The sequence below is a fragment of the Leptinotarsa decemlineata genome, unplaced genomic scaffold (genome assembly GCF_025532065.1).
Source record: "Leptinotarsa decemlineata unplaced genomic scaffold, Ldec_3_MD MMD2_tig00000035_RagTag_RagTag, whole genome shotgun sequence".
Lineage (NCBI taxonomy): Eukaryota > Metazoa > Arthropoda > Insecta > Coleoptera > Chrysomelidae > Leptinotarsa > Leptinotarsa decemlineata.
The window spans coordinates 1,328,869-1,400,957 of record NW_027412540.1 but is presented as its reverse complement, the minus strand read 5'-3'; the positions used below and the strand labels follow the sequence as shown (position 1 = coordinate 1,400,957).

Genomic DNA, 72,089 nt, shown 5'->3' with positions numbered 1-72,089 from the left:
TTTCTTTTATTGAGTCGAAATTTATCACAGGAGATGCTTAAGATCAAAAAATATCAGATGTGTGTAAACATAACAGAAAAAATTTACAGAATGATCAACCGTTTCAATGTGCGATTTCAATCAGAAACGTATACACGATGACTCAAAATACATCGTTCAAGAAAAACATTAGGAACGTCTTTGGACTGAAGAAACTAACTTTGTTATTTTTTAGAGGTACAGAGACGTGTGTGGGTATTGTCATCTCACAATTTTACTGGATAACATGAAAATAAAATCATTTATATTCAACGAATTTAGGGAAGTCAACATTATTTCAGTAATGAATGATTCAAAATGAAGTGTAGGGAAATTGTGATGTCATTCGACGTCAGTGAGTGATAGAGAGAAACAAACATAGCGGCTTCGTTAATAATTGTTGAATTGTGAGAGATGCTCAATTTATTGAGAAAGAAAAAACCCAAGATTATGATGTGCCGAGATAGCGCCTTCAATAATAATGTATTGGAATTGTCATACATCGCGTACGGAGACGGAATAATTTTGAAATTATTCCAGCAATATGATGCCACACAAAGTTCGGCAAATTTCTCGCGTTAACGTTATGTGAAGATTTGTTCTCGTTCTGATTTTCATTGATTTTTAGTTTTTTTCTTTATTCTAATGAATTTTTCGACACTATATAATAAAATTTACGTCTTGTTCATGTGAATAATTTGTAATGAAACATCGGTCCCTTTTTTCAAGAAGTTTCTGATTGCATAATGACATAATTTTTTGTGTTGTAACATAAGAATTCATTCATTACGTTATGTACAATATTATTGCGAAATAGTAATTTATTCATAAATGTATGTAATTTTTATCAGGAGTTCTTTGAGCTAGTGCAAAAGTCCTTCTACAGGACTGGAACACCGAATGAATTCCAATTGAATTGTCCAGCTTCAACTATTTTTCGAATGAACTCATTGTATTTATAGTAGGAGTATTTTCAAAAAAATATATATATGAACTGAAGGCTTTTTCAGCATAAAGCAACATTTTGGCAGATCCTTTCGGAAAAGACCATTTTATATTTTTTTGTTCCATTTATCCCGAATCGTCAAAGCATTTTCAGCGATTGCACATCTTGATCTTTGAATCAAACTCAGAGTACCTATCTGAATTCAGTGTACCATCCACGAAAAGATTATATTTCTCTTGAAAACTAGACATAGTCGATTCAAAATCTACGAGAGAATTATTGTTATCAATATTTCATATCGATATACATACTACATTATTTCTTTTTTGGTCACATTTTCACAAGTAGTGAGGTACGAAAAAATATGAGTACCCACCACAACATTTTGAAAAAATTCTGAATTCCCAAGTCATTGTTCATTTTCATATATATGATCCTTGTGAGTATGTCGGTAGGTAGCCGGGAGGTTCGATGTGGGTGACTCGATGGTTCAAGCCGCAGGCTGAACGCTTGATTTTCACTTGCTACCGTCCAACCTGTGTTAGGAATCACACGTTAAAAGGTAAGACCTCGTTAGTCCTTAACTCGCACAAGTTTCGACTTCTGAGGGTTGTCGTTCGTAGGGGTACGATAGCTGGTTAACGGAAAAACCATATTTTAAACATGTGTGGGCGAGATGGTAATGACGCCAGCATGGGGTTACAGAAACACTTAACACTTAACCGCAACTTCGTTAATAATGATTTGCAAACGGGATAATTTCGAATGAATAATGACGTGGGGGTTGAAAATCATTTACACCAAACGTTGATTGGTCGAAACGCCGACTCTCATCAAACTGTACTGTATCATAAGACCAAATCTACATGGTTTCGAGAATACGATATCCCAACTCAACGGCTTTTACAATCTCCTCAATCACCCAGGTCCCAGTTAATGCCCGTTCGTCATCAGAATGTTGACATTTATGAGAACTGAAGTTTTCACCCTGTTCTACCACAGAAAATGAACCGTTCATTGTTCTTCGTCGTCATTGACAAATGTTGAACTCATTAATTTTCATTGTGTTCTATTGCATCCATGATCGAAATTATTGATCTTCACACATATTGCCATAAATTTCACGCCTCCTTTGGTACGTTTACAAACAAAATGTTATTCATTATTGCATTTGAAAGCACAAAATTTATTTTCAGCATTGCCGGCGACATTCGTCTACGTAGCGGATATCTCGTTTGAGGCACTTTTTGATCGAGCAATCTGTCTTGAATATCTAAATTATTCAACTGCTTCGAAAATTTCCAATTTCAAATTCGAATATGTTCGTTTCACGTCTATCAGGATACCTGATATAACTGATTTGATTGCTCTGGGGCAATTTCATCTTATGCTTAGGTACCTACCTTTGAATGATTAATGTAGAGAAATTCATTAAGACAAAGACGAATCGTGGGATCTTGATGAAAACGTAGGTACGAATTTTCTTAACACCCTAAGACACGAAATTTTACTTGGATTGGGACATAGCGGCGAAGAAACTTGCATTATGTTTCGTTGGAATCAACAAAAACCAATTCAATTAAGAAGCGATGACGAAATTGCAATTGATTTTTATATGACTGAGATACCATCGTATTCGTTATTCCATTGTTCTCAATTACATTCTATACTATTTGCAAGGCCGTAGCCAGAAAACAATTTCGTGGGGGGGGGATTCGATTTGGTGGAACAGTAGAAAAACATGAAGTACAAAAATAATGAAAGAAAGAAAATGGTGTCACATTATTATATACAGGGAAACAGATAGGATACCAACTGTATCATTGAAAATGAATAGCTGAAAATAACAATTATATTAACCAAAATAAACCTGAAATTAAATAATAGTGAAATAAAATACAAGTAAAAATAGAACAATTGAATAAATAAAAATAAAGAAATGAAAAAAGAAAATAAAAATAAAAAGGGGAGAGATTCCAAGTCACGTTAGTTCACGACGTTTCGATTGTTAGTATCTACAATCGTCTTCGGGTGATGACTGGGCTGATTCCTGCGAGAGATGACTATTTGTCATCCCCGCTTTCCATTTTCCGCTTCACTGGTTCCGTGGGAGATGACCGTTTTGGCGGGAGTTGGCCACTTTTCGCTTGATGATGGGTTTCCATATGTTGCGTATTTCTACGCTGGCTTGGCTGAATACGTTGTTGGACAACATGTATACGGCTTCCTTGAATTTTCTCCTCTCTGTGCAATTTCTCAGCTTGGGACCACTCGATGTTGTGTTGATGGGTCCAAACATGGTCTGCTATTCCTGATTTGCTGGTTTCACCTCGCTGTGTGTGTTTCTTGTGTTCGGCAATGCGAACATTCAATTGCCTCTTAGTTTCACCAATATAGGATTTTCCGCACTCACAGGGTATCCGGTAAATGCAATTCTTGGAATCGCAGTCCGCGTTTGGTGGCCTGGTTTTCGTGAGGCTGCTACGGATAGTGTTACCGGATCTGAAGCACGTTCTGATGTTGTACTTGGAACCAATTCTTCTTATCCTCTCCGATAATCCTCTGATGTAGGCAAGTGCAAGCACTGATTGTGACGGCTTCTCTTCCTTGCGAGGCTCCTGCTGTCTTCTAGCCAAAGTCTTTTCTACCATCGCTTTGGAGTAGCCATTCCGTTGAAGATCATTTTTGATGAAGTCTAGTTCCTTTTCGAGACCTTCCTTCGTATTACAGAGCCCAAAAGCACGGTCTAATAGAGTCTTGATGATTCCTCTTTTAGTCGATTGATGGTGGTTGGATTCGTGGTTCAGATACTGTCCCGTATGAGTGGGTTTTCGGTATACAGATGTTTCCCACTTAGTGGGAAACATCTAGCATGACATCTGTCATGCTAGATATCTCGAAAACCTTCAATAGAAACCGAAAAAACGATAAAAAATATAGGTTGCCATTTGAAAAAACACAGTTGGGATCCGCCCAGAAAAAATTTAACACCCTGTGTGACCGCCAATATTTTTATTTTGTCGAGCTCGAGTAATAAGGTAATATTATAGAAATTTAGATTTCTATCTGTTTCCTAAATAGAGATATGGAACACCGCGCCACTGTTGCAGGACCCTGTATATTTATTAGAAAACCATTACAGAAATATTAACATATTTTAACAAAATCAAATTTGGTTTTCTAGCTTTCTTCGCAGCGAACAAATCAATTACCTCCTCGGTGTCGATGTCAATTCTACGATGTATTGACATTAACGCCAAACCGTTTAGTCGTTCCTGGCTTGTGGAGTTTCTTTCTTAAATAAGTTTTGAGGCATTTAAGAGAAGAGAAAGTCTTCTCAGGGGTACATGTGGAAATATGCAATGTCGCCAAGATCCTCAAAAGTTTGTGAATGTTTGGAAATAAGGACTGGTTGCATTCTCCAAGAGCTTCTATTGCACATGTTGGTCGTCGCACATGTTGGTCGATCTAGTTCAGATTCTTCCAGCCATTTTATCTGCCACATGTCTAATTCAGTTTCACAAAGACCCATTCTGAATATTTTTCATAGAGCTCAAAGAAATTTTCTTGATATTTACTATTGATTTGTTCTTTGCAACACACAGAAGGAATTAAAATGTTGAGAGATAATAATGTGGCTTTATGATTTTGGAATTTCGACTGAAGCTGATCAATGAAATCATCCAAAAGTGGAATCATTATAGTAATTCTAAAATAAGTTTCAGGATCTTTTGTGTTGTAGTTTGTCCTATGCTCTTGGCGTAACATTATTCGCGGAATTTTAATTTCTTCGTTTACAGTACAGAGCAAATTCTGTGCATTCTGGAAAAGTTTGGCAAATTTTGAATCAATATTTTGGCGAACACCTTCAACAGTCTTTATGATTAAAGCTGCTGACAAATCGCAAATGGAAGGGTGAAGTATTTTGCATAGTGTCAGTGTGTATGGGAACAACATTCCTAAGCAACATAAGCTTATAACAAAATCACGTGAAATGACTGATCTCAGAAAAGAATTAGCATATATATATATATATATATATATATATATATATATATATATATATATATATATATATAAGAATCGAAAATGAAACAATTAGTGGACACAACACTCAAAAAGTGGGGCAAACCGCGGACACGTGTTTCTGGCTATTGGCCTCATCAGCGCGGTGTAGCTAAGTGTAAAGATGGGCAACACTTGTTTGCCGAAAGCAGGAAATAACACATATGCACCTCATCAGGCCTCATCAGCGCGGTGTAGCTAAGTGTAAAGATGGGCAACACTTGTTTGTCGAAAGCAGGAAATATCACAAACGCACAGAGTCAATATATATATATATATATATATATATATATATATATATATATATATATATATATATATATATATATATGAACTTGACATAAATTTGTTTGAAGGTGGTTGACAATGTTTCATGGTGTATTTCATCAGTTCGGACTTCCATTGTCTAATTTAATATAAATTGATTAGAAATCCCTGAAAAAAACTGAAAAGAGTATCCGAAAATAACAATTTTATTAAACAAAAAACTGAAATAACAAAGAAATAATATACAAGCAATAACCAAACAAAAAAGTAACTGAAAATAAAAAACAATAACAAAAATGAAAAAAATTAAAAGATTTCAAACCAAGTTATGTCACGACATTTCCATTGTTAGTATCCACAATCTTCACTCGTCACAATAATCACCCGAAGACAATTGTGGATATTAACAATCGAAACGTCGTGACATAACTAATTTTAATAATTAATTGAATGTTATGTTATTTTTTGTTATTTCAGTTTTTTGTTTAATAAAATTGTTATTTTCGGTTAATCTTTTTACATTTTTTCAGGGATTTCAAATCAATTTATATTGAATTAGACAATGGAAGTCCGAACTGATGAAATTGACATAAATTCCTCGCTCTATATCATAAGAACCATTTCTCCCTTAATAACATGTCTAAGGAAATTTAGGTTCTGGTTCCTATTACAAACGGTTTACTGCCTTTCTGTTAGACGATATTCCTGTATTTTGAAAATATGTAGCAATAAAAAATGCGTTTTTTGGAAGCGCTTGATGTGTCCAAAATTTTGATTAGCGAAACTACCTAAATAACGAAATGATAGTACGCTTCAAATAAGCCACACTGTAAACGATCTGAAAGAAATTATTTCAAAATTTTGAATACTAAATTTGTATAGTAATTTTGAGATGACTGTATAGTATAGTATAGTATAGTATAGTATAGTACTGTATAGTATAGTAATTTATCGACTGACAGTCTGTATTTTCAGACGAATATTGATCAGAAACCTATCGATAAACTATAAAACGACGTACTACTCGATATTTCGATTTTCGAAGTCGTCGAATGAATACATTTTTCTGTTATGTTTAACTACATCTGGTTAACTCGTGATGATGCTAACTTGGTTAACGAAGATGTGGCTCAGTGCCGTTCTCTCCGTTATCTTTGTTTTTTTTCTGTCGATGTATTTTGCATTTCTTCTTCCATTTCACGTGCTGTACATGACGATGCTACTATTATTAACGAAGATGTCGCTTAGCGCCCTTCTGACCGCAATCTTTGTTTTCTCTCTATCGATAAATTCTACATTTCTTCTCCTTCCATTTGACGTGCTATACGTTACGATGCTGCTATTATTAACGAAGATGTGGCTTAGTGCTCTTCTGACAGCAATCTTTGTTTTTTCTTTGTTGATGAATTCTGCATTTCTTCTCCTTTCATTTGGCGTGCTATGCGTGATGATCTGACTATTATTAACGAAGATGTGATTTAGTGCCCTTCTAACTGCAATCTTTGTATCTTTGTTTTTTCTCTGTCGATGAATTTTGAATTTCTTTTCCTTCCATTTGATGTGCTATACGTGACGATGCGACTATCATTAACGAAGATGTCGCTTAGTGCCCTTTCGGTATGTCACCATCTTTGATTTTTCTCTACTCCACGCTGACTTCATATACACTTCTTCCTCCTATAAACATATATATTGCATCGTATAACTCTTACACACGTCACATCTACCTCGAGTTGGGTATTCCACAAGGTTCCGCTACGAGGTCTGAAAATGACTAAACTTGAGCACCATAAGAAAAAGCATGGAATTTTGAGCCAGAAACAACGTTTTTCATTAAATGACGTATTTTGAGAAACCCTGTACACATTGAAGAATCGCGCGTTAAGACGATAGAACCCCGTTAAACTGTCATATTTTCTTAAATGACGTATTTGAGACACCTTGTACACATTGAAGAATCACACGGTAAAACGATAGAGCTCCGTTGAACTGCCATGTTTTTTCTTGGATGACTTAATTTGAGGCACCCTGTACACATTGAAGAATCGCACGTTAAAACGATAGAATCCCATTAAACTGTCATGTTCCTTAAATGACGTATTTTGAGACACCCCGTACACATTGAAGAATCGCACGCTAAAACGATAGAGCCCTGTTAAATTGTCATGCTTTTTAATAACGTATTTTGAGACACCCTGTGCACATTAAAGTCATGGTATTTTCTTAAATGATGAGACACCCTGTATACCTCTATCGCAAACATATTTTTTTCTTTAACGCTGCACTGAATGTCGCCATGTTTTTTACTGAATATTCCAACTGTTTAACGACATTAACATAATAATAATAAATAATATTACCCTCCCGCGTGTTTTCTTTGCCCTTCCCCCCACTCCCCCATTTTCCACCTAACACGAAAACGAAAAAAGGCATGTGACGTATTTTGAAATGTCATTGCTGAATCACACGTTAAAAAGATAGAGCCCCGTTAAACTGTCATGTTTTTCAATGACACCCTATACAAATTGCTCCCATGTTTTTTTCTTAAACGATGAGACACCCTGTGTATATTTCGATGGAAAACTTTTTTTTCTTTAACGCTGGTAACCATGTTTTTTTCTTTAATCCAATTTTTCATTTATTATTATTATTATACCATTATTTTTGTAATTCAGCCACGCTGACGTATTTGAGACACCACGTACACATTGACCTCATGTTTTCTTCCTAAACGATGAGACGACCTGTATATCTCGATGGAGGCCATTTTTTTTTCTATTACGTTGGCAGCCATGTTTTTTGAAAATGCCAATTGAGTAAATGTTCAAAGTGGGTTCCGTTGTTTTGTAAACAATAATACAGCCTATTGTCAAAGTCTGCACGAACTTTAATATCAGCCGGCTTACTATGACTTTTTATTTGTAATGCTACCTCCCGGACTATTATTTTAAATGATAAGTGTCCGTCGATACTTTTTTTGTTAAATAAAAACTTAATTTTCCGTTTTTGCAAAACAAGTTGGAAAGATCTGTTTTTTGGGTTCTGTCAGAGTCAATATAATTATTGGTTTGTTTGAGACTTTTAAATGTCATTATTTTTCATCATTTGTACGATCTGTACTGTCATTCAGCTGTAGTTGTCACGATGGTTTACACAGTAAATAATTTTCATATTTGCCTCCCAGAATCAGTGTTATTTAAAAACAGCTCAAATATTTCATGAAAGGCATCCGGACAAAAATGTAAGTCACGTGTAGGTACGTCCGCGATTTAGTTGAAAAGTTTAGAGAAACGGGATCAGTGCAAAATAAAAAAAGGAATGCCCCAAGATTACTGAATGAAGCAACCCAAATTGAGATCCTTGGAAATTTTGCAATGGAGCCTACTGCATCAACACGTCAAGTATCTGCAGTGACAGGATTTTCATATAAGTCGGTTAGAAAGGTGTTGAAATTACATAAGTTTCGCACCCGTAAAAAACACAAATTCTTCAAGAACTAGGCGATGATGATCCAGATCGACGAATTGTGAACTCATGACTGAAAGAATTCGCGTTGAACTGAGAAAGTTAAAAAATATTTGTTTCGGTGATGAATGTACTTTTATGCTAAATGGTGATGTAAACAAAACTGTCGGTACTGAAGTGATGTGAACCCGCATCGATTCAGAGGTCACACTCAATATCCTGAAAAACTGAATGTTTGAGCAGGAATATTAGGCGATGCTATAATTGGTCCCTTGTTCATACCAGGCAATTTAAGTGGCGAAGTTTATCTCGATATGCTGGAAAACACCATCGAACCTTTAATTGTGCATGAATTAGAGAACCAAAAGGACGACCAAGGCAACCTAGCTGTAAACGAAAATTTGCTGCATTTCTCACAAGATGGAACACCTCCTCGCTATGCAGCTCCAGTTAGGCACTGGTTGGATACTAATTATCCGAACAAATGGATTGGAAGGAGAGGTCCCATTGAGTGGCCACCGAGGTCAACAGACTTGGCGCCACCTGACTTTTTTCTGTGGGGTCACCTCAAGTCAGTTGTTTATAAAACTCAACCTTCTCTCAACTTGGGGAATTGCGAGATAGAATTACGCAAGCATGTCGCGCCATTACTAGAACAACATTTGCCAAAGTTCGAGCAGAATTTGAAAATTGTTAGCAAAACAACGGAACCCACTTTTTACATTTACTTAATTGACATTTTTAATAAATTTGCAGTTCAACAAAAACCTCATTAAATATTCCATTTAAGCCAAAGTTTCACAATTATTGCTTCACCCTGTACAATTATTATTTATACCATTGGATAGCATTTTTTATAGTCTTTTCAATGATGTATCACAAGTAGGGGTTTGCAATTTAAACTTTTTGTGTTTTATTGGGTGAGGCCTAGGGGGTTGATGGGGGTGTGTTCTCTTTCATGTCACTTTAGTTCCCCCTTACTATTCTAGAAACGGTTTCAAGCATTTTTCGATATCAGCTTTCGTTCGTCAGATGTAGCCCATTGTGAGTTTTAAAATTGACTGATTAAATTGTAAAAATACAACCAATAAATAATCAAATACATGTACAGAAGATATGTCACTGGATTAAGAAAGATTAGAAAGACGTTCGCAGAAACTACATATTCCACCCTGAATCAAGCTGCCTTTGAAACTGAAACTCTGACGATTTGCCGCTCTTATAGTTCGTGGTAGAGAGGAATATAGGTACTGATTTGTTCTATAGTGTGGTTGAGAAATTGTTGTATTTCTAGTATTTCTGAAAGACCGATCTTGGATAGCAGTAAGAAACAATGAACAATCCCATTAATAAAAAAAATATCTTCAAGATTTTAGTATCCCTTCTGTTACGGAGTGTTTCAAGATCTTTGAGAGAATATAGTTGAGGATAGTTATATATATAGTTCACAGGAGTAATTCTGGAATTAAATGTGACTAATCTTAGGATTTTTTTCTTAACTTGTTCTAATATATGGATGTGACTTGCATATGATGGGTTCCATACAAAAGATACGTATTCAAGATGAGATCTTATCATAGCAGTACAGAATTTTCAAGCAATCGACATCAGTGAAATCTGAGGTGCATCATCTTAGGAAGCCTAGCATTTTGATAGATTTATACGAGGGTTGCCTTTTATATTTCGGGATTAGAGAACAAAAACAAATATTAATCATCAAAAATCACTTTATTGCTTTTCAAAATATTCCCTATGAAGATCTATACACTTTTGCATGCGTTTGAATTGTCGAAGCACTTTTGTTACTCTGATTGAGGTATCTCAAGCGGTTGCTGCATTCTGAATGCAGCAACCGCTTCTTCAGGTGTCGAAAAACGTTGACCTCTCAGTATGCAAAATTGCAGTTGTTTGAGCCGATGTGTGAGAGCTCGCATTGTCGTGGTGAAGAGTGATCTGTCTTCGGCGGTTGATTTTCCTGATTTCTTGAAACACAACTAGCATTCAGAATTGAGTGTTCTGTGTTGTTCTAGTGGTATGGTTGCGACGTGTCCAGTTTTTCCAAAAAAAAAAGGCGAAAAACTTTTGTTAGATTTGGCTCATCTTGAAACACCCATACAGTAGACTGCTGTTTACTTTCGGGCTCATAGGCTTAAATCCACGATTCATCACCTGTCACGATGTCATAGACGTGTTTCAAAGCACCGCGATCGTATTTTTTGAGCATTTCCTTCGACCAATCGTCACGAGCCTTTTTTTGAGCAATTGACAAATTGTGTGGGATCCAACACGAACAAATTTTTTTTGACAGTCAAATGTTTATGTAATATTGAATGTATGCTGGTCTCATGCCATGGTCACATGACGATCTTGCAATATCAGTTCGCGTAGAGCATCAATGGTTTTCGGAACAACTGATTTTGGACGACCTTCACGAAATTCGTCTTGGATATCGATAATCTTGCAAAGTCACTTCCTAAAGAGAAATTTGTGAAGAATAGAGAAGCCCTTTTTATCGTATAAAACACAGTTATCAAAGAGTGGGAGTATTATATTTCATAAAATATAAATTACGTGTCACGTTGTTTGTCCGCGATGGGCTCCTAAATTACTTAACCGATTTCAATCAATAATGAAGAAAAGAGAAATGAAACTTTCTATGTTTTTTACCACTTTTATTTGTAACTAACGTTACTGCAGTTTCGTCCTATACGGACATTTTCAAACTTATACAACAAACTTACATCTTAATTTATAGTCGGAATATTATTTTATTGCAAATCATTTGTCTATTATTTGACATTCACAATTATCTGTTAACTCCAAAAACTCCAAACGATTTTGACAGATGGTGATATCTGTTGACTGGATTGAGTAAGTAATCAATAGATGAAGCTGCTATGATAAACCTACAAACGTGTCATACAAGCTACGAAATTAACATCCAGATACAACAGTTGTTACCAGGCGATCTGATGTCTTTTAAATCAATCGATACTGTTGTTGATGAAAATGAAAGTGCAAAATTTCCGATTGAATTTTTAATCTTCGATTAGAGATTGGTTCCCCTATTATTCTCCTGTGTAGTTTGAATCCACCTCAGTTATGCAACGGTAAGCGTTTGATCATCAAAAAGATCACCGGAAATATTCTTGAAGCAACCATTTTAACTGGGAAGTTTAAAGTGATACCGTCAGATTCTACCATACCCTTCAGAAGACTACAGTTTCCAATTCGTTTAGGTTTTGTCATGCCTATAAATAATTCTCCAAGGCCAAACAATGTCCATTTGTGGTTTAGATTTGGAAAATCCATATTTTTCTCATGAGCAACTATATGTTGCATGTTCACGTGTAGGGAAACCGTCGAATCTGTGTTAGCTAAAGATAGGTTAACCAAAATTATTGTGCACCGATTGATGCTAAATTAAATTGAAAGTGTTTATAATTCAAAATAATAAATATTATTGTTAAAGATTTAAGTCTATCTGCCCTACCTACCTCTTTCATAAGTTTAAGTGTCACATGTTATTTACTAACAACTTTGTAATATACTCATTTTTTACAAAATTGAATAGTACAAATAATAATTTGTACTAAGGGGTTACGGTAGTAGAAAATCTGTCATGGAGGTCGCCATATTTTTGTACAAATGGCATCTATGTAAAAAAGCATGGTGGTCCCCGTGACTGATGTTCTCCTACCGTTTCTCTTAAATAGTTTACCACAATGTAATATAACAAAAACCTTGGCCACAGCAACGCGTAGCCAGGTCTGCTAGTATTTTATAATCTTTGTCAACTGGTTTTTTACCCAGTTCGTTGAGTATCTAGGTGACAGATGTTTTGTAGATACTAGAATTAATAAACAGTTTTTGGTTTGGTTTATTCTACTTATTCTTCCACAATTTATTGGGAATTTCCAGAACATATATAAGTTATAGCGTGATGACCGTCGGTTAGCCGACACGAGGATTCATATCCTGAAAATTGGCAAATATAGGTTTATTCAATGTTTCATTGAATTGAAATAATGCGTTTCCTGTTATACCGGAAGTGTTGAAGTACTTGAAGGTGAAACATCTTATCAGTTATTACTAAACTGAAAAATAGTTTTCATATTGAAGTTGATTTTTGGAATAATTTTTTTTATTGATACTCCAGAATCGACAAACGAACCAATCTTTTGATGGTACATAGGCTTTTCCACCCTGTTATTCCGTGGTCTTTGCACAACACAAACGCACGGAGTCAACAACAGGAGCCAATCGCACATTTGTGGTTCCAGTTAGAAGACCTAGAATTCCCAGGCTACATCTAACACGACCACGTAGGCAGCTATAGCTACCTGCATGACTTCCGGGTCCAGGATATGAATACAAGATTTTATCGAGTGTGCATGATATAAATCAAAAATGAAAAATTCGTGGATACAACACTCCAAACAGGGGGGCAAACCGCGGATACGTGTTTCTGGCTATTGGCCTCAAGCCAACCAAGTTGGCTCCTGTTGTTGACTCCGTGCGTTTGTGCGGCAAACAAGTGTTGCCCATCTTCACACTTGGCGGCACCGCGCTGATGAGGCCAACAGCCAGAAACACGTGTCCGCGGTTTGCCCCCCTGTTTGGAGAGTTGTATCCACGAATTTTTCATTTTTGATTTATATCATGCACACTCGATAAAATCTATATTTATATATATGTATATATATATATATATATATATATATATATATATATATATATATATATATATATATATATATATATATATATATATATATATATATATATATATATATATATATATATATATATTGATTTCAATTTAAAAGCCACCGGTAGACAGCTGTTTCAGCCTATTGGGCATCGTCAGTACCGGGCAGGCGGTCCTCGATTGAAGACAAAATGTGAAAAACCAGAAAACTACTTGATAAAAATAACTGCGTAAACGCAAGCAAAACATAAGTGAAACCACTTATTGGTGTGACACCCAAGTCAACCTGACAAGTTTTTATGTCAGTGTTGGTGGTTTGACCAATCAACCGACAACTGCGGTAGCAGAAATTTGGGAAGCTAACCTGAAATGCCATCGGAAAACGAATCCACATGATTCTAGAAATGATATTAAATCGAGAAAGGTTAATGCAGTCAAGCTGCTGGAAAATAATTCCATAAAATTCAAAATATGAATAGATAAGTACTTTCTGATCATTTCCATATTGATTTCAATTTAAGAGCCACCGGTAGACAGCTGTTTCAGCCTATTAGGCATCGTCAGTACCGGTATGTGAATTCGTTTTCCGATGGCATTTCAGGTTAGCTTCCCTAATTTCTGCTACCGCAGTTGTCGGTTGATTGGCAAACCACCAACACTGACATAAAAACTTGTCAGGTTGACTTGGGTGTCACACCAATAAGTGTGACACTATATATAAATATATATTTTGAATGATGCAATTAATTTTCCTCTATTTTCAGTATTTTAATATTAAATTTCACAAAAAAGATTTGAAGCTTTATATCTTCTATTATTTATCTGCGAGCGCTTTCGATAGCTGGTCGTACTGTCATCTTCTAGGCACTCCTCAAACTGAACTTGTCATCCTGTCGTCTGTCTCTTTATACGGTCCGAACGTCTCAACTCAGGTATTACAGGTACTTTAGGTAAATTTGCCTGTATTTGAACTGCATCAGGTACTATTCTTTGCGTTAGATCTTCTCTAGGAATGTGTATGGTTTTGTTTAATATATTGAATGTGAGGTCTTGTTGTGTTTTGATTTGTACTTGTTCCTCGATAAGTGATTTATGACTGTTAAATTTATGGATGTTCAAGTTTTCCCAAATGTCCATGCGGTTTCCCTTGTTAACTTGTTTTATGTTCTCTGGTGGGGAGAAATTATGTTTGTTTTGTATGGCGTGTGTTGCGAGGTTTGATTTATATACTATTGGATTTATGTATGCCTTTTTGGTTTCATTGTACCTTTGGATCAGTTTTTTCTTGGTTTGGCCGATATAGAATTTGTTGCAGTCCGAGCATTGTATACTGTATATCCCGTTTTGGTCTTTGTCTTCTTCTTTTTCATAGTTGTTTATTTATTGTGTTATCTTCGTGTTTGGCTTGTATGTGATGTTGATGTTCAGTGGTTTGAAGACGTTTGTTAGTTTTTTGGTTTGGTGTCCTACGTACGTAAATGCTGTCCATCGTTGTGTTGTTTCGTCTGTTGGGGTGGCTTGATCCTTGTTCTGTATTTTTTGTTTGATTCTGTTTTCTCGTTTATCTATTGTCTTTTAGGTATATCCGTTTTCGTTCGCTATTTGGTAAATGACTTTCCGTTTTTTGTTTCGGGCTTCATTGCTGAGTGGTATCCTAACGTTATAGGCAGCCATGATGGCGGTGGCCAAGAGGAAAAGTTACGCGAATTTTTCCTGGAAAAATTTCTTGAAAATTTCCTTGAAAAATTTATAGTTTTTCCACATTTCTTGTTGATTGAAAAAACAAAATTTTTCTTTTTTTCTACTTCTGTACCATCTTCTATCTTTTCTTCAGCATGAGGCCATTTAATCTCTTCTAAACTCAAGAACTGACGACCTTCAAACAAATTCTGAAAGTTATGAATGTTCCAGAGACCCCTGGTCGCTTCATCTGCTACATTGAACTTTGTGGGTAGCCAATACCATTCATCAGGTTTGTATTATTAGAAATTTCTCCAATTCTGTTGGCAACAAAACTCTTATAGGTCCTTGGATGCAATTTAATCCAACTCAAAACTATTTTAGAATCAATCCAGAAGAATTTTTTATCTATTTTTATGCCAATCTTGATCCAATAAGAGCTACTTGTAGTTCAGTTCTAGGTACTGTCATGGGTTTCAAGGAAGTGACTCTTGACATAGCCTTACCAAAGTTGTTTAATCTGATCACTGGAGTCTTTCATTCGAAAATATGACACATCAGCATATCCTTTTTCACTGCCATCCGTGAAAGTATGTAGTTGAATTTCAAAAATATGTGTGCTGAATTCATACCATCGAGGAATTCTCAAATTTTTTATTTTATACACTGCAGATAACCAAGATGTCCATTTTTCAAATAGATCAGAAGTGATTTTATCATCCCAAGCAATTTTATGTGATCATAGGTACTTTCTGCATCAAAATTCTGACTTGTATAGTGAAGGCCGCTAACAGGCCAAGTGGATCATAAACTGACATTACCACTTTCAATAGTGCTCTCTTCGTGGAAATATTGTCTGTTACAATTATTTTCTCATGTTTTTTCAAAAATTTATCAGGAAAACTGAGATCATCTTTTGTATTCCATATTAACCCTAAAGTTCTTTCAGACGTGGGTAACTTTTCAGAATCGGTACTACTTTTGGATAGTATTTCAGTAGGTATATTTGTCAGGACATGACTAGAATTGCTGACCCATTTAATCATTCTGAATTTGCCTTGGTTATGGATGTTTATGACTCCGTGAACCATTTCAATGGCTTCTGCTTCGTTTTCAAAACTGTCTTAAGTAATCATCCATGTAATGATATTTTTCAATAGCTTTCACTGCTTCTGGATATTTCTTTCCATGTTTTTTGGCAATTTCACGAAGGACGTAGATCGCAGAGCTTGGAGAACAGATTGCTCCGAATATCATGGATTTCATTTGGTAAGTAAGGATAGGTCCGTCTTTATCTCTTCCCCTCCACAGAAAACATTGCGAATCTCGATATTCATTTCGTATGCATATCCTTAAAAACATTTTTCGATGTCTCCCATTACAGCTATTCGATTTTGACAAAAATTGAATAAAATGTTTACTAAGGAATTCAAAAGGTCAGGACCTTTTAGTAAATTTTCATTCAAATTGATTCCCTCTATTTTGGCTCTGGCATCAAATACAAATTTGAATTTTTGTGGTTTACTAGGATGTTTCACTGCAAAGTGTGGCAAATACCAGGTTTTGTGAGACGTAACGGCGGGTTCTTCGCAACTCAAAACTTTTGCGTATCCTTTTTCAACGAAATTTTCTACTTTTTTGGAATATTGCTCTCAAAAATGCTCATCTTTCTGCATTTTCTTCTCTACAGTAAATAATCTATTCAACGCGGTAGCTCTTTGCTGTCTGGCAAATTGATATTTTCTTTCTTCCAAATCAAACCAATTTCCCAGTGGTTGTTTTCTAACGACGTTTCTTCTATGAGTTGAAACGCCTGTTTGTCTTCTTCTGAAATATGATTAAATTTGTCATTTTCAACTCCCAAATTATCATTAGTTCTTTCAATTAGTCATCTTCAAAAACATCATTTTTCATATAACATGTCATAGAATGTTCATTTGAAGGTGGTTGACAATGTTTCGTGGTGTATTTCATCAGTTCGGACTTTCATTGTCTAATATAATATAAGTTGACTTGAAAACCCTGAAAACAATAAAAAATTAAAAGATTAACCGAAACTAACAATTTTATTAAACAAAAAACTGATTACAAAGAAATAATATACAAGCAACAACCAAACAAATAAAAAAATTGAAATATTAATAAAAAGCTGAAAAATAAAAAATTAAAAATATTATTAAAAAAAAAAAGATAGAGAAATAAAAAATTAAAAGATTTCAAACCAAGTTATGTCACGACGTTTCGATTGTTAGTATCCACAATCGTCTTCGGGATAACAATCGAAACGTCGTGACAACTTGGTTTGAAATCTTTTGATTTTTTATTTCTTTTTTTTTGTTAATATTTTTTAATTTTTATTTTTTATTTTTCAGCTTTTTATTGATATTTCAATTTTTTTATTTGTTTGGTTGTTGCTTGTATGTTATTTCTTTGTAATTTCAGTTTTTGTTTAATAAAATTGTTAGTTTCGGTTAATCTTTTTAATTTTTATTATTTTCAGGGATTTCAAATGAATTTATATTATATTAGACAATGGGAATCCGAACTGATGAAATAATGTCATAGAATAGTGAGCGTCGACTCGATGTTTGAAATATGAACAGTTTCCATGAACCACCTATCCTAATTTTGATTTTGAAATAACAGGTGCATTGGGAGGCTCCTGTATAACATCTCTGGCTATTGTTAAATCGATGTGGTCCTGGCCAATCAGAATCAGCGGTTTTGCATTTCTGAGATTGACCAATGGAATTCGTGACAGATGATTCCAAGTTGTCGCTAAATTTTTGACATCTACAGATTGAACAGGAAGTTTCAAATTTGAAACTGTTCTTACGTTTGGCTTGTCAAAAATTTCCTGAGTGAGCGTTCCTCGAAATTTCAAATTGACATGTTTCGATTGGTCGTCTGTATAGGAAGTACAATTAGTCCAATACATTTTCAATGGATCATTTACACCATCCACTCCTATCTCCTCGGCAAGGTTGGAGTCAATCAAAGTAACTGTGCTTCCTTTATGTTTTCATCGACTTTTTGGGGCCGATGACAGTGACAGGAACTATTCGAAGTAAAATGGTTTTATATTCAGTTTGAATCTGAAGAAAATGTTCATTATTAAAACAATCTGGATCCTGTGTTTCCTCTTCTTTTTTTCTCAGCTGTGCAAGTTGTATCCCTGCAATTGGTTTGGATTTATAACACTATTCGGGTGGAGTAAGCGATTATGGTATTTTTCGCATTTCTGCAGACCACAACGTCTTCGATTTTTACATTTGAAAGTACGATGAGACGAATTGAGGCAAGAAAAGCAACCTTTTTTTCTTTCACCCATTCCCATCTCTTATCAGTGTCGAGACGCAGGAAATGGTGGCATTTGTATATGGAATGAGTAGATTCAGAGCAAAATTGGCAACACTTTTCCATTGATGAATTTTCTGTTCCGATCAACGAAATGACGAAGTTCACCAATCAAGGACTTTTTTATGAATGGAGCCGAAAGCATCCCATCTACCTATCAAATCTGCCCAGATTCAAAAATATTTAAGGATACTTCAGACAACAGAAACTTCAAACTAAGTGACACTACCAGAATAAGAGACAAACTTAATAATGTCATGTACATGTACAGTGTCTTAGTAACAAACTAGATGACTTATCTATGTTATCAGACAATCCGTACTCTGTGACATGCTTTAGTGAAATATGGATGACAAGTGAACAGCTTCAGTCCGCCGGTATAAGTAATTACAAATTGGTGAATGATTTCTGCAGACAGAAATTTAAACATGGAGGTGTTACAATTTTTGTATAAGAAAAACTATTCGCTATGAACATCAAAGTAAGCCATTTCTGTAATGAATTGGACGCTGAGAGCACCGTTATACTTATTCAAAATACTGTCATAGTAACAATCTATAGATCGAACCGTGGCAACTTCGATATATTTTTAAATTCTCTGGATAATCGGCTAAAATCCCTCACTAGAAAATACCCAAACATTATTCTGCTAGGAGATTTTAACATCAATTTTCTTGCAGACAATAAAAAAAACAGTCTCAATAATACCCTCCTTTCTTATAACTTTGAAACTCTTTTATGTGAACCAACGAGAGTTACTCAATATTCTTCCACATGTATTGATAACATATGCACTAACTTCAACTATAAAAAAAATTTAATTGTTAAAGATATTTCTGACCACTATGGTCAATTTATCGAAATCGAGATAAAAAATAGTTCGAACCAGGGTAAAAATGCGCCCAAACAAATTAGACATATTAGTGAATTGGGTAGAGCTGAATTTGTTCAATGTATAAACAGAGTGAATTGGTCAAGCTACTATTTAACTAACGATCCAAACATCATCTCTGCATTTATATGTGAAAATACCACATATGCCATAGAAACAGCTTTTCCTTTCCAAAAAGCTCTAAACCTAAGTGGTATACTGAGGACCTGAAAGTTATGAGGGAGGATGTAAGACGAATAAAACGCCAATACATAAAGACAGGAAATAAAACGTATGTATCACCCAAAAAAAAATATACAGAAAATGTGAAGAAAGCAAAAAGGAGTATGTATGATAACGTTATCACAAACAGTAAGAACCCGGCAAAAACAGTTTGGAAGATCGCAAATGAAAAACAGTGTGAAAGTAACAACCATGATACCTGCCTTACTGCAACTGATTTCTGTGAATTCAGCTCCACAATGATCGATAACACTATTAAACAAATACCGCCCACGGATGAACCTGGGGAGGATCTCGTTAAAATAACTGTGAAAGATTCAGTATTCTTGAGTCCCACAAATGAAAAAGAAATAACAAGTGTGAATAAAAACACTTAAAAATAGTTCAACTACGGATGCATATAACATAAGCTCCAAAATAATCAAACTCATACCGGAAATCCTAAGCACACCACTCGCACACCTAGTTAATACATGCATGGAGAAGGGAGAATTTTCATCACACCTGAAACTTTCTAGAGCAACCCCAATTATGAAACAGTTGTTTCATCTAATCTAATGAAAACGTTTGTTTTATTTTTCTTGTCCATATACGGGACTGTTGATGGGGAATGTGCTGAAATAGAAGGTTTACATAACAAACAAGCTGCTGAAGATTCTTCTTGTAACCACTCTGAAAACTCTTTCAACGATGGTGTATGTATGTCTTTGTATTTCTTGATAATAATTCTTGCCCACTGGAACTGAAAGTGTTCTGGCAAATTTTTGAACGAGTTGATAAGGAGTTGACTATTGACTAATAACCAGTCCGTGCAAACCTTATTATTAAATCATCTGAAAATGGAATTTTCAACAGGTGATGATCGACTGTATTGCCAAATATGCGGCAAACTTACTGACTGTTATAAGAAAACAAGTATAGCTGAGGCACCAGTCAATCTAATAATAACACTGACGATCTTCAAACAAGACTCAATCTCTGACGGAAGCAAGAAACTCTTTAGAAGGTTCGAAATAGATGAATCTAGCAGAGCACTATTATAATATTCATGCATTCATTGTTCACTGTGGTTCTGGCGTTGAATTTGGTCATTATTACGCCTTGGTCTAACACGAAACGGACTGGTTTAAGTTTGACGATAGTCGTGTCACGAAGTGTTCTGGCGATGTACTGAATCTATTGGAGCCTCTAAAGACACCATACATTTTGTTTTATGAGAGAGAGAGGACATTGGTAGATCAAGATCTTCAGATGATGCGGTGCTGCAGGTTTTCCTTGTTTTCCTGCAGCTGAAGAAAAAGCAAATGCGCTTCACTGGAATCAATGAAGTCGCCCCGGAGCGCCAATTAATTTTTATTGTTGATATACGTTTCCATTTTCAACGATTTTGCAGTGACAATAAGGTTAAGAACCGAATTGGCAAATTTTTTAAAGGATACTGGAGAACGAGTGTTCACGAGTCGTAATAATTTCACTTTGTTCATCATGGATTCCATTAAAAATTCAGGTGGACAAATCTAGCCTCTAACATCTCAAGTATGTCATTGAGATTATCTGGAGAGACAAACAGTGACTTCACTGCATCTAAAGCTTCATTTCTCAGGGCTCTTTGTAAACGTAGCAAATTTTCTTCATCAGAGTGAGCACATGTTTCAGTGGATCGTTGATATAAAGAAACAAACATCTGCCAATCCTCAATCTTCAACATAAGGAAGTTCTTTCTCCACAACATTCCTGCAGGATACCTTAGAAGATTCATTGTGGATTTTATTTTGTTTGGTTACTTATTTGAATGCATCTGTCATTGCTGAAGTGAATTCCTTCATAAACTGATAGGTTCATTCGTTAATTTTCCTGTTCCTGGATTTGACTGCTTTACCATGAGTATTTTCCGTTGAAATATCTGATAATTTGGCGTGTCGAAGAGAATTCATTTTGCTCCTTCTTTCTATGCTTTTTTATATTTGCTACTTTTCACACTTTCACTTTGCTCACTACTATTTTCAATGTTTTTTGAAGATTTTTCTGCTTCTATAGACGTTTGAATCTCCATAATAGCTAGTTTTCTTTCAGTTTCACCTTCTAAATGTTCCAATTCTAATTTTTGTTGTTTGAATTTCAATTGCCTAACTTCTAATTCTTTCTGTAGTTGATTTTCAGCCTGCAACTTCTTTTCGGCAAAATAAGGTTTCATTTGGCTTTTTGCTTTTTATTCAAAAACAAAACTGACAACAACAATATTTGTAACAGTTACCATCAAAATGGCTACCAGAGCAGATACTCAGTCAAATTGCTCCCATTTATGTGCGTTTAAATGCTGCAAAAATAAAACATCTGTTCCCTACGTATGTACAAAGTGTTTTAACGTATTTCATAGGAGTTGTGTAGTGCGTAATAAAAGCAAATATAAGTTCGACCAGGGTAACAGAGTGATCTGCTGTAAAAATGAATCCGGCAGTAATAATGATAACTCTAATTTGGAAGATATAAATCTCCTTGAAAAAACAATCGGCAACCTGCATAAAGAAGGTATAAACAGAGATAATCACATAAAAAAATTAAAAAGTGATCATGAACTATTTCTTATCGAAGCAACAAAAGCGGAAGATAAAATAAAAATATTGCAAAAAGAAATAAGCAAATACCACAGAGATAAGCATGAGGTCCACACACAAACCGACATCATAAAAAGACATGACAAATTCACATCAATGAATGACCTTTCCATTGGCGTGGAAGGAAGTGTAATAAATGACCGTCGGGTCTGAATTGGCGATCCCTATATAAGTACTACTATGAATATATAATAATCATCTCAGTATTTACTCGCACCAGAAAAATTCACCCCCCTGTATATGGGATCGTTCAGCCAAAGGTATTTATTTTCTTAATTTAGTTTGGTAGCGTGAGAGTTGCTGCCACCAGATCAGAAAAAGTTTGAAATCCGTCCTGATCACACGGATTGAGAATTAGTAGGCAACTTGGTCAACAGTTGACTTTTTCCTACCTTCTAATCTTCGTGGAGAAATGGCTTGGTTATGCCACCAATTATATCCTCAGAGACTGGATTCGGCCACGGCTTAAATGCGTGGTCTTTTAGGGGTTTGAGGAAATGAAATAATATTAGCAAAGTTTTCACAAACCAACTTTATTGATGAGTAAAGTTGGCAGAATAATCGGATTAACAATAGAAAAAAATTAAATGAACAAAACTAATACTGAACGTTATTTACACTATATAAAAGAAAAAGAAATAAATAATTATAACCATGAACAAACTATGGGTAAACTACTAAAACAAACTGACAGGAGTATTCCTTTGAAAATTGAGGTAAGTTCACTCAGGGCATAGATATGCCTTGCCTGAATTCTACTAGCTATGCTATAAAATCAACTAAAATACAACTCTGAGAAGTTATCAAGAGACCCACTTAATCGATCCTCTCTGTATAACGTAGGAAATTACTATGACCTATAATAATCTAATAAAATGAAAAGGGAACCCGATTCGTAGCTATATTATTATGGTAAATGTTCATTAATACTCTAGGTGCCAAGTCGAAAATATAGTCCACATAAGCATGCAATAACATCTACACTAAATATCAGAATTGTTTAAAATACGCTCACCAAAATTATCGTAGACGGACTCCCCTGAAAACTCCAACGAAAGCCACTATTTCCCCAAAAACTCTTAACAGAAACTCGGAAAAATCTCTAAATCACTAAATTGAATAAACCCGCGAATACTACCAAAACCCAATTAGTGTCACTTCTCTAAACAGTGACTTGAAATATCTCAATATTTCAATTCACTCAAAATTTCCTCTAGAATTTCCAGCTACCGTAGGAAATTCAACTGGATTCACCAAATCTCCGCGCGCCACTTGACTTTACCTCAAATCATCTAAACCTCGATTATTTATCAATTCCAAAACACCTCGCAAAACGGTGACCTGAACTACCTCGTATTTCAGTACCTCCAGAAGTCACTCAGAATTTCGTAGGAAGTCCAACCGACCTACTTCTGAGTTCGTAAGCTCCTGACTTTTTACCTCAAGTCAGCTAGCCAAATAAAACGCGAATAACTCCCAAATATCGAGATCACTTCTCGAAACCGTATTTCATTCTATTCGAGTATTTCCCAAAAATCTGGAGGACATTCAACCGGCCATTTCTGACTTCGTACGCTCCTGACATTTTACTTCAAATCAGCTAGTCAAATAAACCGCGAATATTCATCGCACTACTGAAATTCCCTCGCGACCCAGTATCTTAAAATCCCTAGCACATCTGTCCCTTCAATAGCTTTCCCAGCAACCTCCCCAAAGGGGCGAACTGCCCCGGGCAAGAGCCCCTAAACGACCCTGGGGTCCGCGCACGACTGACTTAAATCTTTTTAAAAAAACCTCATCACCTTACTATCTTAGGGGATGTAAGTAATGTTATCTCAGAAAATTCTAACCAATCAGAAAGCTTGAAATTGTTTCTAAGACTGGTACTCTTTTCGCCACCTCATGGTCCGGCGAATAAGTCCTGAAGAATTCACATCTAGTTCCCGACATTTCTAATGTCGTGAGTGTACTACTGAAATATAGATGTCACTGCAAGGGTCATTTTTGATATTTTCTTTGTTGTCTCGAATAAAACATATGTAGATTAGCCACTTGGGTGGCTTCATTTTATCATGTCGTTAAATTTTGAGCTCATAAGATAAATTGCGATATTTATTATACGTTTGAGTGTTTTCTGACTTTTATTCTAAATGGGGTTTACAGACTGGATGACATATTTTCGACCCTTAACGAAAGATAATGAAATGAATTATGGGGTTGAATGTTACAAAATATCGAATTTCTTAGCATCAAGCAGTTAGTTTTAACGACTTTTCCTTTAAATGGCTTGGTTCTGTTGGCCTTAAGGTTATTTCTGAAAGATGATAAGGTTCCCTTTTCATACGAAAACACATGTTTTTTGGTATCTAAAATTCAACTAAAAATGTAATAAATCCAACTTATTACAATACTCCCCCTTTTGAAAAAGTTTTGGCTTAATTGCCATAACTTTTCTCGCTTCATGCTTACTGACAAATACAACAACGCCACCTCATGTCGAATTCAAATATGAAAACAGAATAGGTATCACCTCAAGTTACGCGACTTTTAGTGGGGTTGTCTAGCATGCTATGATTAGGGGTTCCCTAACGAAATAATCCAAATTTTACAAAAAAAAGTCATTGAAATAGGAGTGAACGTATCTCCTTGTATACTATAGTTCGCGTTATCACATCACAACAGAGGGCATATTCACTCACGATTCACTGTAGTCTTTTACGCCTTGGTGAATTTCCATCTCAATAACTTCCATATGATATGCTACTCTTTATTGGTCAACGGCACATTATTCTAGATACGATTTGAATAGATTGAACTCAGATTGAATTCAATCTACACAGATCCTAAGTTCGTCCTACAACTTTGTACCGCACTGATTGAAAAGTCTTTTGGTTCAGTCACTCAAGCTGCTTCGTTAATGTCTTTGTTCACAGTCCAGTGTGTCTGGGGCAAAACAGGGTAACTGCCAGTGGTATGATGGGCAGTCTGCTGGGGTTCTGCGATGATTGGCAATGGCGTCGTCGGTTCATCTGGTTGGGCTTCTCTGGAACGCTCCAGTTGAATTACACACCAGGTCAGGGTATCGCCTATAGAGTAGGTACTTCGCAACTCGAAATGTATAATAACCGCCAATTAGTCTCTCGCTCGGATCCTCACGTCGACTAAGAAAGCCATATCCTTCCAGGTTCGTCCATTTTCATGGTAGGTTGTTTCTTCGCAGGTGCAGGTACTATCCACTGATCCCAATATTATTAATGTAGCGCTGATTGAACAATTCAAGGTTATTTGTTCAATAACTAACAGGATCCCAACAGGTATAGTTTCAACGTTCCGTAACTGTCTACATAACTCGACAGTCCTTTTTCCACCAAATAAGTCTGACTATGCATCTCACGGTGATGCATCAATCTGAAGTCGCTCAAGTACGCGGATTCTCGTTCTGGACACTAACGTCTCTGAGAGATACAGTCGAAATGTTCACTCTCTCATCCCTGCAACCGTACGTGATCATCCTGATTACCGATTCAAAATAATGCCTGACCAGCAAGATAGCAATCATTAGGAAAATCGAGATCGTGCTGCCTTTTTCCATCTCATTGCCAGGAACTGACGAAGGGTGTATAGACGCTCCAATTTAGATTAACCATCGATCATTTATAATATGGCAAAACAATAATCAGTACATTCATTAAGAAAAGTTGAGACTACAATAAACTAAAAGGAAGTGAAAACAAAATTCACTTGATACGTCATCTACTGTCAATCCGGGTCAAAGATAGACACTAGTTCGACGAACACATCAAAAACTTAGCTTGAAGAGAGTTTACCCCGGGCTCTTCAAGTAACGGCACTCCTCTGATTTGCTCAAATGCATTCTCATCATTATAGTTTCTTTCCTGCCCACCCCTAGTCGTTCATCTACTCGTACCATACATTCATCTCACTCATTAATTTCACTCTCCATTATTCAGTTCTCATTCACTCTGTTATGTTCTCTTACAGCTTTAGTCGATCTGGTTCTCTCCGAATCCGAGCGGATCTCCTGAATTTACCTCCGGTATTACCATAACCCGTTTACTTTCCCTTTCATTATGATTTTGTACACCCGAATTTCCCTGTATTATATATTATATTCTGCCTCCTTGTTTGTCGATGGCCTCCATCCTGGCAGGGGGAATTCAGCCTTAGAAGTTTAAATTGACATTGTCCCCATCTTCCTGTCGTGGCCCTGAAAAAGAAGTCGACTGTGATGCTTGTCTAGGTATGGCTCCCGTATTCTGCTTTGCCTCTCTGCTGTTCTCAGCTTCCGCATTTAGTTTTCCATCTCTATTGTATCCAACTACGTTTCTGACCGGCTTCCATGTACGTGGTTGAAATTCTGCAACCCTAGCTCCCCTATAAGACCTACGAAAATCTGATCGACCCCTACTCTGATTGTTTCTTGGACAATCCCTTGCCCAATGATCTGCTTGTTGGCACACATAACATCCATTACTGTTTTCGGGTTGAACTCTGCGACAGTCTCTGGAGAAATGACCTGGTTTTCCGCATGAATAACAATTCTTTCCTAGAAGTGGATTATTTTTGTTCCTATAATCTCTGGAGCCTTTATATTCATCTCTATTGTTATCCGTGGTATCGACCCTCAATTCCCTAGACCAATGTTCAGAATTTCCACCACAAGCCTGGCACTCGCCCTGCTTATCTACTGCCGAAATTTTCAAGTTCGCACATCTTCCTTGGACCATCATAAGGGTTGTTTCCTGTAACTTAACTAACTCCTCAGCCTTCTCCAAATCCAAATTTTTCTCACTCAACAATAAAACGCCAGTTTCTTTCATAAGGTCCTTTCGCAGCCCCACCTTGAATTGATTCAGGATAAGTTCTCGATTTTTCCTTTTTATCCCAGCTTCCTCGCCAGCGTCAGTTCCTGCTAAATCTTCCTTTAGTAAGGCAGACCCTAAAATTCTTAACCTAGTACAAAATGACGACACATCTTCGTCATGTCGTTGAAAACATTTACTTAAATTCCACTGATTTTCGCCTGGTAATTGGAATGGGGTAAAATTTTTTATGAATTTATTCTTAAGATCAGTAAAATTTAACGTGTCCAACTGCGCATCCGATTTAAAATAATTATAGGCGTCACCAACAAGCTTGAATTTAAATAACTGAAGGGTTTCGTACTCCGACCAATTATCCAGTCTTGCACGCAACTGTAATTTCTCAAAATACCTACCTTACAACCTCATTTCCTGAAAAATCATCTAAAGTTGCTGCGATCATACCTAGCGAATAGTGGGTTGCCACTCTAACAGGTGTTGGCGTGGGTGTAACCCCTGATACACCTTCTTTATTATTCATTTCGATAATCGGAATGAGTATCGAACTAGAAACTATATATTTTTTGGACTCCTTGCCAAACTTCGAGTAAAATATATATGTATAGGCACAAGTCGGGTTATTTTTAGGGTTCCCTTTTCTATGTTGATAAACCTAACTGACTTCTACTGTATCTTATCAACCAAAAAAAAAATTAACGCAAAATATTATTATTTTTTCTTTCTGGACCTCCTTCTTTCACCCTCTCGAATGAAATCTACCATTCAAGTAAAATAATATATATTTCTGATAATGTTAATCCTACCGATCTTTTTCTTTCACTCCCTCAAATAAAATAATCCCCTTCAAATAAAATAATATCCCACCGCTAGGCCACCACTGTAATAAATGACCGTCGGGTCTGAATTGGCGATCCCTATATAAGTACTACTATGAATATATAATAATCATCTCAGTATTTACTCGCACCAGAAAAATTCACCCCCCTGTATATGGGATCGTTCAGCCAAAGGTATTTATTTTCTTAATTTAGTTTGGTAGCGTGAGAGTTGCTGCCACCAGATCAGAAAAAGTTTGAAATCCGTCCTGATCACACGGATTGAGAATTAGTAGGCAACTTGGTCAACAGTTGACTTTTTCCTACCTTCTAATCTTCGTGGAGAAATGGCTTGGTTATGCCACCAATTATATCCTCAGAGACTGGATTCGGCCACGGCTTAAATGCGTGGTCTTTTAGGGGTTTGAGGAAATGAAATAATATTAGCAAAGTTTTCACAAACCAACTTTATTAATGAGTAAAGTTGGCAGAATAATCGGATTAACAATAGAAAAAAATTAAATGAACAAAACTAATACTGAACGTTATTTACACTATATAAAAGAAAAAGAAATAAATAATTATAACCATGAACAAACTATGGGTAAACTACTAAAACAAACTGACAGCGGTATTCCTTTGAAAATTGAGGTAAGTTCACTCAGGGCATAGATATGCCTTGCCTGAATTCTACTAGCTATGCTATAAAATCAACTAAAATACAACTCTGAGAAGTTATCAAGAGACCCACTTAATCGCTCCTCTCTGTATAACGTAGGAAATTACTATGACCTATAATAATCTAATAAAATGAAAAGGGAACCCGATTCGTAGCTATATTATTATGGTAAATGTTCATTAATACTCTAGGTGCCAAGTCGAAAATATAGTCCACATAAGCATGCAATAACATCTACACTAAATATCAGAATTGTTTAAAATACGCTCACCAAAATTATCGTAGACGGACTCCCCTGAAAACTCCAACGAAAGCCACTATTTCCCCAAAAACTCTTAACAGAAACTCGGAAAAATCTCTAAATCACTAAATTGAATAAACCCGCGAATACTACCAAAACCCAATTAGTGTCACTTCTCTAAACAGTGACTTGAAATATCTCAATATTTCAATTCACTCAAAATTTCCTCTAGAATTTCCAGCTACCGTAGGAAATTCAACTGGATTCACCAAATCTCCGCGCGCCACTTGACTTTACCTCAAATCATCTAAACCTCGATTATTTATCAATTCCAAAACACCTCGCAAAACGGTGACCTGAACTACCTCGTATTTCAGTACCTCCAGAAGTCACTCAGAATTTCGTAGGAAGTCCAACCGACCTACTTCTGAGTTCGTAAGCTCCTGACTTTTTACCTCAAGTCAGCTAGCCAAATAAAACGCGAATAACTCCCAAATATCGAGATCACTTCTCGAAACCGTATTTCATTCTATTCGAGTATTTCCCAAAAATCTGGAGGACATTCAACCGGCCATTTCTGACTTCGTACGCTCCTGACATTTTACTTCAAATCAGCTAGTCAAATAAACCGCGAATATTCATCGCACTACTGAAATTCCCTCGCGACCCAGTATCTTAAAATCCCTAGCACATCAGTCCCTTCAATAGCTTTCCCAGCAACCTCCCCAAAGGGGCGAACTGCCCCGGGCAAGAGCCCCTAAACGACCCTGGGGTCCGCGCACGACTGACTTAAATCTTTTTAAAAAAACCTCACCACCTTACTATCTTAGGGGATGTAAGTAATGTTATCTCAGAAAATTCTAACCAATCAGAAAGCTTGAAATTGTTTCTAAGACTGGTACTCTTTTCGCCACCTCATGGTCCGGCGAATAAGTCCTGAAGAATTCACATCTAGTTCCCGACATTTCTAATGTCGTGAGTGTACTACTGAAATATAGATGTCACTGCAAGGGTCATTTTTGATATTTTCTTTGTTGTCTCGAATAAAACATATGTAGATTAGCCACTTGGGTGGCTTCATTTTATCATGTCGTTAAATTTTGAGCTCATAAGATAAATTGCGATATTTATTATACGTTTGAGTGTTTTCTGACTTTTATTCTAAATGGGGTTTACAGACTGGATGACATATTTTCGACCCTTAACGAAAGATAATGAAATGAATTATGGGGTTGAATGTTACAAAATATCGAATTTCTTAGCATCAAGCAGTTAGTTTTAACGACTTTTCCTTTAAATGGCTTGGTTCTGTTGGCCTTAAGGTTATTTCTGAAAGATGATAAGGTTCCCTTTTCATATGAAAACACATGTGTTTTGGTATCTAAAATTCAACTAAAAATGTAATAAATCCAACTTATTACAGAAGTAGTTTTATGGATGGCTTTACCCAGGCATTAAATACTCAGTCTGATAGTGTAGTAGGAAAACAGAGCTCTTGTTCAAATACATATCTGTGGCAAAAAAGCATAATGCATTAAAATATAACAAGAATGAAAATTCCGACGAAGAAAGTTTGGATAAAACTTACAACAATAATTCTAATGAGACCACAGATAAGTGCCTCTCAAATTCCGAGTTAAATATCTCAGAAAATGAACATATTGTAATGAATTCAAGTAACTATGGATCTGATGAAGAAAGAGATGATAGCATATCCAAAATTTCTGAAAACCCAAGAAAAATACTGATTATCGGGGATCAATATGCAACTAATTTCTATACTGTTTTGAACAAGAAGATTCCCGAGATAAATTACCAAATCGCCCAAACAGAACTATCAGATATTACAAAAAATATTTTCCAAAATACCTTACAACATGGGGCCAAAGATTATGTGATAATTTAAGTAAATTTAGAATATTGGAAAAAGTTATATATTTCCTGTCATCACCAAATGGTAACATTGTTATTGTATCTATTCAACTACTTCCTGGTATAAGTGCCTCCAATCAAGAAAGCTCCAATACATCTTTTTTAGAGATCCAGAATCCACAACATCAGGAAAGGTAATAAATAGCATAAGCAAATCCGCTATTTCTGTAATATTGCTGAACATCCAATCTTTACGATGCAAAGCAGACGAATTAGGAATATTTCTTGAAGACAAGAATAATCCGAATATTATACTTCTAACCGAGCACTGGCTTAAGGACAGTGGAATTATACCTCTCTCTCCAAATTTTGTCGAAATGCCGGCACTATGATCTTAATTGAGGAGGAATCTTTGGCCAAATATCGGCCTCAAAATATAGCAAAATTTAATGACCTTAATGAAGAAAAAACATTTGAGTGCTCTGTTTATTATCTAAAAACCATCAATTTGTATGTTTTGTGCGTATACAGATCACCCTACATCTGATGTAAATTTATTATTAACTAATTTAGAGATAATATTGAATGATTTGCCCACCCATGCAAACATGCACTACTCAAATATTAACTCTTGTACCACTCAAGAACTTATAAATTTGTTTAATTCTTTTAATTTGAATATGCATGTTGAATCAAACACCAGAGTCACTAAATATTCCTCATCTTGTATAGACTATATATATGTAGTAATTTTGACATTGGAAATGTTCTATGATCTGTTACATCCTCAGGGATTTCGGATCATGAGGTTATAGAATGTAATATTGTTCATGAGATGGTACCAAAAAATAAAAATAGGATTGGAAGAATCTATAGTAGTGCAAACTATGATAGGTTTTATCAAGTGTGCTAATCTAGACTGGAATGGTACCCTATTTACACAAGAACCTTTTCTTGCTTTTTACTGTCAACTTATGGAAGTATTCAATGTATCTTTTCCACTGAAGAAAATCAAAATGAAACGGAAAAAGCCTTGGGTAACAGCTGGAATTAAAGTATCTTCAAAAAACATGCCCTCCTTGCATTACATAAAAAAATTCACAAACAATCCTGCTGTACATGAATATTTTTTTAAATACCGTAGTATATATAGAAAACTAATAAAATTAACAAAAGAAAACTACTATAAAAATAGAATCAATCTATCAAATAATAAAATGAAGGAAACATGGTCTATCATTAACGATATACAAGATAAGAATAAAAAGAAAAGAATCACCGATATCCCTGACAGCTCAGATGAAATCTTTAACTTTTACTGTACAGTCGCTAATAAACTCAGTACACATATTTCTCCACCGTATAATCCACTAATCCACCTTGAAAACTTATCGATTAAGGAATCCTTTACACTGCAAGATACTAATATTTATGAGCTTGCAGAAGTGATCAAAGACATAAAAAATAAAAAAGCGGTAGGTTTTGATGACATCTCAATTAAAATTTTTGAAAATCTCCCAATTGAAGCCCTTGAAACTCTTGTGTTACTGATAAACTTCTCATTCCATAGTGGAGCGTTCCCATCTTTCTTAAAATTATCGGTAGTCATTCCTCTACACAAAGGTGGCGATCTTGAAGACCCTTCAAACTATCGGCCAATTTCCCTTATACCTACGTTGGCAAAAATTATCAAAAAACTCGTCAAAAAAAGGCTCAATGAGTTTCTTGTAACTCACAAAGTAATCAATGAAAATCAATTCTGCTTCCAAACCAATAAAAACACCCATGACACAATTTTCAGTTTTCTTATGAGGTATATGCAAATATTAACATTGGAGATGTAGCCACGGCAGTCTTCTGCGATTTTGCGAAAGCGTTCGACTGTGTTAACCATAATTTACTCCTGCATAAGTTGTATTATTATGGTTGTAGAGGAAAAACGCTCTAGTGGTTTCAGTCATATTTAACGGGACGAAGTCAGATGGTGAGGACAAACGAACTATCAAAAAAAACTAGAAATCAATTCGGGTGTACCACAAGGTTCAGTACTAGGCCCGATCCTCTTTCTTGTATATATTAATGACTTATTAACTATAGATGTATCTGGCAAACTAACTCTTTTTGCAGACTATACAATTTTGTGGCATAGTGTATCAGTGGATAGTCTTCATGAAAACATATCCAGAGACATTTCAATTATAAAGTCTTGGTGTGATTCAAATTTATTATCATTCATTTATTTATTATCAGCAAAACAAATAAGATCTCTGTGATCTGGAAAATTTACCCTTAGCTAACGGAACTATTGAAAATAAAGATTGCGCTAGGTTTCTAGGACTTTATATAGACAAAGGTCTGAAATTCGAAAACCACATAAAAAAACTGAGGGCTACAGTTACCTCGGGGTGCTATGCACTGAGAGTTATATCTAGAGAACTTGGAAGCTCTACAGCAAGAACTGCATATCATGCTATGATAGAGACGCACCTGAGATACGGTATACCTTTTTGGGGGGTGTGCAGTTCTCACCTTCTTAATTCTATTTTAAAATTACAAAAAAGAGTAATCAGACACATATACAAGATGAATCCACGTGAATCATGCAAGCTAATATTTAAAGAAAAACGAATATTAACAGTGGTAGCACTCTTCATTTTGGAAACTGTGTGTCCCGTTAGAAAACATATATTGCGATATAACAACAATTATTTCCATTACAACACCCGAAACAAAAATAACCTGAAACTGCATATCCCTTCCTACGCATTAACCAAGGATTCTTTTTTTTATAACGGTGTTAAAATGTACAATCACCTGCCTGAATGGCTCAAAGAAGCAAATCTGAACATTGAATTATTCCGAAAAGACATCAAAGGAGTTTTAATCAGCAGGCCCTATTATAGCTTGCAGGAATTTTACGATGACCATCTCTAATTGATATTTCTTGTTCATTTTACTTATAGTATGTATTCGTACATGTGCGAGCGTATTTTCGCATACATTTATTTATTCATTTTGTACTATATGTTTGTATGTACCTATGACAAAAATCTTACTGAGAAAGATTTGTTAATGTTTTTAGTTTTGATGTTTTTTGTGAGTCTATATTTTTAAATGTATTTTATATCTTAGCTATGTAAACTTTGTCAATAAGAATACCTTCTTGAGACAATAAAGTATATATTATTATTATTATTATTAACTATATAAAACAAGAATATGATTTTTAAAGCGGGAAAGTAATATATTAAAGATTTGAAGGTTATTAGAAGAGTTAGCCAATCGAAGAGTTCTGGAAATAGAGCTGTTATATGAATAATTGAATCTGTGAAAAGAAACGTAAAACGTTTGCCCCTGTCTAATTGAACGACTGGGAACACGTAAAGATATTTTGGAGAGAAGCTCGGGGCTGATTCTCAGCCTATTGAGAATTTTGAATAGAAGTATTAAATTTCCATGTTTTCTGCGAGCCTCAAGAGAAGGTATGTTCAAAATGCATTCCAATGCAGTATAGTCATAGTATACACACATCTTGAAGGCAATATATCGCAGGAAATTGTGCTGTACGGCCTTGAGTTTCACTTTTTGTGTTACGTAATAAGGGGACCAAACTGTGGAAAAATAATCGAGATGAGATCTAACCAGGGAAAAATAAAGAGATTTATTAGCAGTGATGTTGGTGAAATCACGCGTGGTTCTCTTTATAAAGCCAAGCATCTTCATAGATTTTTGAAATGTGTGATTTATAGCTAAGTGTGATGTCTAGGATCACACCTAGATCTTTGGTTTCAATAGCAGAATGTAAGGTCCGATTATTTATACTACATTCGAAAGTGATTGGGTGATGTGTTCCACGAAAGGAATTTGGCATTTGCGAACACCAGTTAGATAGGCAATCTATATCGTTTTGTAGACACAATGTATCAGCTTCACTTTTAATCCTTTTAAATCGTCGGCAAATAGCAAAGCTTCGCTTTCATGGAAACAGCCGATTAGATCGTTGATAGAAAGGTTAAATAATGGTCCCAAATGTGAACCTTGTGGAACACCCGATGTAACTGCGATGTTATGAGTAACTTACATAAGGTAAGGTACATTTCCTTGTAATGCACCATCCAATCGATTGCTTCAAGGGACGAGTCAGCAAGAAAGAAGTCATAGTAATACTTTTCACCAGATGAATATTCGTTTGAGGATGATGCGAGTCTTCAGGAATTAAGATGTCAACAGCCTTCAGTACCGTAAGATCTATTGGTGATAAGATGAGATCAAGAGTAACTCCTCTATCATTGAATATTTCGTTGGACTGAAAAAGATTGGGAAAAGCACACATGTTGGATATCGTTTGGATATCTCAGATTGAGTAGATAGAAGCAGAGGAGAAGCATCAGAGCAATAATTCTCTACCTCCCATAATGCTGATGGAAGATTAAAATCGCCAATTAATTTTTTTTTTTGCATTACTATATTGCTCGTTCAAGATAATTAGCTCCACAAAGTAAGATTGGTATAAAGTTGGTGAAGATTTAGGTGGGAAATATACCGTACCAATAATAGAATTGTTATTAAAGAGACCAAACAATTGTTCGATCGAAGGATCAGACTGAATTAGACAGGAAATTATTTTTTGATAGCTGTTAGTACACCATCACCCCTGCTGACGACAGTTCTATATACGTTGTAGTTGGAAAGCCCAAATTTGGCGTCGGTGAATTCAGTGTAAGCCAGGTTTCAGTGAAGATAATGATATCGTATTGCTAACATTTAAACTGAGGTCTGTCAGTTTAGTTCTAAGAGACCTCTAACATTTTGGTAATAAAGCGAAGGGCTGCCCGGTTTTAGTTTTTTAAAATGATTTTTGATGTATTGTTGAAGTATTTTATAGACAAATTCTGCTCCACCCTGTTGACGCACTATAAGTTCATTTTTCACAGGTTGGAAAAATATTTTGTTAGCACGGCCTAATTTAAATTTGTTTTTTAGGATTTCATGCACCTCGCGAGCAGAAGACATAAACACTTTAATTGGTCGATGACCATTTTTGTTCTTCCCAAAACGTAGAATATTTGTGTCATTGACGTTTACCGCCCCTTCAGACTTAGTTAATATCTTCGGATGGTTGTGGAATTGGCCTGGTAGTGCGCCCGACTCACGATCGGGCGCACAACCAGACCACGGAAGGCCGTGGGTTCGATTCCCGCCTAGACCAGATTTTTTCTCGAGTGAATTTATCCTGGGATGATTCTGCAACCGTGTTAAGAACCACACGTTGAAAGGTAAGACCTCGTTAGTACTTAGCTCGCACAAGTTTCTCAACTTCTGAGAGTTGTCGTTCGTATGGGGGCGACAGCTGATTAACAGAAAAACAGATTTTAAACAGACAGGATATAGTTGATAATTCCGGTAGATTATAGATCAATAAATTGTTTGATCTTTTCTGACGTTCATGAAGCTCATTTATGATATCATCAGTTGCTGGAAAGTAACTCTTTTCATTCTTTTATTTACGAATTTCAGCTTTGAGTGTGGTAACTTCAGACTTGAGGTTTTCAATTTCTCTTAAAATTTTGGGCACACATCTGAATACCTGACGGCAGTCATAGCAAAAGTAAAACAGGGTTGTTCTCTTCTGAATTAAAACAGCTCGAAGCTCGGAAGAACTCAAACCTGTACATTGTTCCGTTGGATCTGAGATGATATGACAGCTATCGCAAGCGACAGACTTATCGCCGATATTTTCATCGCAGTTTGAGCACTTATTTACAACCATTTTAACAATTTCACTAGAGTATCAATGTGTGAGCGATATTAGCACTAATTCTCCAGGACTAATGAACGTTTAACATATCAGTTAAGTTCTTATCAGATGGCACTTTTCGTAGGTTTTAAGTTTTTTTTGTAATCAGTGAACAAATTGATGGATAACTATTTTCCTAGGTTTGCAGACAAAAATGAGATAATTTCACGATTCACTGAACGTAGATATGTTAAGGTGCATATTCACCAAAAAAGTGAGCACGAGCAAACAAGAGTGAACGAGCATTCTGTATCAATAATCGTCTGGTGAGTACGGGCTAGCGAGCGAGCGACATCAATATGTCGAGCAAACATACACGAATGCTCGCTCATGCTCGCTTTTTTGGTGAATACGCACCTTTAAGGTGCATACGTTCGCTAGCCCGTACTCTTCAGACGATTATTGATGCAGAATGTTCGTTCACTCTTGTTTGCTCGTTCTCGCTTTTTTTGTAAATACGCACCTTTAGGCGAACGACGCACAACAAAAACGAAAATTTATGTTGACTTTTAATAACTTTTATTTAGATAATTCGAGCAGCTATCAATCTTCCATAATATGAAAAATAACAGAGAATCTACTGAAGTGCAGAAAAAGGCAAACTGAAAATTTACCTCTATTTCGCTTGTTTCAAATCTGTTGATACTTCTGAATAATTGTATTTCAGTGTTACATCAATTACAATTTAACCGTATTTGTAACAAAATAATTCGTAGTCATAAAAATAAAACATTCTCAAAAAAAATTCTATACCACCATCTGAAAACTGTTTGTGCTTTCGAACCAGTAATTGTTTCGTAACATTTTTATCAGCATATGAGTACTCAGATTCTATATCTAGAATTCGTCTAAACATAGGAGAATTTGAATTCTATAAAAACGAGCTCATAACAAGATGCAGTCCATACAATAAGGCCCTTCACAGATAATTTGTTCTGAAAATAGAGTTAATAATAGTATATCAAGTTTCATGATAAAGAAATCATTTTCAAAAATTTCATATTTTATTCATAATTTGGGTACACTGTAAATATTACTACCTGGTTGAACGTTTTTAGAATGAATAAGTATGTATAGGTTTTTTGGGAAAGAAAGATTTTGGCTTTTTACTTCTCCCTTCTATAAAAAAATGGGGGAATCTTCCAAAGAAAGGAAGAAAGCAATTTTTTATATAAAGATGGAGAAGTAAAAAAGCCAAAACCTTTCTTTCCAAAAAATTAAACTCTCCTAAAAATATAACACTTTCAATATATGTATAGATGTTTATAAAAATTGACATATTTGAAAGTTTTTTTTTTCAAGTGAAATCCGGTCTATGACCTTTTTTAATTGTTAATGGCAAAACGGGAAAAATCTTTTCAGCCTCTCAGTACCATTTACATGTACATACAGTGATTTACAAACATTTTTCTTTCATAACATGCTTTACTATACATTTTCCAAAACCGCAGGTATACAAATTCCCTTTATGCCACTTCAAACCTTTCACATGCCCATTATGACTGTCATTTTGATAAACTGTTTCAAGGTTGCCTCCCACACAATTCACTATCAAAACATCGGATATGTCACCACAAACTGCAAATTTCTTCGATCCATTGAAGCCTGTTTGGTTAATTGGAGCATTGAAACAATGATGAGTAGAAACAAAGTCTTTAGGTTCACGTTTGTCTAATAAGTACACATCGCCTGCCTGGGTTCCAACAATGATGTAGTTGTTATCCATCTGATTCCATGATATACTCGTCACAGTTGAGAATTCATTGATATAAAGAACTGAAAAGAACAAAATACTGTTTTTGACATGTCATATATCTTGATCTTACCAGATGATGGAATAGAGTTTCGTAAGTCCCAGATACAGGCCATTCTATCTCTAGCTCCAGTTAAGAATAGATTTGGATTTTGTTTCATAGTATCCAAACAAGTGATACGATCTGTGTGAAAATCCCTGAAAAATAGTTTTATCTTGACGAATGGCAAAAAGTAAACTGGCAATTATTATGAATAATCAAATATATTTTACATATTTACTGTCGAATCTTAGATACCTTATGACTTAATCAAAGTATTTCTAGAGAAGATAGTTATAATACTGTTCCAGTAACCACTGGAATATTTAATACTTAAACAAATATTTTACTATACAAAATTTTTTGAAAAGTAAGATCTGTAAATATGTATATATATTTGAATTGAAGGGGTTATATTTTTTAGGAGTGAATAATTTTTGGGAAAGAAAGATTTTGGCTTTCTACTACTCCATCTTGAAACAAAAAAAAAGAAGGATGAGGGAGTCTTCCAAAGAAAGGAAGGAAGTAACTCTATACATGGATGTGTAGATCATGCAAAGAAGTAACTTTCAGACACAAACTGAAAGAAAGTCCTCCTGAAACAGCTACTTTCATATAAACATTGAATTATACGAAAGAAAAAATTCTTTCGAAACAAATACTTCTATATGAACACTGAATTATACAGAAGATACTTTTCTCTACTCAGTTTGTATTTCAAACATTCGTTGTGGAATAAAAATCAGATATCATTCATATGAGTTCTACTTTAAATAAATGGTAACAAATTGCACTTACATAGAACACTGCCATCCTCACTGGTATACACCGATGTTTCGCCTTAAGACACTTGCCCTAAGGCTCTTCAGTACCAAATTGGATAACATTATAGAAAATACACACAGTTCATTCATGAATTACGATTTTTTAATGTCACGGAATAAGCTTGATCTGCTTATGTCATCGATGACATCGTAATGACATTCATTTACCTATTTGATTTAATCCCAGCCAAGAGGAATCTTATTTGAATTGAAGGGGTTACATTTTTTTATTTCCGTGACATTAAAAAATCGTAAAAGTATCTTCTGTATAATTCAGTGTTCATATAGAAGTATTTGTTTCGAAAGAATTTTTTCTTTCATATAATTCAATGTTTATATGAAAGTAGCTGTTTCAGGAGGACTTTCTTTCAGTCTGTGTCTGAAAGTTACTTCTTCTTTTTTTTTTTTAAGTTATTACATGCCAACAAAAATGCAATAATATAATTTATCTCATGTAAGAAGTACACATAGTCATTGAATAAGGAAATATAATAATACTATCAAAATAAGTCTAGCCTAAACAATCCAATCAATTAATGAATAGAAACTATTCACTCTACTCCAATAAATATAGTAGTTCTATGATTTTGTTGAACCACTACCCATTTGAATATTACTGGAGTTTTTTCCCAACACCAAATCGTTATTTTTAACACCTCGACACGTGTTTCGATCACCAAGTGACGATCTTCCTGAGGAAGATGGTCACTTAGTCTTAGGTCACAGTAATATTCATTACTACCCATTTGTCAAATATTGAATTCCAATACAAGCTGTTTGAGAACTAGTTATTACACAAAGAGAATAGATCATAAGACCCTGTAAAGTTTATTTTTATTCATTTGTATTCAGACAAATAAATTGTGAAACATATAAAAAAATTGTGGCAATTATTAAAACTCACTCAAATGTTTGCAAGGGTTTTCTATGGTCACTGTCAGCATCCCAAATTGAAACTGACCTTCCAGAACAGCATAATATTCGATGAGAATTATTCCACACCTCGATTCGAGGAACCCGCTCAATTAATTTGAAGTAGTTAGTAGTTCGAATTGTATTATCTTCATCAAGAGACAATACATTTATATGTCCTGTGTCTTCACTTAAAGCTATCTAAAAACAGGTAGTAGCAGTATTTAATACCCATAAATGAACCAATGTGAGATAACTGTTTGTTTGAAAGTGGTTGACTATGTTTTGTGGTGTATTTAATCAGTTCGGACTTCCATTGTCTAATATAATATAAATTGATTTGAAATCCTTGAAAAAAAAATCAAAAAGATTAACCGAAAATAACAATTTTATTAAACAAAAAAAAAACTGAAATTACAAAGAAATGACATACAAGCCAACAACCAAAAAAATAAAAAATAAAAATATTAATAAAAGCTGAAAATTAAAAAATATTATTAACAAAAAATGAAAAATAAAAATTAAAAGATTCCAAACAAGTTACGTCACGACGTTTCAATTGTTAGTATCCACAATCGTCTTCGGGTGATAACTGGACTTATTCTCGAAATCCATCTTGAATTTAGTCAGGTTGGAGCCTGGCTCCCTTACCCTTTGAACTGATGTTTGCCAGAAGGACAAACGGGTCAAACACTGGACTTATTCCTCCTCTTCCCTCCCTCTTCCCCTCTTCCCTCTCTCCGCTTCATTGGTTTTAGAGGGATATGACCGTTTGGCGGGAGTTGGTCGTTTTTCGCTCGATTATAGTCTATTTCAAAAGAGTGTAGAGTAATAAATCATGAAGTGTCATAAAATTTGCCTGAATTTCGTTGTCGTCCATGGGCGTAGGCAAATCTTAGGATTATTAAACTTAATAATTAAAGTAAATTAAAAATTACAGACATAGATAATAATAAAAGGCCATTTTTGGGAAGTAATTTGGTCTAAAACTAAGTACCTACATGTATTTAGGTAAGTAAAATTTCTTAAAAAAAGATTAAGATTAATTTTAGTGGTTCTTGTAAACTTATTTAATATGCAATTTGGGTTCATATACTTGAGCATGATTTCTCAAAAAAGGGTTAACACTTAGTTCCGAGGTGCCATGTCATTATAATAATCCCTTTTTGACCCTGCCCACCAATCATGCAATACCTATTAAACCCAGGTAATTAAGAAAAAGGGTTTAAATATATTGTAATGGTGTCTTAAACATTCGAGTTATAATAGTAATTGTTACTACACCAATTAAACGTACAGTGATATTGTGATATAGAAATAGTGAAAAAGTTATAAAATAGGGACATTTACTCCAAAGAAAAGAAGTGTAAAAAATTCTCCGCTATCTGTTTGCGAAAAAGTTATAATTTTAAATGTATATGATTGCATAAAACACGATCACCCTAGTTTGTCTGTGCAAGAAAGTGTTGAGCGATGTGCCCGAATGACTGGAATTGGACAGTCCACGATTTTTAAATTATTGCGAGAAAGAAAGATATCAGGCCAGGTAAGTCCATGCAAGAGAAAATCAGGAAGACCAATAAAAATCTTAGATGAAGACACCAAATGTGACATTCGAAGAAAAGTTCATTCGTTTTATTTTAAAAAGGAAATACCCACTCTTGAAAAAATATTTATCGAGATAAGCCAAGATAACGATATTCCTTTGATATCCAGAAAACTTTTATGGAAAACTTTAAAAAGTATGAATTTTGCCTGGGAAAAGCACAATCGAAAGGCACTATTACTGGAAAGTGATGAAATTGTTTGCTGGAGACGAAAATATTTGACAACTATAAAGCAGTACCGCAGAGAGCAAAAGAAAATTTTTTATCTTGATGAGACGTGGATAAACGAAGGTTATATAGTCAAAAAAATGTGGCAAGATAAAAATATAACAAGTTCTCGCCAAGCTTTCATAGAAGGCCTTTCGACGGGTATTAAAGTGCCTTCGGGAAAAGGGAAGAGGCTTATAATTGCTCACATTGGAAGCGAAGACGGATTTTTAAAAGAAGGTTTGTTAAGCTTTGAGTCGTGCCGGACGGGAGATTATCATGAGGACATGAATTCGGATGTCTTCGAAGACTACTTCGGGGAAATGTTAAAATTTCTTTCAGCTGATTCGGTCGTGGTTATGGATAATGCAAGCTACCATTCAAGGCGCTTAGAGAAGGTACCAACTTCAGCTTGGAGAAAGAAAGAAATTATTAACTGGCTGTCAAATAAAGGTATTCAGTTTGAGACGAATTCAGTAAAGAAAGAACTACTAGCCATAGTAAAACAACATAAATCTCGCTTCATGAAATATGCCGTAGAAGATGTAGCAGAAAAGTATATATTTTATTGTTTCATTTTATATTTTTTTAATAACACTGTTCTGCTGTATTAAATTTTTATTTCCTTTAATATAATTTTTATGAATGCATATTCTTTTGGCAATTATCCCACTAGCGCGCCTCTGGCTCAGTATTTATCCGTCGATAACAATGGACAAATCCCTTAAAACAGGGTGATACCTACCTGCTCTTTATGAAACGACATAATTTTGCAATGCGGACTAGGGAAGTGACAGAATTTATTGACGGATCACCATGTAGCGTTTTTGAATACTTAATGAGATTTTATTACTCTACACTCTTTTGAAATAGACTATAGAGGTTCCCATATGTTACGTATCTCTACGCTAGCTTGACTAAATGCTGGTTACTCCAGAGTGATGGTAGAACAGGCTTTAGCTAGAAGACAGCAAGAGCTCCACAAGGAAGAGAAGCCGCCACAACCAGTACTTGTACTTCCCTACATCAGAGGATTATCGGAAAGGATAAGAAGGATTGGGTCCAAGTATAACATCAGGACTTGCTTCAGATATGGGAACACTATCCGTAGCAGTCTTACGAAAACCAGGCCACCAAATGCGGACTGCGATTCCAAGAATTTCATTTACCGGTGAAACTAACAGGCCATTCGAGTGCTTTCACCTATCCCCTCTTCGCTCTTTCCGCTTCATTGGTTTTAGCGGGAGATGACCGTCTGGCGGGAGTTGGTCGTTTTTCACTTGATTAGAGGTTTCCCTATGTTACGTATCTCTACGCTAGCTTGACTAAATGCGTTGTTGGACAACATATGCGCGGCTTCTTTGAATTTTCTCCTAAACCAGAGATCCTCTTTGTGAATGATTTCAGCTTGAGCCCACTTGATATTATCTTGATGAGTCCAAACATGCTCTGCTATTCCGGATTTGCTGGTTTCTCCTCGTTGTGTGTGTTTCTTGTGCTCAGCAATGCGAACTTTCAATTGCCTGTTAGTTTCACCGATATAGGATGTATTCTGTAAATGCAATTCTGGGAACCGCAGTCCGCGTTTGGTGGCTTGGTTTCCGTGAGGCTGCTATGGATAGTGTTTCCGGATACGAAGCAGGTTGTACTTGGGCCCAGTTCTTCCTTATCTTTTCTGACAATCCTCTGACTTAGGGAAGAGCGAGCACTGGTTGTGACGACTCTCTCTCTTGTGAGGCTGTTGCTGTCTTCTAGCCAATATCTGTTCTACCATCACTTTGGAATAACCATTCCGTTTAAGATCTTTCTTGATTAACCCTAGTTTCTTCTCGAGACCTTCCTTCATATTACAGGTCTCGAAAGAATGATCCACTAGAGTCTTGATGATTTCTCTTTTGGTAGATTGATGGTGGTTGTATTCGTAATTCAGATACTGTCCCGTGTGAGTGTGTTTTCGGTATACAGATGTTTCCCACTTATTGTCGGTCCTCTTCACCAATACGTCTGAGAATGGCAATTCATTGTGAACTTTCTTCTCCATTGTGAAGGTGATGGAAGGTTTTACGCTTTACGCTGTTGATGTGCTTGATATTGCTCAATATAATCGATATTTGTAGCTAATCATTTCAATTCCATTTGTTTTTTCCGAGATTTCAAATCACATTAGAATCATATTAGACAATGGGAGTCCGAACTAATAGCTAGATAAATAATTTATTGGTGTTTTATTTATTCATCAGCAGTTACACAAGTCAATACATTCATATTAATGAAATTACCATCCAAAGAACAAGATTTTTTTATAAAAAAAAAATATTTATATCTTATACAGTACATCTGAGTTATGTCGACGAGCACATTTAAAAACAAAGCAGTAAAGATCTTATATCACAGAGCAGAAATTCCTCAGTGCTGAAGGCGTTTTTTATTAAAAAATATTTTATCCTTATTTTGAATATGTTATTAGGTAGAGATCTTATTTTTTGTGGTGATTTATTCTGTTTCACAGCCCAAAAATGTGGTCCATTTTGACATCCTTTTAAGCGGCAGTAGTTTGTACTCGAATCATTATTATGCCTAGTGTTGTGGTCATGCACATTTTCAAAACTTTCATATTGAGATAGATTATTTTTTATGTATATTAAATTTTCAAATAAAATTCACCATGAAACATTGTCAACCACCATTAAACAAATCATTGGGATATTATACAGTGTGTCAAACTTTTAATGGACACTCTTATATCTCATTTTTTTAATGTGATTCTGACCAGCTTTGGCCAATAAAAATACTGGTTGTGCATTGACGTACTGTTTTACAGAGGGTAGGACTTCTGCAATACATTTCAAGTTTATTAAGTTCATTAAGCTTTAAAAAAATGTTTAGGCCAGTCAATGAAGCTTGAAATTGACTATAATCACAAACGATCTGAAACTTTCGATTTACGTGTTTATTTAGACAAAAGTAAACTATAAAAAATTGCTTGTCAGTGTGACATACTGTGCATTGTTCAAACGCCATAACAACAATACGTTATTAACAATAATGTAAAACTACTCAGCTAAAACTGCGACTTTTTAGAAATCATCTGGCCTTTTCAATCTTGTATTGGGTTTGCATATTATTTCATTCATTAAAGGCCACCGAATGAAAAATATTGTCATAAATCATTGTATGTTCTCAGTTGAAAATGTGCTGATTATAATAATCACCCCAGGCATCTAAGGAATGATTGACCAATTTTATATCTTTCGAACTCCCAAGAAAATCAATGATTTTCACGAATATAACTGTCTATAATTCAAAATAAAAATGTTTCAATTGTAAAATTTGCATAAAATACTAAAACTGTATGCAAACCTTAATATCGTTTGACAGTGTTCGATAAAATTTTTGCATATTTAAGCATTTTCATTTCAGTAACTGAAACTTATGATGCACTGTTTGGAACCTTTGGTGTAGTAATGAATATTACTGGATTTTTTCCCCAACGCCAAATCGTTATTTTTAACACCTCGACACGTATTTTGATCACCAAGTGACCAAGTAATTTTCCTCTTGAAGATGATCACTTGGTGATCGAAACACGTGTCGAGGTGTTAAAAATAACGATTTGGTGTTGAGAAAAAACTCCAGTAATATTCAGTAACTGAAAGTTTTGCAAATATCCTGTAAATAAAAAACAAAAGTCTAAATATAATTTGTAACATCAATACCTTTTTTCGTGTGTGGTATCGTAATAAAAAATCATTGTTTATAACTTTTCACATTAATAATATGCGGGTATAAACAAAGTATTGATTTAATTTGGAAGATAATTATAACTTTTCACATGCATATATTGAACGAAAACGTTATCAATAACAGTAAATATATTGATACATTTTTTCTCATAGGTTCGACAATAGTGGACCACACTGTACGATTAAACTCAGCTTTATTTTACTACTACAATGTCAATACAACAAAGAAACTTCAACTAAACTATAGATTTATGCTCTGATGTGTATCGCCTTGTTAGCTGATGTGTAGGTACGTATTGCAGATACCAGACGGAAAGACAACAACTAACCCAGCTAATGCCGCATAAACTCTTTCTGCATCAACTGCAGAAAGAGTTTATGACCAGCTGGAATTTATTTTGTTTGGTTAGGATACTCAAGACTATTCGCTCTGTTTGAAGTGACTTGCTCGGTACTGATGATGGGGCAATACTCCGAAACCAGTCTACCGTTGGTCGTACTGACCAAGTGAAATTAATTTCTGCTTTTCAGATGCAGGAAGTAACTTGAGGCGAATATTTCAATTGGAAGACGTTTCACAGGTGCTTTTGGTTTTACTTCAGCTTTCTGCACGGCATTAACTAGGTTAGTTCTTTCCATCCGGTATCTGCCACACGTACCTACAAAATCGTAGGTCCACGTGAGAGGCAAGGGGTAAGGTGTTTTTCACCTGAACTTTGGGCATGTAATGCACCTCTCCAGAATGTCATCATTATTCTGACTCCAATCCCGGAGTATGTGTATGTGGAGTTGTTTCCTGACTTTGTCTGCAGGTGGCGCAGTAGACATCCTACTGAATTAACTTAGAAAGAGTTTTTGACTAGCTGGAATAAATTTTGTTTAGTCAGGAGACAAGAGTCTATTTTAGTTGCGAGTGAGACGTTGAAGAGTAAACATCAAAGTTATAGAGCAGTGACAATTTTCAGCATTTAGATACGCTATCGCCTAAAAAGTATTTTAGGCCGATAAGCGATGGAAGAACTATTAAATAGAATTCACCACTTCCGTAGGAACTACTCCAGAGACGCGGTTCTTGCGTTGATGGCGGCAATACTAGATCGGTATGACGTTTCCAGTATAGAGCTGGCAAAATCGTAGAAATATTTTGAAAAGATAATGGAACAAAACATACTAAACCGCAAACCCAAATATTACCAACTCTTCGAAGCTCTGCCAAGCTACGAAGAGGAAAGATACGATCCAGATTTCGACGACCTCCCTTCGGAAGAAGAAGAAATCCAAGGTGAAAACATCCCACAAAAACGAGCGGCCACACCTGAGCCTCGCGTTGAAAAAACAAAAATCCCGGCTACTGAAAAGGTACAAACTCAGCAGCCGAAGAAGAATAAGACAAAAAGTGATCGAACAAATCCTGGAAAATCCGATGACGTCACGACCGGTACGTCATAGGTACCGGATAACCCGGAAGTGTCTAATCCGAAGACAATACAGGTAGCCCAAAAGGATAATCCCCCAACAAACATTGAAAACACACCCGAACAGATGGATTTGGATGTAGAACAAAAGGTCGAAGAAGCCCCGGTAACAAACCAGGGGTAAACAAAAACAAAAAATGAAAAACCTCCGCCAATAACCATACGAGCGAAGGACAAATGGAAAAATTTCAATACGATCACCGCCGCGCAGAATATCAACATATCTCGGGCGGTGAACACAAATGACGGGATAAAGGTTCACTTCAAATCCATAGAGGATTACAGGAAGGTAACAAAATCCCTTGACAAAAAAGATACCTTACCACACATACTCGGTACTAGCCGAGAAACCGTTAAGAGTCGTTTTCCGGGGAGTCCCAGAAGCCCTGGAAATAGACGATATCAAAAAAGAACTGCAAGGGAAAGGATTTGAAATCATTTCCATCGCTCGTATGAGTAAAGTAAACAAGGAGCGTATCCCCTTCGTACTAGTCCTGGTCCCTAGAAACCAGGCTAACATATACGATATTAAAGAAATCCAAAAAGTCCGCGTTACCGCAGAAACACAAAGGCCACGTAATAGAGCAGGACAATGATACAGGTGCCAAAAGTTCGGACACACACAGCGGAACTGTAAAGGAGTCCCGGCCTGTGTAAAGTGCGCCGGACGGCACTTGACAAATGAGTGCAAAAGACCCAAAAACTCCCTGATGCGGTGCTGCAACTGCAAGGGAGAACATCCAGCTAGTTTTCACGGGTGCCAAGAACGCCCCGAAAATAAGAAAAAGGCCTCAGATGGGCCTACAGACGAAATACAGCCCCCAAACCCGAGGACAGTCGATCAAAATAGACTCAGAAGCGGAATCTCATACGCGAGAGCCGTATCAACTAGAGAAAATTCCTGCAACTCACCCGAGGGTCTCCCAACGGCCCTAGGGCAGCTGCAGGAAATTCTCACGAAGTTTCCGGTTCTACAAGCCATGCTCGCCGGAAATAAATAAAAAAGAACATGTCTTAACGACAAAAAAAGGATAACAGAAGACGCTGCGACTTCTGACAATTTGCTACAAGCTACAAGAAGGTGATAGAGACTTGTCCCTATCACCCTAACATAAGAAAAAACATGAACTAGACTAAAGAACAATTAGCTGAAAGGGTAGGGGGCCTTCGGTTCGGATACCTGACTTGATAAAGACAATGCAGGCATTTAGTCAGGATATTCAAAGGTTCACTCCGTCTGAAGTGATCTGCCCGGAACTAATGATTGGGCAATACCCCGAAATCGGTCCATTGGTTGGTTGTTGTCTTTACGTTGGGTATCTGCCACACGTACCTACAAAATTGTAGGTCCACATGAGAGGCATGTTTTTTTCAATATGTATGACTTTTTGAATTGATTCGAAAAGGAATATTTTTTTTAAGTAATTGAATGTAATGAACTGTAGTGCCATTTTGAGCCTTTGATTGCGTTTCACATTCCCTACTTATTGAAAAACTAAGTTATTATGGCATAAGGGGCACTACTCTGGAACTCCTTTGTTTATATCTTACAAACAGATTTCAGTGTGTTGAGCTAAACAATGTAAAATCTGATTTCAAAAAAATCGAGCATGGCGTCCCTCAAGGTTCAATCTTGGGACTTTTCTAATTTATTGTGTATATAAATGACTTATGCCATGTCATGGCACCTACTAAATGTTTTCTATTCGCTGATGACACAACAATTATTTGCTCAAGCAAGTCTTACACTAACTTGAAAGACTCCGTCATCACAGTACACAACTCAGCTACGCTTTGGTTCACGAAGAATGAACTCAAATTGAATGAAAGAAAAACCCAAAATTTGATTGTCTCCACAAATACAAATTATCGCGAGGGGGCAAATGTATCGTTTCTAGGCATTACGATTGATGACAAATTAAGCTGGAGAAATCATCTTGACCTTGCTGTTCGCAAATTATCTTGTGCCCTCTTCGTTCTGAGAAGGTTAAAACATGTAACGAACCCTTATATTATGAGAATATCTTACTTTTCCCTTTTTCATTCTGTCCTTTCGTACGGTATTCTCCTTTGGGGAAACTCTACTAACGCAATTGCTGCTTTCAGATGCCAGAAAAAAGCCATACGCATCTTGGCTAACCTGGGATACAGAGACCACTGCCATCAATTTTTTATTCGTCTGGGTATTATGCCTCTGCCTACTTTATATATTTATACTGTTCTGCTAGAAATACATCGCAATAAAGATACTTTACTGAAAAACTCCGACATCCATAATCACAATACCAGATCAGCTGACTTACTAAATACTCGTCATCACAGGTTATCTTTAAGCCGCAGAAACTCCCTAAATCTGAATCTATATAACATTCTCCACCACTCTATCAAAATATTGGAATTCAAAAAATTTAAATCAGTCCTAAAAAACTACCTACTAGACAATTGCTTTTACAGTACCGATGAGTATATGGACTCAGTTAGGTACTTTAAGCCTTCTGAGCTATCATAAGTACGGTTAATCATGATCTTTTTTGTATTTTATTGTATTTTAATATAAATTGCACATGTCTAAATTTTAAATCTTATACTATATATTGATAATCTGTTACTAGACGTAAATTGTTCTTTTAATTATAAATACATATTTTTTTATTTTAATTTAACCAATATGACTGTGAAATTTGCTATGACTTGCCATAAATGTATAAACTACATTATCTGATCAAATAAACTACTACTACTACTACTATTCTTCAGCCTCCCCACCTAAACTTTATTAAGATAATCAAACTTTTGACATTGTTTTCTGCCACCAAACTTCTACCAATTTTGTTCTAAAATGATGATTACTCAGGAAACAATTGCTACCAAGTATTCTCAAGTCTGGTTGCAAAAAGCATATTTGCCGAAACCGGTCTGCAAGTGTGTTCCAATAATTGAAAATCTATTGCGGCAGTTGTATCGCCAACAGCATATACAGGAATAACTTCAGTGAAGAATCCTGCACTGACACCTGTCGGATATAATCTAACGCCCTTCATGGTATTAGCCAGGGGAGTAGTTGTTTTCTGATAGGTGTCAGTCCATTAACATACAGTGTAGGGAGTGGAGACTGGCCTGAAAGAATTGTTCTTTTAAATGATTTGATTTATAGCCAGTATTCAAGTATGCCCACTGACTATATGTGAAAAGACATATTAATGACTGATGAGAATATTAAATCTGAGTAAACATTTCTTGAATTTGGAATATTATTGATTTGATATAAATTATGGAAACTAGTACCGGTGACTTTTTTAGAAAGTCAACATTCAGACCAAGATCTTCATCGAACAAAAATGCATCAGGGATATTGTAGTTGCCATAAAGTATAATCTTACTGGAAGGGTATTATTCTAAAATATAATCAAAGGTAGCAGTATGTTTTATATAATTCATATGAAAGTGAGTAATGAGCTGTTTGAAATAGGACCTTTGTTATTATTCATAATTCACATACCTCACTGCTATTTTTGACTCTAATGTTCTGCACCAATCTCAATAACTTCAGACATTACTCATTTATTATATGATCATTCTCCAAGGCATTTTTCCTGAGAGTAGACTTTTCTAAACAAGTTTTGAGAGGTCATTTAGTCTGACCAGTGTACTTTCTGTAACAGTTCCCAGTGCTCAATTCATTTCAACTTGGTTGGTGAATCGTGCATCGAGAAGGGAATTGCAGTTCTGGTATTTGGGAACAGTGCTTGTTTTGAACTCATTTTTTGACTTTAGCAGGGTAAATAACTATAGGTATCAAATGTATTAATGACTTTTAAGTGACATTTTCATATAAGTAGTTTTCAAAACAGCAATGTTTCACTTGATAGTTTTCATATTATAGGTTTCATGTTTTTATGTGGAAATCACAAGAAGGATTCATGCAGCAGTCTTAAGATATAAAGTAGTTGTAAGCAGTGGAAGCACCAATTTAAACACATTCAGTATGAATGATACTTATGATGTACTGTTTGGAACCTTTGGTGTGGTAATGAATATTACTGGAGTTTTTTCCCCAACACCAAATCGTTATTTTTACACCTCGACACGTGTTTCGATCACCAAGTGATCATCTTCAAAAGGAAGATAAAACTAGAAACTTCTCAAAACTAAAGCTATTTATGCTATTCAGGTACATCATACAGGTAGGTAATCAGTAATACCACCCATACAAGTGTACCACCCTAAATTTATTTTACAATTGGCCTTTCTATTATTTTACAATATGTCCTTATGTATGTTTAAATGTTACAGCTATATATAGAACAATTTTCAGCCATATAAAGTTAGTTTCACAATATTGCCTATATACATATATTTACGTGTCTTTTTGTAGTAATCAGTAAACCCAACAATATTATTTCAACAAGCTATATAGTATGCCATTTGGTATTGGTCCGTTATCGTTATTCATAATATTATTATGTTTACTTATTTCTACACTGTTGTTGTTAACTTGTCTAACTAATCTTAAAGAACTGAAGTCTATGGAATGGTTTTGTTGCAAAATATGATGGGCGACTGCTGATTTTTCAGGTTTTCCATATTTCAAGTGTGCTTTGTGTTCCTTATATCTCACTTTAATGGATCTTTTTGTCTGTCCATAATATTTTGCATCGCAGTCCTTACATTCAATTTCGTAAATTCCAGACTTTTCCGAATTCTCGACTTTGTCTTTTGGACTTCCCAAAAGGCTCTGCAGTGTATGACTTTTTTTAAAAACCACCTTCATACCTAGTTCCTTGAAAATCTTTCCAAAGTTCTTCGTATATTGGTGGTATGGAACTAAGATGAAATATTCAGTATGAATGATGGCAACTGGCCATTCCACTTTATACGGGTGACGCTTTATGGCGCGCCTGAATCCCTCTTATCAAATGTGTTAGTATTCAGTCCGACAGAGTTATTGCAGCCCGCAAATTTAAATGCCATTGTTCAGGGAGATTTCGGGTTGGTTCGTAATTTCGTGAATTATAAAACTTTTACACCATATTTTAATATGAGTGAAGTAGACAATAATCAGGCAGGTACTTCAGGTGTTTAAAGACATAAAGTGACAAAAATTATATAATTTGTATCAAGCTATTTTTTATGCAAGTCGAACTACAATCTAATTTCAACCCATAAGTGAAATACTGTGTTTCAACTCTCTGCACACTGCCAATTCTATTACAATTCTACAGTATATGTTTTTTTTATTATTATATGAAATGTATCACTGTTACTCTGCTGATTTTATATGCTATTCGTTATATTCCATTGTACTCATACTTAGTCATAGCTGTAAACTTAATTTATATGTCTTGTAATTGTGATTACTCCTGTTACGACCTGGCCACGGGGATCGGCGGTGCGAACGTCGAAGCGGGGGACGAGGCGACCATTCGTGCGGCACCGTTTGCAGACCACGAGCAGTCACGTGGAGTAGTCGCGACCAGTAGTCCGACAGCGAAATGTCTTTATCGAAATTATCTCTAACTTGTAATTGACGCTAGAATGAATAATGTATTTCTAACTTTTTAATCAGTCTTTTATTCAGCAATAAAAGTATCGGTGTTCATTTTTCGCGGCGAAAACAACTAAACTCGTTAGATCACTGCACTATTCTCCGCGACTACCGCTCGACTCCGTGGCTCGCGCCGTACAGATTCATGCCTTTGTTCACAAAACAGCCACACATAGAACGGTAACGGCAATGTTGACGACAGAACCACTTTTCTCAGCGCCTCCAGTGTTTGGCAGCCGAACCTAAGAGATATAGCGCGAAATTCAAATAGTGGCTGTTCGCATTTTACTTTTTTGCTGAAACTTTTCCTAGAGATCAATTACCCTAACACCAAACTGATATTTTTGCACTCGACGCGCGTTTCGCTAACAAGGTTAGCATCTTCAGATACTGATAGATACTTGATACTGTATCAATTTTCTTCTTCTGAAGATGCTAACCTTGTTAGCGAAACGCGCGTCGAGTGCAAAAATATCAGTTTGGTGTTAGGGAGATTGATCTCTAGGAAAAGTTTCAACTGTTACACCACAGGTTCCAATCTCATCATTTATTGTTATTGTTGCTTCACTACCGGTCAGGTTTTGATTCCACAGAAATCATCTGGGAAAAACCTTGACCAATCAAAAATATCAACAAGTGAAGCAACAATAAATATGTGAACTGAATTACCTCAAATTATGATCAACCATATTTATTTTCAGTTAAATTTGTGTAAATGTAGTAATGAAACTATATGAAGTCAGTTCAAAATTTATTGGAAATACGTAAACCTCAACTTACACTAATTTTTTTTCAATAAACGATTCTTTTTCTTCAAAAATTTTTCATGAGCAGACAATATAATTGGATCAATGAAATCGCTGTTTGTCTGGGTGTTCAAAAACCTAATGAATTTTTTATCTCTTCCCCTAGTAACCAAATTGACTTTTCTACACCAAAAATACAAACAGCATCTAACAATCAGATGACACAGTTTTGAATCATTGTCAGAATGATCTGAACAGTTGTCTAGGTTAAAGGATAGTTGCTCCAGTATTATTTTTCTCAAAATTTGTGAAATATTTGTAAAATTACACAAACGCTTATTCTATTCCTTGTTGGTGTCCGGAAATGACTTTCTTGCTCTTGCTCAAAAGTGGAAGTTGATGGCTGGTTTATATAGCTATTATCACAGCTTCCATGACCTGAAAAATTACATGAATATATAATTTCTCTTTCTTTCTTTCATATATTGTGTAAAATTAACAAATTGGTGTGTATGATGAACATTCCAAGATTTTTCTATTCATACCTTGGGTAACACTGATAATTTCATTTCTGGAAGGTGTACCAAAACAAATTTCTTGCTCAGGTATGGAACTGGAGGGCTGACACATGTCCTCATATTGTTCTTGGCCTATAAAATGAAATTGCAGCATTTGTATGGATTTTTTTCTATAAACTACATATATTTTGGAACTACAGTTTTACAATAATTCTTACCTGCCACAGAAGACCTACTCATTCTTGCCATACCTCTTGGTTCTTCGATAGTTTCTGAAAATATAGAGAACACTATTATTCAACCACATGATAACATCTCTATTTTTCTGCAAATTCATATAGCAATACTTATGGTGCACTCGATACGTGTTTAATCAAATTGTTGTTTAATAATGAGAATATGATGAATAAGATATATAAACTAGAATTGCAAGATATCGAAAGGAGTAAGGATTATGCTTACTTACCAGGAAGAAATAAAACAGGTACAGCATGTCGTTTTAAACCTCTTCTGCTAGTAATTTTATCTTCAACAGCGAAATGTCTCTCACAAACTCGTGAGTTACAATAAATTGTCTCATGGGGTACATTGAAGAGTTCTTTATTGTTTATATTCTTGAACCAAACATCGAAAACAGCGGGGTCATCTTTGGGAAACCGATGTTGACTACTCTTCCTATCCTCACAAGAAGGAACGCAGCACTTTTTTCGATATCGTTTATGTTCGGAAGTACTCATTACGATAAATAAAAATATGAAACTGACAGTACACAAGCAAAAACACAATTTCAAAAGGAAAACAGTCCCAAACCATATTTATACATTATTATCACAACAAAACTAACGGACGTCCTACGTCCTACCTAATTTAAGTTCATTCTTCTTCTGTAAACAGTAATTTGAATCATGCGCGCGCAGAAGACACGTGATTCATTACAGAAAACTGGAGAAAACCCCGATAGTGTCGCCATCCCTGGTTTGGCAGCCGCGTAACATATAACCAAGTGTTGCCATTTAACTTACATTTCTATGTGTGGCTGTTTTGTGCCTTTGTTTTGCTCGCCGAGCGCCGCAAGTGGCCCACCTGATTCGCTTGGTACATTTCGCCGGTCGCCGTTGCGTGTGGCTTCATAAGTACATTCCTATGCGTTTGTTTCAGTCGCTAGACGCTTCGCCATTCGCACCGCGCAAATATTCGCATCGGCGAGTGTCCGTGGCCAGGCTGTTAGACAATAAACTTTTTTTTTAAGAGATCCAAATAAACCAAATGATGAAATTTTATAGTTAGTGGACTGTTCAGATAACTAAGACGAAACTTTAAGTTCTGATGATGACCTTAATTCAGAAAGTAAGGAGGGAAATGATGGTAATTCATTTCGTTTGTTTTTAATGTTTTGTTTACTGTATACAAACGTTTTCTGTTTGTCATAGCTAATACGATAGAAGACACAATCGACCAAGAACAAAGTAGCATTCAACACTGAGAACAAATATTCGCAAGATATTTGTTCCAGTATGAAATATTTTCCATTCACTGAAACCAATCGAATGCTTATCGATCTTTCGACAGAAGCCAAACCCTAAGAATAAGTATGCAGAAATCTTGTTTTTTGTCAAGTGACAGTAATGAAAGGTCAAGGATAACTGATTGGAAATATACAAAAGAAGAGCTCATGAAGTTTATTGAATTGTTGTACCATATGTGCAATGTGAAAGTAAATAAACTCCAAGACTATTTTAGGACCAGTCGGCTATTTAATTTCAGATGTTTTGCGGATCACATGAGCTGGGATAGATTTTTGGTGATAGTCAGTAGTTTGCATTTTTCTATGAATCCAGAACCAAACCAACCAGAACTCAACCAAACTGAACCAAACGACTGGTTATATAAAATTAGGATAGTTATTATTTCAATAATGAAATTAAGGAACAACATTAACCCAGATTAAACCTCTCTCTGGACGAATCCATGGTTTTGTGGTGAGGAAGACTATTGTTCTAGCAGTACATTGCAAATAAGTGACATAAATATGGACTAAAAGTGTATATGCTGACATAGCCAAGGGGGCTTATACTGTATTCTGCAGTTTACATAGGCCAGCTGGATGAGAAGGGTGGCAAAGGCCGTGCACAAAAAGTTGTTCAGCTAAAACCTTAATAAACCATAAAACATACTACACAGGAGCTGTAAGCAGTGACAGGAAAGGTGGTCCTGTTGAAATTTTGAAAATTAAACTGAAAGTTGCGGAATCAAGAGCCCAGTATTCAGATGGTTGGAAGGATAGACGAGATGTGAACTAATAACCACAGAATTTAAAAGCCAAATGGTAGATATAGCTGATAAAAAATGAGTTGCTGAACTGAAGTCCTTACCAATTTTGGAATACAATAAATATATGTACTTGTGATGAACTGTTTGTAAACTTTGGTGTAGTAATGAATATTACTGGAGTTTTTTCCCAACACCAAACCGTTATTTTAAACACATTACGAGGTGTTGAAATAACTGTTTGGCATTGGGAAAAACTCCAGTAATATTCGATAAATATATGGGCGGAATAGACTGCCAGGACCAGATGACGCCCTACTACCATTCTTTAAGAAAAACATTATTCTGGTATAAAAAACTTGTTGTTCATATCCTGCAGCTCCTTTTGATCAATTCTTATATGATATTTTGCAAGTACTCTGGCGGTAAAATGTCATTTTATGAGCTATTGTCTGATATATCACGTAGATTAGAATATAAGCTATCTAAACATGTGCCTAGTACAATTGAAGCAGATAATGCAACAATGAAAACACCAAGAAAAAGATATGTCGTTTTTGTTTCTAAAATAAAATCAGGACACTGTGTGGGAACGTAATACTTTTTCAGATAAACCCGGTTTGTGTGTTGAGCCATGTTTTAGTTTTTGTTACCAAAAAATTTAATAGAGTTTCATTACGTTTTTGACCAACCATCGTCACAATAATAAAGTTTTCCAGTACACTTAAAATCGATTCTTGAAAAAAGATTCCATGCTTCCATGTGCCTGATAAATGATTGACAATACAAGAGAAAATTTGATCTAAAGTGAAATTACTCACAACATTTTTGCTCAAAAATTTACCATCAGAAGTACTGGAGTTTACAAAGTGGCCATGAAAATCCAAGGTTTCCATATGATGGTAATCTTGAAAGTAGAGCAGAGTGCCTTCCCAGAAGGTCCCCGATATTTCCGATGTTCCCAAAATACAATTTCCTAAATAAGATATTAAGGATTAAAGTACCCATTTAAACTATTTTCTAACCTACCATCATCATTGAAATCCAAAAATAAGAAATTGTCATATACAATTGGTGACTCCGAAAAGTGTGTTCTGGGTTCCATAGGTTTATTTGGAGGAAAAATGGCCCCGTCCGGGGCTAAAAATTGTGTCTCTTGTAAATATGGCATTTTACAAAAAAGAATACTTTTATAACTAGGTTACCAAGATACAAACAAGTCACAAATTGCGAAGAAGGCCCATGATGGCTCACTTATAGGCTATTAATTTACAATGTTGCCGTGCCAATGGAAATCGCACAAAATACTCTAAATCTTGGGATAAAATATTTGTATTTTACTCGCAAATTAATGAAAATCCTCACAAAATCTTCAGAGTTTATTCTTATCCAGTAATCTTAGAAGATCATGAATGTTCAATGTATATTTCATATTTCATCGAATAACAGATACCATAAAATAACTAATCACACGTATCACATTTAAAAAAGTATACTTATATTTTTTGAACATCAAACTTTTGTTTTGTACATATTTGAAAAAAATACATACTCTATATATAATTCGAAAATATAAAAAATTATGTCACACTCATATGTAAATTATCATAGCAAAAATATTTAAAAAAATGTATCCTCCAACTGATAAAGATACGTGCGATATAAATAAAAAAAATAACAAACAACAAATTATTTCTTTTTAGCATGTTTTCCATTCAAAAACTTCGAATATTTCGAAATCTGAAGACTTTAGAAAAAAAATCATCGAATTACATGAAATAATTAAAGTGAAAAACTTTCTAGCAAAAAATGTATCGCTTTCTTTTACACTCTTGAAAATCTCAAATGGAAAGAGATCTAGTTATAGCTCATTTGAAAGATCCTCAAACGTTAACCGTTAACCTCAAACGTTAACCGTTAACCTCAAACCACTAAAAGATATCACGTATCAGTGTTGCCACAGACGTTTGAGAAAAAGTAGCAGAAATAGGTATGAAATTGGAGTAGAAATTGAAAAATAGTAGTAGATTTAGAAAAAAAGTTGTTCGGTAACCGGTCGCATTTTTTCAATTTAGTTCATTTTTTGTTGAGAAAATGATTATTAAATAGTACAAATAATGAGTGAGGAAAGTAGTTGAACGGTCAGATCGAATGTGACGTCAAAGTTTACAATAATCTAAAGAAGTGTCAAAAAGCTTGTTGCCTGTTGAAAGTGCGTTTGAGTAAAGTTAAGATAGTCGATTTTTTGTGTTGCCATGACAAGTTCATTTGACGACCAATTGATAAAGGGTGTAAATATGGATGGATTATTCCAAATTATTCATTGATTATCTATCTTTCTTTACATTAAATCGTCTGACTTCACCTTCAACCACTTGGACTTCATCAAGTGTAATAAATCCAAATCTTCCAAAACGAATTAATCTGTTTAGAGTTCCTTTTCCTTGAAAATATGACAAATGACAGTCCAAAGTTTTCGAATACTTTAGTAGCCCTTTATTGACGCCGTTCTTGTTCTAGAACAACTAGTCTCTCCGTTTTGTTGACAGATCGGTACGTTCCCGCCAGGCGAGAACGTGTTGATCTGTCAATAAAATGTTGTTAATGTTATAGAATTAGAACGTCGTCAAGAAAACGCCACTTTTTTCATGAGTTTTCAGGACCTCCAGTAATTCGATTACTGTCGATTCTTGGTATTCGAAATATTCCCATTACTAATATTTAGCAGGATATTTTTAAGCAATCTGTCCGAGTCTAAATAAAAGGCAGAATTGTTAAAGATTTAAAGACAAAATGAATGATTTAATGATTTTTAACAAATTTAAATATCAAAACAAAAATTATAACTTCTTAATAAACAATGTAAAAAATATTTTCATCACAAAAACAAAAAATATAACTCCTTAATCCTACTACTAAAAACAGATTAGTCCATTATACAGTCTATCATTTCATTTATCACAGTTACCATTAAAAATAAGTATGTTTTCAGTTCAAATACAAACAAGTAAATGCTCTGGAAAACTCTCAAACAGAAATAGGAATAATAATGTAAATGGCTATTTCTTAGCACTAACTTTATAAAAAATTTTGGTTTCAACACAACTTAAGATATTTTTTTGATAAGTCTTGCAGAAGGTTCAAATTGGTAACACAAATCTCTCTTTAATCCCAAAAGTGATTTTGTATGCATTATTGAATCGCAAGTGTCAACTTCTAATCGATTTCTCTGTTTACATTCAATTAATGAAAGTTGGGAAAATATTCTCTCATCTGCTGCCGAAGAATGTGGAATTGTCATTATGGCTTTAATAACTTGATACAAATTGGGAAACATAATTTCATCTAAACCATTTTTGATTTCCATTGCAGAATTCCAAAATTCTTCAAAGTTCTTATGTACTTTACTTTGAAGATCTGCCACAGAACTCACTAAACGGTACTCAGAATTTAAGTTTTCTACATCAACATAAGGGATTAATTGAGGGAAAAAATCCAAAATTTTTGTAATAGAAAGATGATTACCAGATAGAACCTCTTTGGGAGAAAATTTTTTAATGTACAATAATAGTGGATCTTTGAAATCAATCCGTTTTGTTATTTGTTTACATAATTCTATATAAAACCCAAGAGCATTAGTTCTGAACTTTGAGAGTTCATTTTTATCTAAGGATTCACTATCAATAATCTGCTCAACTTTGGCTCCAAAATACATTTCCTCAAGTTTGAGGAAATTATGCGGATTTCCAACATTTACCTCATCGATAGGTGTTTCATCCAAGTATTTCTTGTTTATGAAATTTCGTAGAAAAGTTTTGTCAGTCTTATTAGCAACACATCCACTTTACATGTTTCACTTTGGAATTCTTTGTTCAAGGTATTAACATACCCAAGGGCATATGAAAGAAAAGAAAAATAAATTTTATAAATTGGGGTTTTCAAGTTTTCTAATATTTGGGACGTAATTCTCAAATCATCTGTGAAAACAGCATTTGTAAAATATAGTTTGAGTGCATCCCATGACTGAAGGACCCTTTCAACAGCCGCCTGCAAGTAAATACTATTTAGATTTTCCTTAGACCTCAAAATTAAAATATAATACCTGTAATGATAACCACCTTGTCTGACTTGTTTTCAAAAGTTTCAAAGGTTTTATTTTTAAAAATTCCAGGTATTCTTTGAAACCCTCAATTCTCTTGGTACTATTTGAGAAGTGATTGATGATTTTTCTCAAAAATTCTTCCACAGACTTGGGCAATTTTACAGCTGCTGCTGATGCACATAGATGTAATGAATGGCATATGCAACCCATGACTATTATTTTAGGGTTAATTTCTCTAAATTTGGTTTGCACCCCTACTTTATGACCCATCATTACAGAGCAATTATCGGCCCCTAAACCAGTCATATTTTCTATAGTTATATTATTATCTTTTAAAAGTTTTAAAACAGTTTCAAACAAACCCTTGGCAGTACCATTTTCAACTTCTATCAGCCCTAGAAATCTATCTTTTATAGAAACATTATCGTGAAATCTTATAATGACAGCCATGGATTTTTTAGTTGAGATGTCAGTAGTTTCATCAATTATTAAGCTATATAATTTATTTATATTCAAATGCTCTTTTAGTTCTGTTAGAGCTTCTTCAACCAACTGATTTTTGGTTAAATTTGTAGCCTTTGTTCTTCCAATTTCCAATTGTTTTGCAATGCTTGAATCGGGACATGTAGATGCTATCAACTTTGGTAAATGATCCATCAAGAGAAAAGGCAAACTGTGTTCATGAAGAAATACTGTAAGTTTAAGTTCGGCAGCTTTCACGGAATTTTTTACATGGGCTTTCTTAGGATCAACAAATTTTCTAAAACTATTTGGTCCAGACATTTTTTGTGTTTTCCCCAAAACAATATATATATATATATATATATATATATATATATATATATATATATATATATATATATAAAAAGAGTAAATATTTATTCTAATCAGACCGAATCCCCGAAAAACTACTATTATATATATATATATATATATATATATATATATATATATATATATATATATATATATATATCTGTACCTCGGAGGGATACAACACTATGTCCATTTTCATAACTTTACAGGAGAGGAGTTTTAAACTTTTTTTCAACAAAAAGTGTTATTGGCACAGCTATTTATTTGAGATGTTGAAACAATATTTTACCGGAACATTCTATTTATTGTTATTTACATCATGCAGTTGTTATAAAATAAAAAAAAACCTTTTTCACGTTTTTTTTTTTACTTTTTAATGGACATGGTGTTGTATCCCTCTAATAAAGTTATTGTACTGTAAGACCTAATGTGGGATATTCAATAACAACCACAATACTATTTGACTTACAAAATGTATTTAACTATTTTATTTATAATTCTCTTTACAAATACAAATAATACATCTATGTATTCAACCAAAATGGTATTTTAGATGCAAAAAACTCAGTCATCATAAGGTAAGTCTCCTTCAGGGTACTCACTAGTGGTATTACTAGTATGCTTTAAGTTTTTATAAAAGTCATGGCAAACTGTAGGAACATATGGTAGTAATGCCAATAGATCAGTATACTTTTTTTGTGATATTGGTATTGGACTTTGTGTTACCAGTTGCAAACCGTTTGGCAATGTAAGGTGTCGCCTTCGAAACCTAACAAGGTCAATCTCCTGGTTTTCATCAGCGAAATTACTTTTCAAAAACAGAGTTCCCATGCTGTTCTGTTTTACTTGCAGTTGAACACAGGTTGACAGAAGAACTTGTCCTTTGTTGACATCTTTTTTTCTGTTAATAAAGGGCGGATTTTCACATGTTTTGACATCGTACAAAGACCTAAAATTTTTAAATTCTTCCAGTTCCATATTACGCACAGTATATTTCATTGAGGTTTGTCTGACTAACTGCTGCCAATCCCAGGGCGTTAGAATTGTCATGTTGTTAAGTTTTTTCTCTTCCGCTCTATCAGCGCATGGACAGTAGTAGTAGTGGCCCTTTAGTAGAAACTTTTGAGTGATGATTTTTACTTGAGGATACTTATTGAGTATCCAAAAGAAACACATAATAAGGCTAATATTCTTATTCTGGCCGTAACAATTATCCGACCACAGAATGATTTCTTCAATGTCACTGCCAGGAATGACGGTATCTGCCCATTTCAGTAATGCAGATCCGATTTCATTTCCGCCACGAGCTCCTTTGGATTCGTCCCACAGAATACAATGGACTGACGAATCAGAAGAATCAAAAAGGATGTAATTCAACGTCCAAAGTTTTCTCTTGTAAAAGCTTATGCAATTTGTTATAAGGGGTGACGGCAAACATTTTTGAAGATCACCCGTTAATACCTTAAGGGTATTGTTAGCCCTTTTGGTGTCCTCGCTTTTTAAATCATACTTCAATTTAGATTCATCCTTCATCCATCATCCATCAGAACTGTCAAAAGTACTCTTAGTTCACTAACAATCTGCCAGACTGTGTAGAGGTATACAACACTATGTCCAGTAGTAATTCACATGCTTCAGAAGGATAAAACACCAAGTCCACATGGTGTTCTATCCCTCTAAATGAAAGTGGACTTGGTATTGTTTTAAAACATGCTATATCCAGTTCTAACTGGTTTTGGACATAGTGCTCTATTCCTCTAAGAAATATGAGAAAAGCTGATTTTAACTCTGTAATTAAGTCAATATGGAAAAAAATGGACACAGTGTTGTATCCCTCCGAGGTACAGATATATATATATATATATATATATATATATATATATATATATATATATATATATATATATATATATATATTATCTCTAATTTCACAATTTCACCGACGTTTCGACAACATCTTATTTGTCATTATCAAGGTGTGCTGTTACGTTTTCAGAAGTTTGTTGACATATATATATATATATATATATATATATATATATATATATATATATATATATATATATATATATATATATATATATATATATGATCTAGACACCGTATAGCACATTTTTTAAGACTACTGCGCATCCATAATTACCCACCACGAGTGAATTTGTTAGTGTTTGAAATTTCATACAGTATTCAACAAGTGAATATCAAATATAAACTGATGCTCGACAGTAAAACAAATTTTATGGAAAACTTAATTGGTATTTGTTAGTAATGTAAAATATTACAGGAGTTTTTTCTTAACACCAAATTGCTATTTTTAACACCTCGATATGTGTTTCGATCACCAAGTGATCATCTTCAAGAGGAAGATTAAACTAGAAACTATCGCGAAGCTAACGCTATTTATGCTTTATAGATATTCCCTACAGGTAAACCCTACAGGTGTACCAACCATGCAGGTATACCACCCTAAATTAATTTTATAATTTTGCCTCGTCTATTTTTTACAATATATGTTTAAATGTTATAGCTGTATACATAACAATTTTCATCTATATAAAAATTAATTTCACAATATTGCCTATCTAAATTTACATATTTTTGCAATGTGTCCTTATGTAGTAATTAGTAAACCCAACAATATTATTTCAACAAGTTATATAGTATGCTATTTGGTAGAATAATACAATAGAATATTACAAAACGCTTTAAATATTTTATTTGAATGGTTCCACGTTTTTGCTCGCTTTTTGACTATTTGGTCCAAATTTTGCAATCGATTTGAAAATAAGTTACGAAGGAGCTAAAGAGACTTGTAACTTCAAGGTTAGAACTGAATAAAATACAATATTTTTGCATACTGTATAAATAATATAAAACGTACAAAATCAAACAAAGTGTGGATACCGTGTCGGACAGTTTCGAACAAATGAAAAGAATTGGTTTGCTCATCCAAATCAGCCGGTCCTCTTGAGATGCAACAATATTGAAACATACATGTACGCAGGTGTTTATTCCCAACTAAATTAAAAACAATATATATATATATATATATATATATATATATATATATATATATATATATATATATATATAATATAAATATATAATATATTAAATATATATATATAATATATATTATATATATATATAATATAAATATATTAAAAACAATATATATATATATATATATATATATATATATATATATATATACATATATATATATATATATATATATATATATATATATATATATATATATATATATATATATATATATATATATATATATATATATATATATGTAACTAATTTTCCTTTAGTTTCAGTATTTTAATATTAATGTAAGTCACAAAAAGAATTTGAAGCTTTATAACTTCTATTATTACACATTCCTAACAGATATATTCATGGCTTTTTTCTGGTTCAGATAATTTCCCTTCTTTGCTTACCAGATGTCAGTAATAGACAATTCAATGGAAGTAACATTGTCTATAGAATGAAAGTAAGTTAGTGCCGAAAATGAAAGTAAATATTCATTTTTAGTTCATCACAAATCCGATTGGGAGCGCGAGCGTTTATACATAAAGTCTATTTTCATTTCACTTCACGCATTAAATTGAGTCCAATTTGACCAAAAGTCGTGGCAACCCTGTAATACCCATTTAAACGTGACTTCGGGACTCCCAGATCAGAATTTCCATATATTTGTCTGAAAAGTTGAAGTTGATAAACTATAAAAAAATTATAACAAAAGCATAAGCAGTTACGATAACATTATAAATTTGAACATTACCGATTGAAGTTCCAGGGTTTTTCAATTCTGCTCGAATTAAAATTCTTAATGAAGTACCTAATATTCCTGATCATACTCCAAAAATAAAATATAAAGTTCCAATATCTTTATATAAGTCGAGAATAACCATTTGTTCGGTGAAATGGCTAAGAATAAGTAATAAATTGTAAATTTATTTAGGAAATAAACATTTCTGTCAGTCTTATAGTCAAAAATAATTTAAATTGCAAATTCAAAGGTGAAATTAATTTTTAAGGCTTAGATATAAATCTATTGTCAACTTTGAAGGTTGAAAGTTTGTACCTTAAATAATCCAACTAAAGTTAATCTATTTAATAAAATAATTCAAAAATTATTCGAGGAAGTTATTCGAATATAAAACAACAAAGGAAGTAATGTAAAAGTAATCAGAATAAAAGTTACTAAAAAAATGTATTTTCAATTAAACTATTAGTGACCAGTCATTTAGGTAAAAATCCTAGAAAAAGGGGTAAACATCCCAATTAAAAAAAAATTAAAATAAAAAATAATTTTCCTAATTTATACTGATTAATTGAATAAAATAATTGTTTTAAATGAAAAATTTTGCAAAATTTCAAATACAAAAATAATGTCCTTTAGAATTAGAAAGTTAATACAAAAATACCAAAGTCAAATTATTTTTATTAATAACATTCTTGTTAATATTCGAGCTATATGATTGATAGAGGAATGAGCTAAAATTTTTCGTAATCTAATTTGATTTAATCCTAAAATTTCTCTTACTATAGCAGAAATAATGATAATAAAAACAAAAAATAAATTGTATTAGGATTATACGTTGAAATAACTATAGGACTTAATTTTTGCCAAGTTAATAAAGTAAATGCTATTTTTGCCATTCCAATTTTCAATAGAAGGGCTTAATTCAATATTAAATTTATAAAAAAATTGAAATTTCTGAAAATCAATTCATTTAAATTATTTAATATCAAAATTGAAAACAAAACAACTACAGATGCCAATCTTTGTGTGATAAAATATTTTATTGCTAATTCAGAGGGGTATAATCTTTGTGGTGATTTCAATAAGGAGAAAATTGAAAGAAGATTAATTTACAAACCAAACCATATTCCAAATCAAGAATATGGAGAAATAGCAATCAGAGAACCAAAAATAAAAAAAGAAAAAAAATAATAATTCAAATATATTTATAATTATAAAGAAAAGGGGTGAAACTTTTATAAATGGGGTATGAATCCAGAAGCTTAATTAGCTTATATTTATACATTTTAGTATTCAATGTATACGAATTTTTGATATTTGTAGAAATGGATAGTGCCATTAAATGTAATTTGCGAGAGTGTGGTGGTGGACAATTTCACACATGATTGATTTTATAAAAATTATCCTTTTGTCAGGTATCGCGCATTTTTGGCTGATTTAATATAATACAGGAACTCTATGAGGGGGTTTTACCCTTATTTTTCTCATACTTTTTTTTATAACTCATACCAAGGCCGTTATTAGAAAAAGCTTATGTAATTTTTTTTACAAACTTTTGGTGCATAGTTTTTTCTGGTAAATTTTGTTAATTTTCTTAAGAATTTTCTAGTGAAAATTTTTTTATCAGAAAAAGTACTACGAAAAAAAACGCAAAAAATTACATGATATAAAATTATTGGAATTATATTCAATATTAAAGTAGATACTAAAAATTATAAATAATATACAGGGCTTCTCATGATGAGCGTTAATTAGCCGTTTCTGACAAACTATTTAACGGATCAACCTGAAAATTTCATAGTATGCATAAATCAATATGACCTACACGCCTAAAATATTTCAGACGAAGCGGCGTTGTCGCTTCTACTATAAAGTAGCGGCTTCTTTGATTTTTCAAATGGAACACCCCGTATATAATATTATATTATGATTCATTATCACTTTGTCAACAAATTCATGTACTATTTCCCTATACCTATCAATTACCGTTTAGAAGATATAAATTAATTTCAATATTTTTTTTACCAAACATGAACTTTTATAAATGCTGATAGTCTTGCACTAAAACGATCAAATTTTAATGGAGTGGAGTGATACTATGAGGATCTTCACACCGAGTCATATTTTCATTTGCCTCATACAGGGTCTTCAAAAAATGCAGATACTTTGATCTCATGAAAAAATGAGTGGAACTCAATTTTTTCAAATGGAACACCCTGCATATTACAACATTTTTGAGCTCTACATCCAATTTTAGATTAACTTTGTTCAGATAATACTATTTCTATTTTGAACCGTTTTCGAGATAAACTGTTTCAAACGGAAACTGACGTGATTTTCTTGCTCGTTTTTTTTGAATTCATCACTTATTTTGGATATTCAATATTTTTTTATACTTATTAATATTTCTTTTTGATCCAGTTTTTTAACTGTCTCAGATCAGTCAATTCGAAATTGGTATGTACCTACCTTAGAAAAAGTTACAATTTGTATACATTGAGGTATTGGTCTCTAACGCACAACAGTACAGATTAATATTTTTTAATAGTGTGCTTTGGAAAAATAAATAAACCAATTATTTAACGTCAGACTTTCGTTGAGGATTTGACTGATTGTGATAGCTAACAATTATAATAGAATAATGTCAAGGTTAGGTTACAGTAATGAAGATTTCTTGAATTTATTAATAATTTATGGTGAGTGCAATAGAATTGCAAGAAGAACATGCCGAGTATTTCATGAAAGATATCCACAACTTCCGAAGCCGAATAATAATGTGATAAATCGACTACTAAAAAACGGAAGGTTGAATGGAACCTTTCGTCCAAAAATCATTCGTAAGAAGACTGAAGTGGATGATGATGACAATGGTATAACAGTTTTGGGATACTTTCATGCATTTCCAAATGCTTCTGTGCACAAGGCTGAAAGGGAGATAGGTATACCCTACGTGACAATTTGTCGAATTCTTAATAAGCATAAATGGCATCCCTATAAGTTCTACTGTGTCCAACATTTGAAAGAGACTGATTTACTTCGTAGAGTGGAATTCTTTGAATGGTTACATGTCAAGACTCAAGAGGATGAACATTTCCTTGACAATATCATATGGACAGATGAGGCCAAGTTCACAAAAATGGAGTTTTCAATAGACACAACAGTCATTATTGGGCGCCAGAAAATCCCCATGTTGTCCGCCAAAGGGGTTTTCAAGAAAGATGGCAATTCAATGTATTTTGTGCCATAAAGAATGAGTCAATTTTTTATATCGAGTTTTATGATGATAATTTGAATGCATCAAAATATGAAGATTTACTGATGAGGAATGGAATTCAAATGATTTTAAATAATAGACCAGGAAGAGAACGTGTATGGTACCAAATGGATGGTGCTCCACCCCATAATTCTCATTCAGTCAGCGAAGCTTTAACCGAAATCTTCGAAGACAGATGGATTGGTAATAATGGACCTTTTCGTTGGCCTCCTAGAACACCAGATGACAATCCATTAGATTATTTCGTGTGGGGTTTCATAAAAATATGGTGTACTCTACTCCAATAACAACAATGGAAGATATGAAATCGAGAGTTACAACTGCTTTCAATAGTTTGGCTCCAGACTTGATCAGAAGCGCTACACATGACAATCTTTTGAAGAGATTACATGTTTGTTTTAAGTAGAGGTGGAGATGTGTTTGAACATATTCTGAAATACACTGACGATTAAATTAACTCATTAATTTATGGGTTTATTATTTTCAGTTCGTGTTTCAGCCTTAATAAAACTATTGTTTGAAGAGAAGTTTCATTCGATGGTTGAGGAGTATTTTAATAATTATCTTTTCATTGTATTATCTGTGACTAATTGAGAAACATCAAACGAAATCTGTTTTACAAAAATGAGTGATGAACAAGGAAACCATGTCAATTTCCGTTTGAAACAGTTTATCTCGAAAACGGTTCAAAATAGAAATAGTATTATCTGAACAAAGTTAATCTAAAATTGAATGTAGAGCTCAAAAATGTTGAAATATACAGGGTGTTCCATTTGAAAAAATTGAGTTCCACTAATTTTTTCATGAGATCAAAGTATCTGCATTTTTTGAAGACCCTGTATGAGGCAAATACAAATATGACTCGGAGTGAAGATCCTCATAGTATCACTCCACTCCATTTCAAATTTGATCGTTTTAGTGCAAGATTATCAGCATTTATAAAAGTTCATGTTTGGTAAAAAAAATATCGAAATTAATTTATATCTTCTAAACGGTAATAGATAGGTATAGGGAAATAGTATATGAATTTGTTGACAAAGTGATAATGAATCATAATATGATATTATATACGGGGTGTTCCATTTGAAAAGTCAAAATAGCCGCCACTTTATAGTAGAAGTGGCAACGCCGCTTCGTCTAAAATATTTTAGGCGTGTAGGTCATATTGACTTACGCATACTGTGGAATTTTCAGGTTGATCCGTTGAATAGTTTGCCAGAAACGGCTAATTAACGCTCATCATGAAAAGCCCTGTATTTATTAGTAGGTATATAAATATAATTATGTATAATAAATTATTAACACATATAATTTTCATATCATAATTTTAAATTATTTGAAAAAAAAAGGTTCCTTCATCCTTGAAATACTAGAAAATCTTTATATAATTAATGAATAAAAATCATATGAATTGAATTATTGCAAATGACAATTTATTAGTTAAATTGATAAAAATTTAATCCTAAAAGTTTTAGGTGCTAAATTTATTAGAAAATGAGTGATAAAAAAATATGTTGAAAAATATTTTTTGAAAAAAAATTACAGGTATTCGGTATTCAGAGGAACCTGTTCTTGAAAATTGAAGATTTTAGCGGTATTCTAGTCTATTCAGAGGAACCTGTTCTGTAAGTGATAATCCACGATTCAAATTACTTTTTTTCTTAGTTTGTATATCGTCGTTGTTTGAATATTTTAAATGGGAAATAATATTGAAAATCTTCAATTAGAGAGGAAATCAGATCAAGGTGCAGAAGTTTATTAGAATCATCTACCCTTCAACCAGAAAATTTGGGGGCTTATAATTTAAGATCATCTCTTGAATGATTACAAAATGTTCCTCCTGCCGAACATGATTACTCAGAACTACCTTATCTAACTTCTAAATTCTAATATGGCAGATTAGTGCACTGGATTCAAATCCCATTTATAAAGTTCAAACTTTTTTTAGAAATGTTGACTTGAAAAACTATAATACTACAAGATAGAGCTTCCCCCTTGATAGAACAATTAACTTATTTTCATGATTATAATGATCATACATAAATATTTTAATTATTATTACTGCATTAGTAGGCCAAATATAATTATAAGATTATTTTTAAATACATTTTCACATCGATACTTATTAGAAGGGCAAACTATTGAAATAATTTGAACTGTCTCACTTACAATTAAATCAATTTTTATTGCTATTCCTTCCTTACGTTTAATTTACATTTTAGATGAAAAAATAAAAATAAGAAAAAATGACACGTTTCGATTATTGGTATCTACAATCGTCCTCAAATGAAAACTGATGAGTATTTCATTTTCATTTTTTATATTACTTTTTCACTTGTTTCATTTCAGACCACAATAATTTGTTTTCTTTAGAAATAAGGTCGGTAGCCGGGCAGTTTGACGTGGGTGCTTTGTTCACTCTCTCAATCGACCGATAGTTCAAGCCGCAGCGCAGGCTGAACGATCGATTTTCACTTGCTATCGTCCAACCCGTGTTAAGAATCATACGTTAGCTCGCACAAGTTTTGACTTTTGAGGGTTGTCGTTCATAGGAGTGCGACAGCTGGTCAACGGAAAACATATTTTAAACATACGTTATTTAAGTGTTCTAATATTTTTTCAATTTCTTTCTAATTGTTCATTTAATTTCAGTTCTCTTCCCATTTTTGATAAGTATTTCTCTGTAACTATCTCAACTGAATATTTTGGACCACTTCTTTTATTGATCCAAATAACTTAACTATTGACATGACAATTGAGAATTTCGAGTAGATAACATTTTGTACTGAATTTGGAATTTGGATTGCTTTTTAAACGTTATTCTTCATCTCTGTTCATAACTTTTTATCAAAATTTTCATAAAACTTGCTCATTTTCGTCCTAACATATGTCGGGAAAGACATAACATGAATGAGAGTGGTGAAATCTAAATTTAAATTGGTATCTCATGATTTGATTCTTTGGCAACATCGCGGATGCAAAATAGTTGTTATGTACAAATAATATACACTGAATTTATATTTTTAAAAACAAAGTTTATTGAATATAATTATTTACAATAAAGACACTTAAAAGTTTTACGAAAGTGATTCAAGATTTCGTCGAACTTGGATAGTTGTTCAAGAATGCGGCATCCTCTTGTTCTCCAATATTTATAGGATCAGGAACTGCTGATGTAGATATGTGCGTTTCTTCGAATGTTCTAGAAAAACCTTGGAAATGTGATGAATATGCTGAGTCATTTCCTGGGTAACTGCGTAGTGGCTGATGCAATACTTTGTTATTGTTGCAATCCGGGACAAAGGGTGCATTGATTTTTTCTAATATAACAACTTCCCCCTTGAAAAGAAAGTTGATGCAGTGCTGCAACTTTCAGTCAAGCAAATGTTTTATTGAGATTTAATTCAATTTTCTCTTCAATAGGATCCTCGAGATGGATACTATACTAGGTTTTCTTCCCGGAGCTGGGAGTAATTTATGAAATGATGCAAAAGTTCTTCTGGGTCCAGGTGGTTGATCATCATTGCTTGATGTCATTATACCAATTTGCATAGTACGTCTTTTTCTACATTTAGAAAATATGTAAAGTACTAGTAATATTACAATTATTACAATTGTGAAAATAGTAAACCATGAAACATGTCGGTTTACGAATGGTTCATTTATAATTTGGTCCAACTGATCAGAATATTGATTTAATTTATGTTGAACAATATTGAGATTGTCTACATTCAATTTACTCAATTTCAAAGGTTTTAAATGTGGTAAGCTTTCTTTTTCTGGTACATCCGTGCAACATTGATATGGTATTGAAATTGGATGACTTTTATAAATTACATTTTGTTCGTTTACAAGTATTTTTGAATACACTCTTGTGTTTCCAATAAAAGGATTACAATTATCTTGGAGTTTCAAGATTGAATTGGTTTTTATAATTCGTGTTTCAACCTCACGTTTTTGGCAATTTATTGTTACAGCTAATGGGTCTGATA

At 34.3% G+C, this 72,089-nt stretch overlaps 3 protein-coding genes across 4 annotated transcripts; all 3 read right to left on the bottom strand.

Moving 5' to 3' along the window:
- Positions 1 to 37,471: 37,471 nt before the first annotated feature.
- On the bottom strand, positions 37,472 to 57,395 carry LOC111513835 (methylosome protein WDR77). Of its 2 annotated transcripts, XM_074171695.1 has the most exons (6): positions 57,154 to 57,395; positions 56,946 to 57,100; positions 49,077 to 49,187; positions 40,008 to 40,216; positions 38,313 to 38,437; positions 37,472 to 38,262 (listed from the first exon to the last, which is right to left on the bottom strand). In XM_074171695.1, exons 1-6 carry the CDS (start codon positions 57,293 to 57,295, stop codon positions 37,883 to 37,885), a joined length of 1,122 nt encoding a protein of 373 aa, XP_074027796.1. In that variant the 5' UTR covers positions 57,296 to 57,395; the 3' UTR covers positions 37,472 to 37,882. The 2 variants fall into 2 exon arrangements, with proteins under 2 accessions (XP_074027796.1, XP_023025822.1); XM_023170054.2 differs by lacking the exon at positions 49,077 to 49,187 and having other exon boundaries at positions 57,154 to 57,391.
- Positions 53,028 to 54,896, bottom strand: LOC141480951 (uncharacterized). Its single transcript, XM_074171697.1, has 4 exons — positions 54,323 to 54,896; positions 54,075 to 54,128; positions 53,884 to 53,988; positions 53,028 to 53,776 (listed from the first exon to the last, which is right to left on the bottom strand). Exons 1-4 carry the CDS (start codon positions 54,591 to 54,593, stop codon positions 53,637 to 53,639), a joined length of 570 nt encoding a protein of 189 aa, XP_074027798.1. The 5' UTR covers positions 54,594 to 54,896; the 3' UTR covers positions 53,028 to 53,636.
- Positions 57,396 to 58,920: 1,525 nt separating the features above from the next.
- Positions 58,921 to 60,963, bottom strand: LOC141480950 (zinc finger protein 862-like). Its single transcript, XM_074171696.1, has 2 exons — positions 60,227 to 60,963; positions 58,921 to 60,171 (listed from the first exon to the last, which is right to left on the bottom strand). The coding sequence occupies exons 1-2, from the start codon at positions 60,881 to 60,883 to the stop codon at positions 59,917 to 59,919; spliced, it is 912 nt and encodes a 303-aa protein (XP_074027797.1). The 5' UTR covers positions 60,884 to 60,963; the 3' UTR covers positions 58,921 to 59,916.
- Between the last annotated feature and the right edge of the window lie 11,126 nt (positions 60,964 to 72,089).

Coding starts and splice junctions, on each gene's coding strand:
- LOC141480951 (XM_074171697.1), bottom strand. CDS start 54,593: ATGAGTACTTCCGAACATAAACGATATCGAAAAAAGTGCTGCGTTCCT. Junction 53,989..54,074: donor GAGTAGGTCTTCTGTGGCAG/GTAAGAATTATT, acceptor TTCATTTTATAG/GCCAAGAACAATATGAGGAC. Junction 53,777..53,883: donor AATTATCAGTGTTACCCAAG/GTATGAATAGAA, acceptor GTAATTTTTCAG/GTCATGGAAGCTGTGATAAT.
- LOC111513835 (XM_074171695.1), bottom strand. CDS start 57,295: ATGCCATATTTACAAGAGACACAATTTTTAGCCCCGGACGGGGCCATT. Junction 57,101..57,153: donor TTTGGATTTCAATGATGATG/GTAGGTTAGAAA, acceptor TATCTTATTTAG/GAAATTGTATTTTGGGAACA. Junction 38,438..40,007: donor AAACCCTTGCAAACATTTGA/GTGAGTTTTAAT, acceptor ACTATTTTTCAG/GGATTTTCACACAGATCGTA.
- LOC141480950 (XM_074171696.1), bottom strand. CDS start 60,883: ATGGATCATTTACCAAAGTTGATAGCATCTACATGTCCCGATTCAAGC. Junction 60,172..60,226: donor CAAGGTGGTTATCATTACAG/GTATTATATTTT, acceptor ATTTACTTGCAG/GCGGCTGTTGAAAGGGTCCT.